We start from the raw sequence: 72089 nt of genomic DNA, 5'->3' as shown, positions 1-72089 counted from the left end.
TGGAATACTACGCAGCAGAAAGGAAAAAAGAACTACTAAACTTCTCGACAGCATGGATGGAACTGGAGAGCATTATGCTAAGCGAAATAAGCCAGGGGGCGAAAGACAAATACCATATGATCTCACCTATAAGCGGAACCTAACCAACAATACAAAGATGCAAGGAAAATATGACCAGCAACACTGAAAGGAAAAGAAATCAACAGAGACAAGAGGGAAGGGGGGGCAGGGAAAAGGAAGGGAAGGGAAGGGGAAAGTCAAGGAACATATAGCAAGGACTCATGGACAAAACCAAAGGGGAAGAGCTGAGGGAGGGATGGATGGAGGGGGCAAGGGAAAGTGGTGAGGTGGAGGAAGAGACAAATGTATTTAAAAATAAAGAAAGAAAGAAAGAAAGAAAGAAGAAATAAAAATCTAGAAATGGCACTTATCCTGCCCCTTTATACTATGCCCTCACCACAAGCCAACAACAGACTAGAATCCCAACAATCTGGCATCCTTTCCCTTCACAGTGATTGTGGCTTACCCAGGCACAGTGTGAATGCCTCCTTATCGGCCAAGACTCGAGTATGTGTCTCCCACCCAAGGGAGAACAGGACTAGAATTAGGTACCAGGCTTCACCCAGACAACATTGATGAGTCATCAGCTACAACAATTCTGAGCTATAATCAGGACTGGCCTCCCACAATTCATCCTTCAGAAATACCTATGTCTCTCTGGTCAAGGAGGAATGGAGGAGGGTGGTATGGATCTATTACTGAGGCTATGTCCCAGGCAAATGACAAGAAACTCAAATTGCTGTTAATGTAAAAAGCCAGGTCATTTTAAGAAGGATCGCATAAAACAGAAATGGGATATAGAAAAAGAAAGGAGACAGGAGCAAGCATAGGTCTACCTCAAAGATTGAAAGAGGGCATATAAATGATTTACTTTTATGCTCCAGGGCATTACTAGACTCCCCAAAGGACCCAATTTATCTATTACAACAGCTAGCCATCAAAGGTCATAAAGTCTCAAAAAACAAGTTTCAATTATGTTTGCCCCAAGTAAAATACTTTGGCAAGTTATATCTAAAGATGGGTTACTAATTAACCCTGAAAGACACAGAGGACTTCTAACCTCCTCTCCTCCAGAAACTAAAAAACAACTTGGGATTTTTAGGGCTAACTCAATACTGTCAGAACTGGATTTCAAATTTTTTGAAGATTTTATTTATTTTTATTTTTAGAGAGGGGAAGGGAGGGAGAAAGAGAGGGAGAGAAACATCAATGTGTGGTTGCCTCTCACATGGCCCCCTACTGGGGACCTGGCCTGCAACCCAGGCATGTGCCCTAGACTGGGAATCAAACCAGTGACCCTTTGGTTCACAGGCCAGCACTCAGTCCACTGAGCCACACAAGCTAGAGCTCGAATTTTTCATTAATGTCTCAACATCTATATGTCTTATTAGAATCAGATCAACTTGATCCAATCCAATGGATGCCCAAAGGAAAGCAAGCCATAGGAGTTCTAAAGGAAGAATTATCTAAAGCTCCTATTTTGGGACTCCCTAATTATGAATTTCTTTTCTTTCTTTTTGTACATAAGGATAAAGGAAATGTTTTAGGAGTTTTAACTCAGGACCACAGAGATCATCATAGACCTATAGGATATTGTAGCCAGCAATTAGACTCAGTGGCAAAAGGACTTCCCCCTGCCTGTATGAAGACCCATCTCTACTATAGCCATGTTATGCAAAAACAAAAACAAAACAGAGAAGATAGTATGGACTCTCTTTTTAAACATTTATGTTCTTCATTCTGTTGAATATTTACGGAACTCTCAGCCCAATCACACTTTTCTCTCAATGACTGGCTTTGTTTGGAGTACTCCTGCTTTCTGCACCTAATATTACTTTAGCTCAATGTAATGGTCTTTTTCTTTCAATTTTAATTTTTTTTCAATTATATTTGACACTCAATATTATATTAATTTCAGGTGTGTAGCACAGTAATTCAACATTTATATAACTTACAAACTGATCCCCCTATAATTTTATACCTACCTAACATCATACATAATTACAATATCATTGACTATATTCCCTTTGATGTAATTTACACCCCTGTGACTATTTTATAACTGCCAATTTGTAATTCTTAACCCCTTCACCTTTTTCATCCAGACCCCCAAGCCCTTCTGGCAACCATCCATTTGTTCTCTGTATCCATGAGTCTGTTTCTGTTTTGTCTGTTTATTTATTTTGTTTTTTAGATTCCACATATATGTAAAATCATATGGTATTTGTCTTTCTATGGCTTATTTTACTTAGCATAATACCCTTTAGGTCCATACATGTTGTTGCAAATGGTAAGGCTCCATTCTTTTCTATGACCAAGTAGTATTCCATTGTATATGTGTACCACCACTTCTTTATCCAGTCATCTACTGATGGATATTTAGGTTGCTTTCATATCTCGGCTATTGTAAATAATGCTGCAGTGAACATAAGGATGTGGAAAAGCTGAAATTTTTTTTTCATTGATAGGCTGATGTTATGTCACAAAAATGTTGAGCTTTTCAAGGAGGTATCTCAGAAATGATAACAGGGGCACATATGGCCTAATTGGAAGTTGGGAGTTTGGGTAAAATAATCTGCTTATCTCTTGGCTTCTCCCTTTTCCCAAGACAGAGCCACAGCACTGTCATGAGATGTAGGTTGTAGTTCCTCAGTCATAGAAAGAATTATAAATAATTGCTGTTCTGCACGATGCATGGATCGACGATTTCACTATTTGGAAAGGAGGCTTACTATTCTACATAAAGCCTCAAAGGGAATAACCCACTTAGAGAGAGAACTGGCCTATGGCAAGGGTAATGCTAGCAGAACTGCATTCTTAACAAAAATAAGATTGCCCAAGTTTTAAAATACCATAATGTTCTTCACCTCAAACTCTGATGGATGCAGAAGTGTATGGGAGCAAGGTTCCTCAATTCCCTGGTAAGTGTTGTATAAAAAAAAGAAGAAAAAGTAATAGGGCCTACCTCATATGATTATTGGGAGAATTAAATATTGTAATGCATGAAAAATATGTGATACAAACATCACTGGTTCTCAAATATTTACTCATGCACTGGAAAGGATATTTTGAAAATTATATGTCTCCCTGCATTTAAGTTTTTCATTACAAATATAATAATGGCATTAAAAATAAAACTGCTATATCATCTCTTCAAATGTGTCTAATGATTAGACAGATAGATAAATAGGTAGATATACTACAGAGATTTGTTATGCACAATGAGCTGTTTAAACACATGAATAAACTGCTGTGGGAGCAGGGGGTGGGGTTGGGATGGGTGGAGGGTTAAAGGGCAAATAATTTGAGACAACTGTAATAGAACAAACATGACTTAAAAATTAAAAAAATAAATTTAAAATAATAAAATAAAAAAACATGAATAAACTTATTTTAATTTTTTTTGTTTTCCATACTAATTTTTTTGACTTATACTTTCAATGCATTTTATTTTTTTCATTAATTAATTTATTTTTTCAAATACATTTGTCTCTGCCAACACCCCACCACTTTCCCTTGCCCCCTCCCTCCCTCCCTCCCTTCCTCCCTCAACTCTTCCCCTTTGGTTTTGTCCATGAGTCCTTGCTATATGTTCCTTGACATTCCCCTTCCCTTCCTTTTCCCCCGCCCCCACTCCTTCCTTCCCTCTTGTCTCTGTTGGTTTCTTTTCCATTGAGTGTCGCTGGTCTTATTTTCCTTGCATCTTTTTTTTTTGTTGGTTAGGTTCTACTTATAGGTGAGATCATATGGTATTTGTCTTTTGCCCCCTGGCTTATTTCGCTTAGCATAATGCTCTCCAGTTCCATCCATGCTGTCGCAAAGTTTAGTAGTTCTTTTTTTCTTTCTGCTGCGTAGTATTCCATTGTGTAACTGTACCATTGTTTTTTGATCCAATCATCTACTGATGGGCATTTAGGATAATCTTTTGAATGTATTGCTGGATGCGGTTTGCCAATATTTTGTAGAGGATTTTAGCATCTATGTTCATCAGCGAAATTGGCCTGTAGTTTTCTTTCTTTGTAGGGTCTTTATCTGGTTTTGGGATCAGGGTGATGCTGGCCTCGTAAAAAGAGTCTGGGAGTCATCCCTCCTCGTGGATTTTTTGGAATAGTCTGAGAAGGACAGGGGTTAGCTCTTCCTTAAATGTTTTGTAATATTCTCCTGTGAAACTGTCCAGCCCTGGGCTTTTGTGTGCCGGGAGTTTCTTGATGACTGCTTCAATTTGCCCATCTGTTATCGGTCTGTTCAAGCTTTCTGTTTCTTCCTCCTTCAGTGTTGAAAGATTATACTTTTCTAAAAATTTGTCCATTTCATCAAGGTTTTCAAATTTCTTTGCACATAATTGTTCATAATAGTTTCTGATGCTCATTTGTATTTCTGTGGTATCAGTTGTTATTTCTCCTCTTTCATTTCTGATATTATTAATTTGGGTCCTCTCCCTTTTTTTCTTGATGAGTCTGCTTAAAGGCTTGTCCATTTTATTTATCTTTTCAAAGAACCAGCTCCTGGATTGGTTGATCCTTTGAATTGTTCTTTTTGTCTCTATGTCATTCAGTTCTGCTCTAATCTTGACTATTTCCTTCCTTCTACTTGCTCAGGGATTTATTGTTGTTGTTTCTCCAGTTCTTGAAGTTGTAGTGTTGGGTCTTTTATTGGAAATGTTTCTATCTTTTTTAGGTAAGCCTGTATTGTTATGAACTTCCCTCTCAGGACTGCGTTAGCTGTGTCCCATAGGTTTTGGACTGTTGTCTGTTCATTTTCCTTTGTTCCCAGAAATTTTTTTGATATCTTCTCTTATCTCATTATTGACCCATTTATTGCTTAATAGTCTACTGTTCAGTCTCCATGAGTTTGCAAGATTTTGAAGTTTCTCTTTGAGGTTGATTTCCAGTTTCAAGCCCTTGTGGTCCCAGAAGAAGTATGGTATTATTTCAATTTTTCTGAATTTGCTGAGGCTTGTTTTGTGTCCTATCATGTGGTCTATCTTTGAAAAACTGCCATGAGCATTTGAAAAGAATGTGTATTTTTCTTCTTTGGGATGGAAGGTTCTCTATATGTCAGCTAAGTCTATTTGATTCAGTGCGTCATTCAGCTGCACAATATCTTTATTAATGTTTTGTTTGGAAGATCTGTCCATTTTTGACAGTGGGGTGTTGAAATCCCCTAGTATCAGTGTGTTGCTGTCTATATCTTTTTTGAAGTTGTCCAACAATTTCCTTATATACTTGGGTGCTCCTATGTTCGGTTAATATATGTTTACAATGCTTATGTCTTCTTGATAGATTCTTCCTTTAAGTATTATAAAGTGCCCCTCTGGGTCTCTCTTTATGGCCTTTGTTTTGAAATCTGCTTTGTCTGAAACAAGTATGGCAACCCCGGCCTTTTTCTCTTTCCCATTTGCTTGGAATATATTTTTCCATCCCTTTACTTTCAATCTGTGTAGGTCTTTTGCTCTGAGGTGAGTCTCTTATAGGCAGCATATGTGTGGGTCATATTTTCTTACCATTCAGCTACCCTGTGTCTCTTGATTGGAGCATTTAGTCCATTTACAGTGAGAGTTATTACTGATTGAAACATTCATTTTTTTTCTCTTTGTACCTGTTTTACTCTTTCTCACTCTTTTCCTTCATCTTCTTAAACCAGTCCCTTGAGCATATCTTGGAGTGCTGGTTTGGTAGAGATGTATTCTTTTAGCCTTCTTTTGTCTGGGAAACTCTGTATTTCCTCTTCTATTTTAATTGAGAGCCTTGCTGGGTAGAGCGGTCTTGGCTGTAAGCCCTTGCTTTTCATGACTTGGAATATTTGTTGCCATTCCCATCTGGCTTGTAGTGTTTCTGTTGAGAAGTCAGCTCCTAGGCGTATCGGGGACCCCTTGTATGTTACTTTCTTTTTCTCCCTTGCTGCCTTGAGGATTCTCTCTTTGTCTTTGATAGTTGCCATTTTAATGATCATGTGTCTTGGAGTGGGCCTTCTTGGGTCCCTCTTGAGTGGGGTCCTCTGTTCCTCCTGGATCCATGAGACATTTTCTCTCCTCCAGTTAGGGAAATTTTCCATCATTACTTTTTCAAAGAGGTTCACTATCCCTTGCTTCTCTTCTTCTCCTTCTGGTATCCCTATTATGCAGATATTATTGCGTTTCAGGTTGTCCTGCATTTCCCTCAATGCCTCTTCATTCTTTTTGAGTCTGTTTTCCATTTCTTGTTCTTTCTGTGAGCTTTTTTCTACCTTATCCTCCATCTCACTGATTCGATCCTCGGTTTCATCCAGCCTGCTTTGGATTCCTTCTACTGTGTTCTTCAATTCAGAAATGGTATTCTTCATATCCTCTTGTGTCTTCTTGATAGTTTCTATGTCCTGTTCCAGGTTGCTATAGTTTGTTGTAAGATCCTGATAGTTTCTCTGCAGTTTCTCATAGTTCTCTTTGAGCTGGCTGAGCTCATTGAGCTTCCTTAGAACCATTGCTTTGAATTCAATATCTGATAGTTCCCTTGCCTCTACTTGATTTAGCTCTTTCTGTGGGGAGTCCCCTTTTCCACTCATTTGGGGGGAACTTCTTTTTCTTCCCATTTTTGTGTAAGTCTGTTAAGTAATTTACTTATTTATTTATTTATTTTTGCTTCTGCTTCCATTGGGCCGTCTAGAGTTCCTGACTTTGTGGATTAAACTTCTACTTTAGTAGGCGGGTCTTTTTATTTATTTATTTATTTTTCCTTTGCTTTTCTTTCTGGGCCTGCCTCTGATGATGTCAGTTGTTGACCCTATATGGCCTTGGGTCGTTTGTTTGAGCCTTCCAGGAGTCTACTGTCTGTGTGTGACTCCTGCTTCGGGCTGCTGTGTGACCTCTTCGGCCAGTTATCCACTATTTCTATGGATCGCTCTGCACTCTCCTGCCGGCTCCTTGATCCCGCTCCCCGACAGGCAGGATCCCCCGCCAGCCTGGGCTCCAGCATGTGCTTGCCCCAGCCCAGGGGGCTTCTTCATGACCTTGCATACTCATCTGGCCCCCGAGGCTGGCGGGCACCCCGGCACTGGTCTGTTTGGGGTCTTCTATTGTGTGCTTTCCCCGCTTTTGGCTCTTTGGATGCATTTCTTGCCCTCGCCAAATGGAGACTATGGAAATGGGAAGTCAGCTCCAGGACTCTCCAGTTAATCCTGTCTCCAGTCTCTCCTCCAGGGACTCTGGGCAGCTCTGTGACCCCTTTGGCCCAGGATCCACTATTTCTTTGGCCTGCTCTGCACTCGCAGCCTGCGCGGGTCGATTTACACCTGCACTCACAGATCTGTGCACTCCCTCGCAGGCCCCATCAGTGCCAACCTGTGGGAGGCCTTGCCAGCCCGCGCGAGCCCTCTCCAGCCAGCACATGTCCACACACACACTCGCCAACCCTCGCCAGCCACTTGGCGCAAGTGTGCGCGCCTGCACTGGGTGGTTTTGGGCTCTCTATTGTGTGCTTTTCTGCTTTTGACTCTTTGGGGGTGTGTCCTTTTCCCGCACAATGGAGGACTCAATTGGGACTCCCCGGTTCCTCTTCCTGTTCTTTCCCCAAGGCCTCCATCTCCAGTCTTTCCTTGGGCTCTCCCAGCCAGTCTGCACTCAGCCCCCCAGCTCACATGCGCACAAGCTGTTTGTGGAGCGCACAAAAGGCGGGTTAATTGATTCCCTTATGCCTCAGCGAGATGGTAGCTGCAGAGTGGGAAGTGAGTTATAACCGGGGCTCCACCGGCTGCCTTCTCAGTTCTCTTCACAAAGTTTTCCTCACCAGTCTTTTCCCAGGCACCAACCTACCCTGTTGCCGCCTCTACCCAGAGATCAAGGAGGGTGGCTGCCACTGCAACTTTTGCGTTTGCCCTTTAAATGTCTCTTTGCATCCCCAGCCACCTGTCTCTGGCAGAGAGCGCCCCTAAGCTTTTCGGGGTTGCCTTTTGTCTGTATTTTCCTGGCTTTAGCTGCTATAGTTTAGAGGTCCCTGTTTATGATTCAGACCCCGTTCTTCTCAGATGGAGCTAACTGGCCATTTCAATGTCCCTCTGGTGCTAGTGCCCGTGGGCACCCAGCCCACCCTCTCAAGCCTCCACCACACTTCTCACCCATTGGGGTGTGTGAGAGTTGAATCCACTGTCTGCCCACGGCTCCAATGCTCCTCTCCCACTATAGTTCCATTTTTTTTCCAGGTGATTACTCCACTATTTAGTCACAATTCCAGTTTGGTCTTGGGAGGAGGAGGTCAACGTGACTCCCATTCACTCCTCCACCATCTTTTCCTCTCCGAATAAACTTATTTTAAAATTAGAAATTTTACATCATTCTTTTATGCCACTAAATTTTATTTTCATCACAATGGTCCTACTCAATTTTACCTATATATAACATGTATTAATGCACATCTCTCATTGATCATCCTTTTTACTTCTAAAAAATAAAAATATGTTTTTCAACAGAAATTGCATTATCTATTGCTCTTCCATTGGATAGTATGTCCTATGTATTTAAAAACTTCTGGATTGTGCTGTTTTTATCATCACTATCAGTACATAGTGGATCAAAGTGGTATAAAATATGACAATTCATAGATCATCTTTAATCATGTGAATTCAATTTTACTGTGCATGCATCTATTAATGAGTTGGATGATGCCTTGGCTAAATGTATTTTTCTGATACCAGTATTTAAAATCATTCTTTGTCTTTCAACCAGGAGGTTTTTTTTACTCTGTGGCAATACATTTTTGCTATATATGTAAGGTGGGTCAGGCAAAACCATTTGGATTCAATGTTGAATATTATATTTCATCAATTTTGGAAACATAGAAATAGAAAGATTTTTTCAACCACAGAAGATGTGGAAAATGGTTATTGTGAATGCCATGTTGGTGATTTTTCCTTCCTTACTTTTTTTCATCTTTCCTTCCCTCTCCTTTTCTTCTTTCTCTTCCTTTCTTCTTCCTCTTCCTTTCTCCTTCCCACTCTCTTCTCTCCTCCTCCTCCTTTTCCTCCTTCTCCTCCTTCTCTTCCCCTTCTTCTCCCTCTTCTTCTCCCTCTCCCTCTCCTCCTCCTCCTCCTCCTCCTCCTTCTTCTTCTTCCCCTTCTTCCCCTTCCTCTCCTCCCCTCCCCTCCCCCCTCCTCCTCCTCCTTCTTCTTCCTCTCCTCCTTCTCCCCCTCCACTTCCCCTTCTTCTCCTTCTCCTTCTCCTCCTTTTCCTCCTCCTCCTCCTCCTCCTTCTTCTCTCTCTCTCTCCCCGCTATGGTCAACGTTCATATAATTACATATCTAAGAAAACCAAACCTCTACAGTCTAATGGCAAAATAATGGAGTAAATACATGACAGATCTTCTCAACAAGTTTTGTAAACTCCCACAACGACTGAACAGAATCAAGGGAGCAGTTGGCCCTCCCCAAGGGGACAATGAAGTAAGGTTAGTGGAGCACAGACAAAGCAGGTGGATTTCCTGCAGCTCTTTGGTGCAAAACTTAAATTGCTTTTAGTGTAGAAATGGTACAACAATTCTAGTAAGTGAAAGTTATCACCCTAATTCAAGCCCTCTCATCATTTCTTCCTTTGATAGTAAAATCATCTTTTATCTGCTTTACCTCAAACCCTTCAATTCTTGCCTGCTGCCATCTGTTCTATAAAAGAATTCTATTTCCACACCTACCATCTCTGTATTTGTACAGTAAATTGAGTTTAAAATAATCTTCATGCCTGGGTGACATTCAAGCCCACTGAATCAGAATCTTCAAAGATGAGTCCCTGGGAATTTCTCTTTCTGAAATGCTCAGTGTTTGAGGCTAAGAGATGATCAGAGCACACTCCCAAGAATTTCTCAGCTACTTTAGGAAGAACAAGGCATCAACCAAGGACCTACTGGACATGCAGAAAACCTAAAAGGCCAAGGTTGAGGTATCTGGGCACCATAAAGCTTGGTTTTCAAAAGTAAGCAATGGAGCGATGATGAGGATTAAGAAAATTAATTCATGTAAAGCACATAGCAAAAGGCCTGGCCACTAAGATATGTTCAGTGAATATCAGCTGCAATTACATTAGCATGCTTTCTTCCCCTTAAGGAGCCAAGCATTATAAAACCTTGCTCACCAATGAGACCCAAATTGGACTTGTAGTCAGTAGCCTACAATGGTGGGATTTATAGAGCACTAAACAGACACCACTGCCTCAAAATTCTTTCCCCAACCTAGATGTCACAATGCCACATCTGCAGTTAGAAATGCATTCTTTACCCTAGGTGGTGTGCCTCAGTGGATTGAGCACTGGCTTGCAAACCAAACGGTCACCGGTTTGATTCCCAGTGTAGGGCACATGCCTGGGTTGCAGGCCAGGTATCCAGCAGGGTGTGTGCAAAATGCAACCACACATTGATGTTTCTCTCCCTCTCTTTCTCCCTCCCTTCCCCTCTCTAAAAATAATTAAATAAAATCTTTAAGAAAAAAAAAGAAATGCACTCCTCATAAGATGTACTCCTCATAGGATGACTGGCAAATATTTAGCACTTGTGCTGAGGACCCCACCTCCTGTATGCAGAGCAGCTATCACAAATGAGGCACTCTGTTCCACTGAGCCTATATAGAACCTCAGATAAGGCTTCTTTATATGGTATTCTGGGCAGAAATTGCCAAAAGGTCTGAGGTGACCTGGGAGTTTTATAACTTACTTCCCCAACTTACAGGTCCTTTTTAAAAAACTCAGGTTTGGTTTTACAATTAAGTTTATCTGTCACTGTTTATAACATATTTCTTTTGAAATATTTATTGAGATAATTGTAGATTCACATGCAGATGTAAGACATTTCACAGAGATATCTCATATACCTTAAGTCACCTCCAAGGGTAACATCTTGGAAACTGCAGTACAATCAAGATATTGACATTAATATGATCCACCAATCTTATTCACACTTCCCCAGTTTTACTTGTACTCATTTATGGATGCATATATATGTTTGTGTGTGTGGTTTTATGTAATTTAGTCAGATATGTAGGCTCATGTATCTATCACCACAATCAAGATACTGAGCTGTGCCATCACAAGCATCCTTCTTGATGCCCTTTTATAATTACAAACACTTCCCTCCCAGAAGTGTTCCCCAACCCCCATTCCTAATCCTTGGCAACAACTAACTAACATGTTTGTCATTTTTTAATTGTGTCATTATGAGAATGTTATATAATGAAATCATATAGTGTGTAACCTTGTGGTTTTGGTTCTTTTTATTTAGCATAATTCCCTGGCAGGGCATCTAGATTATTGTGTGTATAAATAAGTAATTCATTTTCATCACTGGATCATATTCAGTGCTGGATGTGTTACAGAAACAACCTGTTTGGGAGACAAGACACTGTTATCGAAACAAGCCCTCTCCCTGAGGCTGTTCTGTTTTAGATTGGTGTTTGCCCGCAACTGTCGAGTTAGGAATTGTGGCTCTTAATGCCAGAGTTTGGTGAAAAGGAAAGGAACTATTTATTTAAAAGTTATACAGGTTTAAAGTAATGGCAGAATGTCACCATTAAATTTCAAAGTTCCTTTAAAACACCCACCAACACACAATCCTGCCTTTGCCCTTTTGCCCAGTCAGGCCAATCTCAGAACCTGCCAATAGAAAGTACCATCCTCCAGAAGGAAAAAAACAGAAGTCCACAGCTCACTTCTCCCAGTTCCTCCCAGTAACCCATGCTCAGGGGGGCAGGCCTCCCATAGTTCCCAGCCCCAGAAGCTGTGTCACTGCTATCTCCAGTTCTTAATCCAAAACCACATCCTTATGGCCTGCCAGTGAGAGTCCTTTCACCCTTTTTCTTCCCGCATGGTCTCACATTGTTCCCTGTCCCTCGTGGCAGCCCTCCTTTTAATTTAAATCCCAGCCTGGAACCTCCTCCATAACCCCATTTCCAATTCCTTCCACAATCAGCTATACCTACCAGCATTCCTGTATTCTCTGCTTCTCTTGGCTGCCATAGTTAGTCTGGGAAGGCATGGCCCCATGGCCTTGAGAGAACCATCTCAAAGCTCTTGCACAGCTGCTGTCACCGGGGGAGCTGCCTCCCAGTTACATCATGGGTTAAAGTCATGCATACCTTTCTGGCTCCACTCATGCTAGGAGACTAGTCTGCTGTTATTGATAGGCAAAAATAACTCTGCTGCTTTTCCCAGCCCCCAAGCAAAGCTTGTGGAGAGCCTTGGGGCATCTCAGCCTACACTAAATTACAGATATACTACAGTTGGTTTAACAATGCACCCATTACTGTAATTGTTTCTAATTTTTTGATATTACAAATAAAGGTGTTATGAATATTCATGTAAAAATTGAATAAATAAGTAATTAAGTAAATAAAACATTCAATAGGAGATTGTGATGTACAGCTGAAATGGAATCCCACAAGCAGGCACTCCATTTCACCTCTCTTGATTTTTTTCACAGTATATCCTATTTTATATCATTTTTAAAATATCTTTTATCTTAAACCAAGTTTGTTATCATCTGTATGCCCAGATGGAGTTATGTATGGAAGGAATGAGAAGAAAAATTGAGTATGAAAAAGAGATCAAGTACCTGTTCTGTACTAACTTCCCATGAAAAACAATTACAGATGCTATTTTAAAAAATAACTGCAATAAGACTTCTCTGAGCTCTTAGGTTTTGGATGGTTTGTGGCAGACTGGGTATTCAGAGTATGATGAAACATAGCCCTGAAATCCAGAAGGAGAAGTTATTTCACTAGGTTGCTTTTCATTCAGGATGCCTTAGGAAGAAAAAGGCATGTACAGCTCCCCTATTTAGATAGATTAGACTGTAGGAACTTTTGCAATCTCCCAATCAGAATGAATCAAATTTAACTTGCACCAAGAGTCTCAGCCACCATCTTGGCCCTGATCTGATCTTGCCTCCTAGCCATTAGACTTTCTTTGGCTGCTGTGGTAGAATATAATATTCTGGACTTTTCTGAACACCATTTGATTTGAACTCTTACTGTAATTTTCAGTCAATATACACTCTCAGAACTCCAAGTCTCTCTCCCCCCCACCACACACACAATTAAGCCATGGACTTGTCAAGCCCATATCTCTCTAGTCTGTATTCCCAATATCCATGCTTGACTCCTCGATGTCTAAGACTACTTCCCTGGTTCATCAAAGATGTTTAGGAGACATCAAGAGATATATAGTAGCCAGGCTTTTAGACATGTCCAACAAGAGAAAATGAATACCCTTCAGGATTCCACTATAAGGTGCCCTCATCTGCCCAAGAATAGGTGTAAATGAGGCCACTCATTTATCTGATACTACATATAAATATTCTATGAACAAGTCTAGTAAGAGCTCCTTGCATAGGGATCCTGCAGCAATTCTGGGATACTGCTGAGTATAGAGATGGCCAATAAGAGAATCATCCCACAGTGCCACAGCTTGGTGATTCCTGCTCTTTTAACACAGCTTTTCATATGCAATCCCAGGCACTTGATTGGAAAAGTCCATTTCAAGAGGAAAGAGGACATCTTATGCAGGAAGTCCATCCTATATGGGAAGAGCTGCCTTGGAACACGGATGCAAGGTTGGCAATTATCTCAGCGACCTCACACCTTCTTAGAGACCATCATACATTTCAGAGCATCTTGCCAAGAACCTATGTGGAGGGCTGTAATGGGACATCCCACCGGTCTTTCTTGGCTCCTATACAGTGAAGTACCTTAATGAGACTTCCCTTCTTGGTCTGTGAAAGACTCTGTAAGGACACCATATACCCAACCAATTGCATATTAGTAATACTTAGATGAAATAAAAATGGAAATTATCTCACACCTAGTAGTATTCAATAAATATTGATGCATACAAGTCCTTACCATCCTCTCCTATCTCCTCTACACACACACATGCACATACACACAAATTCTACTCAAATGTAAGTTTTTTGTCTGCTATGGAAAATCCTTTGGTCTTAGAAGAGATTACAGACAGATATAAACACCCCCTTTATACTCCCTTCTTAAACTTTAAAGGCAATTCACCGTAAATTACAAGGTCTCTGTGGAGATCACATGATTAGAACCCAGTTGACATCAACATGAAATTTCTGAAATAATTTCAGAGTATACAAGCAGAGAATGGCTTGTATTAAAATTTAGCTTATGCCCTGGCTGGTGTGGCTCGGTGGATTGAGCACTGGCCTGCGAACCAAAGTGTCACTGGTTTGAGTCCCAGTCAGGGCACATGCCTGGGTTGCAGGCCAGTTCCTCATTTGGGAAAGCACCAGAGGCAACCACACATTGATGTTTCTCTCCCTCCCTTTCTTCATCCCTTCCCCTTTCTCTAAAACTAAATAAATATAATCTTTAAAAAAAATTAACTATCAAAAAGCAGTTGCCACAGAACAGAGTCTATTTTACCATCAGAAGAATATTATGGCCAGTGGTAGGCTACCTGTTTCAATACTGTATAATCAAAAACTTTAACAGATTTATTCAACTGTGTATCTGGAAAAGTACAGGTACAAGGCTAAAATTGTGTTAACAGCATTCAAGTGGAAAAACTGCTCTGAGCTGCCTGCAGCTGTGAAGAGAGTGCAGTCTACATTTTTTGCACTAGGGGCAGCAACATATAAGGAATAGTACTGTATTCCCACGACATTGCCAATGAACTCTGATATTTTACCCCAAACAAATACATATTAATTAGACATGGAAAGACTGATATTTTGGGACCAGTTTTCATGGATTTGAGGAGGATCTCTAGGGAAAGATATTGATTGGTGTGGTATGTACTTTTTTTTTTTGCTTTAAAAGCTAGGTAAAATGATGCCTTCTTTGCCTTTCTGCATGAGACCTGGCAGCATGAGGCCAGTTAGGAGAGTAGAAAACAGCAAGGGCAGGATTCAAGGCAACTCCACAGAGTGATTTTCAACTAAACTTCTAAAAAAATTTCTGTTTATCTTTCTGTATTTTTATTGTATATGTAAAAGAATTATACGGATGAATGAGTCTGTGCTTGTTTGGCTAAAACCCATCTTCCAGGTAACTCCATACAGCTTTCCACAGTGGCTGCACCGATCTGCATTCCCATCAACAATACTTGAAGATTCCCTTTTCTCCACATCCTCGTCAAGACCTGTTGTTTATTGATTTATTGATGGTAAGCATTCTGACAGATGTGAGGTGATATCTCATTGTGGTTTTAATTTTCATTTATCTGATGATTAGTGACATTGAGCATTTTTCATGTCTATTGGCCATTTGAATGTTCTCTTTAGATAAGTGTCTATTCAGGTCCTTTGCCCATTTTCTAATTGGATTGTTTGTGGGTTTTTTTATGCTGGATTTTAAAAGTCCTTTATAAATTTTGGATATTAATCCCTTATCAGATGTATCATGGGTGAATATGTTCTCCCATTCAGTGGGTTGTCTTTTCATTTTGTTGATTAACCTGGAGATCATTATGCTAAGTGAAATAAGCCAGTCAGAGAAAGGCAAATATCATGTGATTTTACTTCTATGTGGAATCAAATGAACAAAATAAACTAACAAACAAAAGAGAAACCGACTCATAGATAGAACAAACTGACAACTGTCAAATGGAAGGGGGTTACAAGGTTGGGTGAAAAGGTGAAGGAATTAAGCAAAAAAAAAATAAAGAAAAACCCTGATAGACACAGACAACAGTATGGTGATTACCAGAGGGAAAGGGGGGTAGAGGGTTGTAGAAGTGGATAAAAGGGGAATAAATGGTGATGGAAGGAGACTTGATTTTGGGTGGTGAGAACACAATATAATACACAAATGATGTATTATAAAATTGTACACCTGAAACCTATATAATTTTATTAGCCAATATCACCCAAATAAATATTTTAAAAAGTGTCTTCCATAAGGTCTTGAATTTTGAATAATAATTTTGTTTTTATCTCACATGCTGAGGAATCAAGCATATTCAGCTTCAGTTGCCTTGGTAACCAAACTGTTTCTTGTCCAGACTTCTGGTCAAGAAAAGAGAGAAAAGGAAAACAGAGAATGGGGGAGGGAGGCCAGAAAATATTATACTTTACCTTTCTTTCCTTTCTCTACCACAGTCTAATAATTCTCTGCCTCTAACTATTTCTGAAATATAGGGTTGAATTCTTATCATGAATCATTGAAAAAGGCTCCATACTTTCTTGCTCTCCTATTCCATTATGTCTTCTAAAATGAGTGAGCGCAGAGAATAAATTTGACCCATGGAAAAGACAGGGGCCAGAACTACTCCTGGAATTCCTAAGTGGCAAACTATTCCAGAACCTAGTCTCTCAGCACTTCCATCAATGCTTCCACATTGCATTCTAAAGGAGAGCTTTTCTGCTGGAGACTTGCCTTCATCTTCTCCAGTCAGTATTGTATTCTAACTCTAAATCATCACCATTGGGATCCATACCACCATTCCAATTCCCAACCTCTACTATGAACCCTCCCATAATTTCCCACTTTTTGGTCCTTATTGCACTCTGAAAGGGCTTTCTAGAAATCCAACTATGTGGGATAAGCTTCAATGCTAGCAGGCCCCAAATAGATGCCCTCAGACTGGCTCTGTAGTCCTGGCCTCAAGATTCTTCATTTCTGGATTCTAGTTTTTAGTTGCCACGGGGTTCAAGTCCTCACTTCCTTGCCATAAAAAAACTCCTACCTTAACAGGGGCCTGGACTTCAGAGCCTCCTAATTCTTTCTCATATCTCCCTATCCTTTCTTACCCCCAGCTTTCCCAGTTTCAGCTTCCACAAGGCCTCAGGGGTTGATGCAGGATAAGGATATCACTGACAATATTCTTCCTGCAGTACATGTGTTCATTAAAAGATGTATACATGACTATTCAAGGTATGTAATTACTAGTAGCTCTAAGATGAAAATGTCTCAAATATCCATCAATAATAGAATAAATAAATTAAATACACTATATTTACACAATGGAAAACTACATCTCAATGAGAATGAAAGAAACTACACACAGCCCGGAAGAATTTCATAAACATAATGTTTAACTAAAAGAAACCACATAAAGTACATACTATATGATTTTACTTACATACACTCCAAAAGCAATCAAAACTAATCCATGGCGCTAGAATTCAGCATAGAGGGTAATATTCGTTTATTTATTTATTTATTTATTTACTTATTTATTTAGTCAGGATTTTTTTCAAATACATTTGTCTCCATTTACCCACCACCACTTTCCCCTGCCCCACCCACCTGCACCTCCCTCCCTCAATCTTTCCCCTCTTTGGCTTTGTCCATGGGTCCTTTATACATGTTCCTCGATTTGACCCTTCCCCTTCTTTTACCCATTACCCAACTCCCTCCTCCCGTCTCATTACTGTTGGTTTGTTTTTCTTTCAATATTGCTGGTTATATTTTTCTTGTTTGTTTTGTTGATTAGGTTCCACTTACAGGTGAGATCATACGATATTTGTCTTTCACCCCCTGGCTTATTTGGCTTAGCATAGTGCTTTCCAGTTTCAGCCATGCTGTCATGAAAGACAGGAGCCCCTTTATTTCTGCTGTGTATAATTCCATTGTGCAAATGTACCATAGTTTTTTGATCCACTCATTTACTGAGGGGCACTTAGGTTGCTTCCAATAATTAACAATTGTAAATTGTGCTGCTATGAACATTGGGATGCATAGGTTCTTTGAATCGGTGTTTCAGAATTCTTAGGGTATAATCCCAGCAGGGGAATCACTGGGTCAAAAGGCATTCCATTTTTAGCTTTTTGAGGAAATTCCAAACTGTTTTCCCCAGTGACTGCACCAGTCTACATTCCCATGAACCACTAGTGTACTAGGGTTTCTTTTTCTCCACAACCTCACCAGCACCTGTTGTTTGTTCATTTGCTTATGATGGCCATTCTGATGGGTGTGAACTGGTATCTCATTGTGGTTTTAATTTGCATTTCTCTGATGACTAGTGATGATGGGCATCCTTTTTATGTCTCTGGGCCCCACATATATTATCCTTGGAGAAGTGCCTGTTCGAGTCCTTTGCCCATTTTTTAATTGGATTGTATGTCTTCATGGACTGGAGTCATGTGAGTTCTTTATATATTTTGGAGATCAAACCCTTGTCCAAGGTATCATTAGCAAATATATTTTTCCATATGATTGGCTCCCTTTTCATTTTACTGATGTTTTCCTTAGCCGTGCAAAAGCTTCTTATACTGATAAAGTCCCATTTATTTATTCTTTATTTTATGTCCTTGCTATAGGCGACATATTGTCGAAAATACTGCTGTGTGGAATATCTGAGAGTTTCCTGCCTATATTCTCTTCTAGGACTTTTATGATGTCATGACTTACATTTAAGTCTTTTATCGTTCTTGAGTTTATTTTTGTGTATGATGTGAGTTGGTGGTCGGATTTCATTTTTTTGCATGTAGCTGTCCAGATCTCCCAATGCCATTTGTTGAAGAGGCTATTTTTACTCCATTTTATGCTTCTGCTTCCTTTGTCAAAAAATAATTGACCGTAGAGACATGGGTTTATTTCTGGGCTCTCCATTCTGTTCCATTGATCTATGTGTCTGTTCTTATGCCAGTACCAGACTGTTTTGATTACAGTGGGCTTGTAATATAGTTTGATGTCAGGTATTGTGATCTCTCCTACTTTGTTTTTCTTTCTCAAAATTGCTGCAGCTATTTGGGTTCATCTATGATTCCATATAAATTTTTGAAATGTTGGTTCTATACCTGTGAAATACATCATTGGTATTTTAATAGGGATTGTATTGAATCTATACATTACATTGGATAGTATGGACATTTTGATTATGTGAATTCTTCCAATCCATGAACATGGTATATGCACTCATTTATTTGTGTCTTCCTTAATTTCTTTCTTCAGTGTTGTGTAGTTCTCTGAATACAGGTCTTTTACCTCCTTGGTTAAGTTTTTTCCTAGGTACTTTATTTTTCTTGTTGTTATAGGAAATGGGATTTTTTTCCTGATTTTTGATTCTGATATTTCATTGTTGGTGTACAAAATGCCTTCAATTTCTAAATATTAATTCTATATCCCACTGTTTTGCCAAATTCACTTATTAGATTGAGTAGTTTTTTGGTGGAGTCTATAGGCTTTTCTATGTACACTATCATGTCATCTGCAAACAATAACAGTTTACTCTTCCTTTCCATTTTGGATGCCTTTTATTTCTTGTTCTTGTATGATTGCTGCGGCTAGGACTTCCAATACTATGTTGAATAGAATTAGAGAAAGTGGACATCCTTGTCTTGTTCCTGATCTTAGTGGGAAAGCTTTTAGTTTTTGTCCATTAAGTATGATGTTGGCTATAAATTTCTTGTATATGGCCTTTATTATGTTGAGGTATGTCTCCTTTACTTCCACTTTGCTGAGTGTTTAATCATAAATGGGTGCTGTACCTCATCAAATGCTTTTTCCGCATCTATTGAGATGATCATGTCGTTTTTGTCTTTCCTTTTGTTTATGTGATGTATTACATTTATTGATTTGTGGATATTGAACCATCCTTGCATCCTTGGGATGAATACCACTTGATCATGGTGGATGATCTTTTTAATGTATTGCTGGATGCGATTTGCCAATATTTTCTTGAGGATTTTAGTGTCTATGCTCATCAGCGATATTGGCCTGTAGTTTTCTTTCCTTGTGTCTTTCTCTAGTTTTGGAATTAGGATGATGCTAGTCTCAGAAAAAGAGTTTGGGAGTCTTCCTTCCCCTTTGAATTTTTGGGATAGTATGAGAATGACAGGGGTTAGCTCTTCCTTAAATGTTCTGCAAATTCTCCTGTGAAACTGTCCAGTCCAGGGCTTTTGTGTGCCGGGATTTTTTTGATTACTGCTTCAATGTCCCCAGCTGTTATCAGTCTATTCAGCCTTTCTGCTTCTTCTTCATTCAGTTTGGGAGGTTATATTTTTCAAGAAATTTGTCTATTTCACCCAGGCTTTCAAATTTCCTGACATATAATTGTTCATAGTAATTATTTTCAATCCTTTGTATTTCTATGGTGCCAGTTTTAATTTCTCCTCTTTCATTTCCGATTTTATTTATTTGGGTCATCTTTCTTTTTTTCTTGTTAAGTCTGCTTAAAGGGTTGTCGAGTTTGTTTATCTTTTCAAAGATCCAGCTCCTGGGTTTGCTGATTCTTTGAATTGTTCTTTTAGTCTTTATGTCATTCAGTTCTGCTCTGATCTTGATTATTTCCTTTCTCCTACTCGCTCTGTGCCTTGTTGTTGTTTCTCCAGTTCTTGAAAATGTAGGATTAGGTTGTACCTTTGAAATTTTTCTCTTTTTGAGGCAGGCCTGTATTGCTATGAACTTCCCTCTCGAGACTGCCTTCATTGTGTCCCATAAGTTTTGGACTGTTGTGTGTTCATTTTCATTTGTTTCCAGAAACTTTTGGATTTCTTCTTTGATCTCATTACTGATCCATTCATTGTTTAATAGCATACTATTTACTCTCCATGAGTTTGAATGTTTTTGAGTTTTTTCCTTGAGGCTGGTTTCTAGTTTCAAGCCCTTGTGGTCCAGAAAAATGCTTGTTACGATTTCATTCTTTTGAATATGTTGTGGCTTGTTTTGTGTCCTATCATGAAGTCTATTTTTGAAAATGGTCCCTGTGCATTTGAAAAAAATGTGCATTTTGCTTATTTGGAATGAAAAGTTCTATGTATATCAGTTAAGTCCATTTGATTTAATGTGTTGTTCAGTTCCACAATATCCTCATTGATATTTTGTTTGGAAGATCTATGCATTGTTGACAGTGGGGTATGAAAATCTCCTACTATCAGTGTGTTGCCATCTATTTCTTTCTTGAAATCCTCCGAGATTTTCCATATATATGTGGGTGCTCCAATGTTGGGTGTATAAAAGTTTACAATGTTTATGTTATCTTGATGGATTCTTCCTTTGAGTTATTATGAAGTGTTCTTCTGTGTCTCTTTTTATGGCCTTTGTTTTGAAATCCATTTTGTCTGATATAAGTATTGCTACCTGGCTTTTCTTTTTCCTGCAAATTTTGCTTTTTCCAAGCAAATGGTTGCTTGGAGAATTTTTTTCCATCCCTTTACTTTCAGTCTGTGTACGTATTTTGTTCTGAGGTGGGTCTCTTGTAGGCAGCATATGTGTAGGTCACGTGTTCTTATCCATTCAGCAACTGTACATCTTTTGATTGGAGTACTTAATCCATTTAAAGTTATTATTGATAAGTACTTATTCATTTTTTCCCTTCGTACCTGTCTTCTCTCTCTGACTCTTTTTCTCATCTTTTTAAAGTGGTCCTTTTAGCATATTTTGTAATGCTGGTTTGATGGAGGTGTATTCTTGTAGTCTTCTTTTGTCAGGGAAACTCCTTATTTTGCCTTCCATTTTAATTGAGAACTTTGCTGCATAGAGCAGTCTTAGTTGCAGGCTTTTGCTTTTCATTACTGGGAACATTTCTTGGAATATTTCTTGGCATTCCCTTCTGGCTTGTAGTGTCTCTGTTGAGAAGTCAGCCGCTAGCCATATTGGGGCTCCCTTGTATGTTACTACCTGTTTCTCCCTTGCTCCCTTTAAGATTCTCTCTTTGTCTTTGATATTTGCCTTTTTAATTACGATGTGTCTTGTAGTGGGCCTCTGTGTTCTCTTGAATGGGACCCTCTGTGCTTCCTGGACTTGTGTGATTTTTTCTCTCCTCAAGTTAGGGAAGTTGTCCCTAATTACTTTTTTAAACAGGTTCTCTATCCTTTACTGCACTTCTCCTTCGGGTATCCTTATTATACCAATATTATTACGTTTCAGATTGTCCTGCATTTCCTTAAACACTTCTTCATTCTTTTTAGTCTTTTTTTTTTTATTTTCTTGCTCTTTCTGGGAGTTTTTTTTCTACCTTGTCCTCCAGCTCGCTGATTTGATCCTCTGCTTCATCTAGCCTGTTTTTCATTCTTTCTACTGAGTTCTTCAATTCAGAAATTGTATTCTTCATTTCCTCTTGCCTCTTATTGATGGTTTCTATGTCCTTTCTCATGCTGATATAGTTTGCAGTAAGTTCCTCATAGTTTCCCTGTAGTTTTTTGTAAATCTCTGAACTCACTGAATTCATTGAGCTTCCTTAGATCCATTGTTTTGAACTCTATATCTGATAGTTCAATTGCCTCTATTTCATTTAGTTCTCTTTGTGGGTATTCCTCCTTTCCTTTCAACTGGGTGGTGTTTCTTTGACTTCCCATTATTTGTGAGACTCTTCTTTTTTGCTTCTGCCTCTTAAACTGCTCTGTTTTGACTTCCTGACTTTGTGGTGTGAACTTCTATGGTAGGAGACCTGTGAGATTCAGTTTGTAGCCTCCTTGATCTCCTGAATTTTATGGTCTTTGGATGCTTTTTATGCCATAATTTTGGTGCTCTGGATGTAATTGGGTTTTGATTGTTGTTTGGTCATTCTTGGTGGGTCCTACCCTTCAGCTGGTTGACTGAGGGTAACTCTGCCCACCATGTAATGTGTGTTTTTATGCAGGTGTTCCCAGAACAAAAACACAAAGCTCTGGAACCAAACCCACATCTGCAAAAATAACTCCCTCCTGTAATTCCACTATCAATTGCAAATGTACCAGTATTAATAAAGCTGTAAAGAGATAAGAAGGAAGAGAAATAAACTATTAGTATTAAATCTAATTACTTGATGTGCACAAACTTGATGGACCCAAAATGGATGTTAAAAAGCTATGTAGTAAATAAAAAATAGCAAATCATGGAGAAGACCACAGTGGATTTTGTCTTGGTAGCCTCTAGTATTTACCACTGTTTTTTTCTTTCTGGATCTGCCTCTGGTGATGTCAGGTGTTGACCCCGTGCGACCTTAGGCAGTATGTTCAAGACTTCCAAGAATTTACTGTCTGTGGCTGTCTTCTTCAGTTGTTAATCTAGTCACTCTGCACTCAGCAGTCAAGCTTAGGCACCACAGGACGGGGCAGAGTCCCCGATGAGAGTGGGGCTATTATTTCCTCTCATACTGCTGCTCAGGGGAGAGGTCTACCTGAGCCAGATGGCTGGTGCCATATGGGGGTGACTCAGCACCTGTATCCCGCCAGCTATTCCCTCAGTTCTCTTCCCAAAGCCTCCATCCCCAGTCTCTCCCCAGGTGTCTCTAGCCCACTATGTCCCCACCTTTGCCAGAGCCCAGGGTAAGTGGCTGCAAATAAAAATTTATGCTTTGGCCCTTTTAACAGCTCTTTGCATCTCCAGCTGCCTTTCTCTGATGGAGAGCAACCCTGCAGTTCTTCACTGCTGGCTGTTATCTGCATGGTTTTTGGGCTCTGGTTGCTGTAGGCTGGAGGTCCCTGCTTATGGTTTAGACTTTACTCCTCTCAGGGCCACTTAAATATCCTTCTGGTGCTGCTGCCTGTGGGCATCCAGCCAGCCTTCTCGAGTCTCCACTGCATTCCATACTAGTCAGGTTGTGCTAAAGCTGATTCTTCAGTCTCTCCAAGGTTATAAGGCTTCTCTCTCACTATCATTCAGTTGTTTGTTCCAGATGATTTCTCCATAATTTAGTTGTAATTCGAGATTGGTCCTGGGAGGAGGTCAGTGTGACTTCCATTCTTTCCTCTGCCATCTTGCCCCTGTCTATTTAATATTAGAGGGTAATATTTAAAAATGAACATGGAGTGGAACCCTTACGATGATGGCAATATTATGTTAATATATTTGTATCTTGGTTCCCACACAAGTATGCTGAAATTTTGAAAATGTGTTGACCTGTTCATTTATGGGTTGTGCATATACATATGATACTTTAGTAAAAAATGTTTTTTGAGTCCTGCCCAGTGTGGCTCAGTTGGTTGGGCGTTGTCCCACAAAGTGAAAGGTTGCCAATTCAATTTTCAGTCAGGGCACATGTCTGGGTTGTAGGTTCAGTTCCCAATAGGGGCACATACGAGAGGCAACTCATTGATGTTTCTCTCTTGCATCAATGTTTCCCTTCTTCTTTTTCTCCCTCCCTTCCCCTCTCTAACAATAAATAAATAAAACCTTTTAAAAATCCAATAAAACAGAAAAAGTTTTTGAAAAAATAAACATGTAAAATGAAAATGACAAACTAAAAATGTTTGCCACATTTTGGGAATACAAAAGAAAAATTCATTGGTATTTTATTACAATTATTTGGGTAACATTGGTTAATTAATAACATTATATAAATTTCTGGTATATAATTTCACAATATGACATCTTTGTAGTCTGCTTTATGCTCACCGCCTGAAGTCTAGTCTCATTCCATCACTGTGTACTTGACCCTATTTACCCTCTTTGTTCTATCCCTATGCCCCTTCTCTGGAAACTATCTTTCTGTTATATGTATCTATGTGTTTTTTTCTTTTGTTGTTTGTTTTATTTGTTCATTTGATGTTTTTTGTTTTATATCCCATATGATTGAAGTCACATGATTCTTGTCCTTTTATGTCTGACTTATTTCACTTAGCATATTGACCTCTAGAGTCATCCATGTTGTTGCAAATGGCAAGAATTCATTGTTTTTTATTGCTGAGTAATATTCCATTGTACATATGCACCACTTATTCTTTGTTCATTCATCTACTGATGGACACCTAGGTTGCTTCCATATCTTGGCTATTGTAAATAATACTGCAATGAAAATTGAAGTGCATATATCTTTTCAAATTAATGTTGTCATTTGCTACAGATAAATACCCAGCAGTGGAATTGCTAGGTCCTATGAAATATCTGTTTTTAGTTTTTTTGTAGAATTCCATATAGTTTTTTACAGTGGCCGTACCACTTTTCAGTCCCACCAATGATGTAAAGTGTTCCCTTTTCTCCAAATCCTCATCAACCTATGTTATTGGTTGAATTTTTGATAATAACCATTCTGACTGGTATGAGGTGGTTTCTCATTGTGGTTTAGATTCGCATGCTTAATGGTATTGAGCATCTTTTCATTTGTCTCTTAGTTGTCTTCATGTCTTCTTTGGAGAAATGTTTTTTCATGTCCTTTGCCTATTTTTTATCAAATTGCTTTTGTTGTTGTTTTTGTTGTTGCTTAAGTTGTATGAGTTCCTGGCACAAATTATGCTCCTTTTTATTACAAAATCTTTTATTACAAAATCATAAGCATGTAATTCTGTAACATAACAATATCACACTTAAGCACACCATATGACATTTTAGGTGAATTGTTTAAATTAAAGCTATAAGTTATTACACCCATATTGTTACCCTACCAACTACACTCAAGCAGGTGCCACTTCTGCCAGACCCTGTATTTTGGATATCAGCCCCTTATCAGCTAGATAATTGCAAATATTTCATCCCATTCAGTAGGTTGTCTTTTTGTTATGTTGATATTTTATTTTGCTGTGCAGAAGCTCCTTGGTTTGATGAAGTCCAGTTTGTTTATTTTCACTTTTGTTTCCCTTCTTCAAGGGGACATAGCCATAAGATATTGCTAAGACTGATGTCAAATAGTTTACTAGCTATATTTTCCTCTAAGATTTCTATGGTTTCAGGTCTTACATTTACATCTTTAATCCATTTTGAGCTTATTTTTGTATATAGTGTAAAAGAGTGGTCCAGATACATTTTTTTAATGTATCTGTCCAGTTTTCCAAACACCGCTTGTTGAAGAGACTGTCATTTCTCCATTGTATACTCTTGCCTCCTTTGTCATAGATTAACTGACCATATAAACAAAAGTTTATTTCTGGACTCTCCAATCTGTTCCATTGATCTGTGTGTCTGTTTTTGTGACAGTACTATACTGTTTTGATTATTTTAGCTTTGTATTATAGTTTGAAGTCAGGGATCATGATACCTCCAGCTTTGTGCTTCTTTCTTAAGAAAGCATTGTCTATTCATGGTCTTTTGTGATTTCATCTAAATTTCAAAATTGTTTTTCTAGTCCTGAGAATAATGCCATTAGTTTTTTATAGGGATTGCACTGAATCTGTAGAATGCTTTGTGTAGTATGGCAATTTTCACAACATTAATCCTTCTAATCCCTAAGCACAGTATATCCTTCTATTATGTCCTTTTTAATTTATTTCTTCAATAACATAGTTTTCAGAGTACACGTTTCTCACCTTCTTGGTTAAACTTATTCTTTGGTATTTTATTCATTTTGGTGTAATTGTATTTGAGATTGTTTTCTTTTTTAATATATATTTTATTGATTATGCTATCACAGTTGTCCCATTTTTTCCTCCCCTTTATTCCCTCCACCCCCCATTGCACCAGCATTCCCCTCCCCTCCTGTAGTTCATGTCCGTAGGTCATATATATAAGTTCTTTGGCTTCTTCATTTCCTATACTATTCTTAACCTCTCTCTGTCTATTTTGTATCTACTCTATGTTTCTTATTCCTGGTACTTTTTCCTCCATTCTCCCCTCTCCTCCTTCCCTCTGATCTCCATTTCTGTGATTCTGTTCCTGTTCTAGTTGTTTGCTTAGTTTGTTTTTGTTTTTCTTTTTTAGGTTTAGTTGTTGATCGTTGTGAGTTTGTTGTCATTTTCCTGTTCATAGTTTCTGATCTTCATCTTTTTCTTAGATAAGTCCCTTTAACATTTCATATAATAAAGTCCTGGTGATGATGTACTCTTTTAACTTTCCCTTACCTGGGAAGCACTTAATCTGCCCTTCTGTTCTAAATAATAGCTTTGCTGGATAGAGTAATCTAGGCTGTAGGTCCTTGCCTTTCATGACTTTGAATACCTCTTTCCAGCCCCTTCTTGTCTGTAAGGTTTGTTTTGAGAAATCAGCTGACAGCCTTATGGGAACTCCTTTGTAGGTAACTGTCTCCTTTTCTCTTGCTGCTCTTAAGATTGTCTCCTTATCTTTAATCTTGGGTAATGTAATTATGATGTGCCTTGGTGTGTGCTTCCTTGGGTCCAACTTCTTTGGGACTCTCTGAGCTTCCTGGATCTCCTGGAAGTCCATTTCCTTTGCCAGATTGGGGAAGTTCTCCTTCATTACTTTTTCAAATAAGTTTTCAATTTCTTGCTCTTCCTTTTCTACTTCTGGCACCCCTATGATTCTGATGTTTAAATCTGAATGTTTAAAGTTGTCCCAGAGGTTCCAAAGCCTCTCCTCATTTTTTTTCTAAATTCTTGTTTCTTCATTCTGTTCTGCTTGAATGCTTCTTTCTGTTGTAAACCGTCAATGTGAGTCCCGGTTTTCTTCCCTTTACTGTTGGTTCCCTGTTTACTTTTCTTTATTTCACTTTGCATAGCCTTCACTTTTTCTTCCATTTTGTTACCATAATCAACCAATTCTGTGAGTATCCTGATTAGCAGTGTTTTGAACTGTGCATCTGATAGGTTGGCTATGTGTTCATTGCTTAATTCTATTTTTGGAGCTTTGAGTTGGTCTTTCATTTGGGCCATATTTCTTTGACCCAGCAGGCCTCTTATGTTGGAAGGGGCAGAGTCTTTGGTATTTGCCAGGGTGGGGCAACACAGGTCACTGCATTGTGATGCTGTGTGTGAGGGAAGGGTCCGAGAGGGAACAATGCCACTTGCTAGGCTCCTGTCTGGCTTTCAGTCACTTTCCCCAATACCCACTAGCAAATTGGGCCCTTCTAGTGCTGATTCCTGGGTGGGTGGATTTGTGAATATTCTAGGACCCTGTGAGTCTCTCCTATGAACTCTTCTGTTAGGCTGGGAGTTTCTTCCACTGCCTCAACCCCCACACATTTTTATAGCCAGAGTTTTTGAGGCTTTCTTTTCCCGCATTGGAACCCTGGGTCGTGGGGTCTGCCTCGCTCCCCAGCTGTTCCTCGTGGTTTATCCATATGCAAATGTGGGACCACCTGGTCTTCCAGCTGCCACCTTGCCAGAGGCTGCTTGTCTCGCCCCTCCTACCTGCCCAGATGAATGTTTCTCCTTTAGCTCCCTGGTTGTCCAACTTCCATACAGTTTTATTTTCTGGCAGTCTGGTTATTTTTTGTTTTTAAATTTGTTGTCCTTTTGGTTGTGCAAGGAAGCAAAGTGTACCTACCTTTGCCTCCATCTTGGCCAGAAGTCCTGAGTATGTTTTCTTAATTTCTCCTTCTGATCATTCATTATTAGTGTATAACAGATTTCAACATATTAATTTTGTAGCATGTTACTTTACTGAATTCATCTCTTAATTCTATTGATTTTTGTATATGGTCTTTATCAAGTTAATATAGTTCCCTTCCATTCTTTACTTAGAACATTTGTCATACATGGGTGTTGGGTTTGTCAGGTTTTTTTGTTGGCATCAATTAATACAATCATGTGGCTTTTTTTCTTCATCTTGTTGATATGATAGATTACATTGACTGATTACTGAATATGGAATCGGGTTTACATACCAGGAATAAATCCCACTTGGATTTGGCATATAATTCTTATTATAGAGTGTTTGATTTGATATTGTCAACTGATGGTCATTGGTACCAATTCAACGCCAAGAGGAATCATCAACTTGGATTATTGTGAAGAAGGAAACTTTATTCATTGCAAACAGCTCAATCTCCACCACTCCTACCAGTCTGGATGTGGCTTCTTTTTTATATCCTTAGTTGTAGGACTTCCATTCTGCTAGATTTTAGGCAGTTCTGGATGATGATTGTTCTGATAGTTTAGTTGTAGTAATTTTGACGTGGTTGTGGGATGATGGAAGTGCTGCATTTACCTCACTGCCATCTTGACCAGAAGCCCAGAAAGTTAGGGTTTATTCTTTGTGTTGTACATTTTAGGGGTTTTGACAAATGTACAATGACATGTATTCACCATTATAGTATCAAACAAAATAGGTTTTTTTATTGCTTTGAAAATCCCCCATGCTTGAGTGATTCATGCCCCCCTCCCTTCAAATCCCAGGTAACCAATTATCTTCATTTTGACTTTGTAGTTTTGTCTTTTTGACAATCTTATAGTTTGAATAATAAAGAGGGAACTCTTTATTGGAACTTCTTTCTAATATTGGAACTTCTTTCACTTAGCAATATGCATTTAAGTTCCTCTGTGTATTTTTGTAGCATGATAGCTCATTTCCTTTATAAGTTAATTATTTGGCTGGGCAAAAATGTGTTTAGATTTTTCCATAAAATAATAGATACATTTTTCATTTTCATCAATGATTTTATTAATTTGGATATTTTGAGCATGTTGGCTATCTCCCATGTGGTATAACACTGATTGTTCTCAATTAATGTCTCAACTTGATAGCTAACAACTTCAATTGGTCTACCCAGCCATGGAGCATCATCCAGCGAGAAATGTCCAGCACAAAACTTTGCAAACCACTTTTGACATGTTCAAAAGCACCTTTTCTATACATTGCACTTTCTCCATACACTGCACAAATCTCTTTTTTTGCATTTAAGTTGCATCTTTATCTTTCTTGAAATAATAAAGCATAATATGCTGAAAATGTTGTGTATTTTCTTCCATCTTTAATATTAAAATGACTACACAAAAATCCACCAATTCTGATATTTTTTTAATGCACACTGATATGGCAGCTGTCACAATACAATCTAACAAAATTGTTTTGAATAAAGTTAAAGACAACTAAGTTCTACTAGAGCCATCGTGAAGGAAAAAAACCAAATGAATTTTTTGACCAGCCCAATATATTTCACTGTATGGATATGCAAAAGTATTTTGGGGGTATCCATCCATGTATTCAGGCACATTTCAGTTGCTTCCATGTTTTGGAAATTATGAATAAACTTGCTATAAATATCCACATGCAGGTTTTGTGTGGAAATAAGGTTTTAAATAATTTGGGTAAATACAAAGGAGCTCAACCAGTGAATCATATGGTAAAAATATATTTAGCTTTAGAAAAAAACTGTCCAACTGCTTTCCAAAGTGGCTGAACCACTTTGCATTCCCACCAGCAATGAAGGAGAGTTCCTCTTGCTCCATGTCCTCACCAGTATTTGAGGTTGTTAGTGTTTCAGATTTTAGTCATTCTAAAATGTAATAGTCTCTCACTGTTAATTTGCTATTCCCTAATGACATTAAATGTTGAGAACTTTTTCATATGCTTGTTTATTATCTGTAAATGTATGATGAGATACCTAATCAGATATTTCCCCTTTTATCTAATTGTTTCCATTTTATTGTTGAGTTGTAAGGTTTCTTTGCACATTTTGAATACCATCCTTTAATCAGATATGCCTTTTGCAAATATTTTCTCCCTATCTATGGGTTATTTTGTCATTCTCCTGACATTGTCTTTTTCAGAACAGAAGTTTTTAATTTTGATGAAATCTAGCTTATTGTACTTCCTTCATGAATTGTACCTTCAGTGTTTTATCTAAATAGTCATCAATAAACACAAGGTCATCTAGATTTTCTCCTTTCTTGTCTTCTAGGAATTTTATAGTTTTGTGTTTTACAGTTAGGCCTGTGATAAATTATTAGGTAATTTTTTTTGTTAATCTTTTAATTTGATAGATTTCAAACTTCAAGACTATTTGTGAGATGAATGGGAATTCGTCTTTTCCTTTCAATAGGAAAAGGAACTCCACTATACTCCATACCCAGATTCACCAATTGTTTTATACATACACTTCTTTTTTCCAAACCATTTTAAAGTAATTTGGAAACATCATACTCTTTAACCCTAATTAGTTTAAGTGGTGTTCTTAAGGACTTTGTCTCTTATAACCACAGTTAACAAAATCAGAAAACGTAATATTGATACAGTTAGATTATCCACAGTATGTATATTAAAAGTTAAAATTATCATAATAATCACTGATAGCTTTTATCAATTTAATCTCCTTTAACCTCAGTACTGACTGAGCTTTTCTTTCCTCAGCTTTTCTTTCTTTTTTTTTAAATTTTATTTTAATTTATTTTTTCAAATACATTTGTCTCTGCATCCACCCCACCACTTTCCCTTGCCCCCTCCCTCCTTCCCTCCCTCAGCTCTTCCCCTTTGGTTTTCTCCATGAGTCCTTGCTATATGTTCCTTGACTTTCCCCTTCCTTTTCCCCGCCCCCCCCCCTTCCCTCTTGTCTCTGTTGATTTCTTTTCCTTTCAGTGTTGCTGGTCATATTTTATTTGCATCTTTGTATTGTTGGTTAGGTTCCGCTTATAGGTGAGATCATATGGTATTTGTCTTTCGCACCCTGGCTTATTTCGCTTAGCATAATGCTCTCCAGTTCCATCCATGCTATTGAGAAGTTTAGTAGTTCTTTTTTTCTTTCTGCTGCACAGTATTCCAGGTGTATGTGTACCATAACGTTTTGATCCAATCATCTACTGATGGGCATTTAGGTTGCTTCCAACACTTGGCTATTGTAAATTGTGCTGCTATGAACATTGGGGTGCATAGGTTCTTTTGTATTGGCGTTTTGGTGTTCGTGGGGTATAGTCCCAGCAGGGGAATCCCTGGATCAAAAGGCAGTTCCATTTTCAACCTTTTGAGGAAATTCCACACTGCTTTCCACAGTGGCTGCACCAGTCTGCATTCCCACCAACAGTGAACTAGGGTTCCCTTTTCTCCACAGCCTCGCCAGCACCTGTTGTTTGTGGATCTGTTTATGATGGCCATTCTGACCGGTGTGAGGTGCTACCTTATGGTGGTTTTGATCTGCGTTTCTCTGATGGCTAGTGATGCTGAGCATCCTTTCAAATGCCTCTGGGCCCTCTGTATCTCCTCCTTGGAAATGCGTCTGCCCAGGTCCTTTGCCCATTTTTTGATTGGATCGTTTGTCTTCTTGGAGTGGAGTCGAGTGAGTTCTTTATATATCTTGGAAATCAAACCTCTCTCTGATGTATCATTAGCAAATATATTTTCCCATAGGGTTGGCTCCCTTTTCATTTTGCTGATGTTTTCTTTTGCCGTGCAGAAGCTTCTTATTTTGATGACGTCCCACTTGTTTATTCTTTCCTTTATGTCCCTTGCTTTAGGAGACATATCAGTGAAAAAATTGCTGTGTGGGATATCTGAGAGTTTCCTGCCAATGTTCTCCTCCAGGACTTTGATGGTGTTGTGACTTATATTTAAGTCTTTTATCCATCTTGAGTTTATTTTTGTGTATGGTGTCAGCTGATGATCCAATTTCAATTTTTTGCATGTAGCCGTCCAGCTCTCCCAATACCGTTTGTTGAAGGGGCTATTATCGCTCCATTTTATGCTTCTGCCCCCTTTGTCAAATATTAGATGCCCATAGAGACCTGGGCTTATTTATGGGCTTTCTATTCTGTTCCACTGGTCTATGGGTCTGTTCTTATGCCAGTACCAGATTGTTTTGAGTATAGTGGCTTTGTAGTAGAGTTTGATGTCCTGTATTGTGATCCCTCCTATTTTGTGTTTCTTTCCCAAAATTGCTGAGGCTATTCGGGGTCGTATATGGTTCCATATAAATTTTTGAAATGTCTGTTCTATTTCTGTGAAATACGACATTGGTATCTTAATAGGGATTGCGTTGAATCTATAAATTGCTTTGGGTAGTATGGACATTTTGATGATATTAATTCTTCCAATCCATGAGCACGGTATATGCTTCCATTTATTTGTGTCTTCCTTCATTTCTTTTTTCAACGTTGTATAGTTTTCTGCATACAGGTCTTTTACGTCTTTGGTTCAATTTATGCCTAGGTACTTTATTTTTCTTCTTGCTATATCAAATGGTATTTTTTTTTCTGATTTCTTCATCTTCTCTTTCATTGCTGGTGTACAAAAATGCCTTTGATTTCTGAATGTTGACTTTGTATCCTGCTGTTTTGCCAAATTCACATATTAGGTAGAGGAGTTTTTTGGTAGAGTCTACGGGGTTCTCTATGTACACTATCATGTCATCTGCAAACAATGATAGCTTTACTTCCTCCTTTCCTATTTGGATGCTTTTTATCTCTTTCTCTTGTCTGACCTTTGTGGCTAGGACTTCCAATACGATGTTGAAAAGACGCGGTGGGAGTGGACATCCTTGTCGTGTTCCCGATCTTAGTGGGAAAGCTTTCAGTTTTTGCCCGTTGAGTATGATATTGGGTGTAGGTTTTTCATATATGACCTTTATTACATTGAGGAATGCCCCATTCATTCCCATTTTGCTGAGTGTTTTGATCATAAATGAGTGCTGTACCTTATCGAATGCTTTTTCTGCATCTATCGAGATGATCATGTGGTTTTTGTCATTTATTTATGTGATGTATCATGTTTACTGGTTTGCGTATATTGAACCATCCCTGCATCTCTGGGATGAATCCCACTTGATCGTAGTGGATAATCTTTTTAATGTATTGCTTGATGCAGTTTGCCAATATTTTGTTGAGGATTTTAGCATCTATATTCATCAGCAAAATTGGCCTGTAGTTTTCTTTCTTTGTAGTGTCTTTATCTGGTTTTGGGATCAGGTGATGCTGGCCTCATAGAAAGAGTCTGGGAGTCTTCCCTACTCTTGGATTTTTTGGAATAGTCTGAGAAGGACAGGGGTTAGCTCTTCCTTAAATGTTTTGTAAAATTCTCCTGTGAAACCATCCGGCCCTGGGATTTTTGTGTGCTGGTAGTTTCTTGATGTTTGCTTCAATTTCTCCAGCCGTTATCGGTCTGTTCAAGCTTTCTGTTTCTTCCTCCTTCAGTGTTGGAAGATTATACTTTTCTAGAGATTTGTCCATTGCACAAAGATTTTCAAATTTCTTGGCATATAATTGTTCAGAGTAGTTTCTGATGATCCTTTGTATTTCTGTGGTATCAGTTGTTATTTCTCCTCTTTCATTTCTGATATTATTAATTTGGGTCCTCTCCCTTTTATTCTTGATGAGCCTGCTTAAAGGCTTGTCAATAGGTAATTTTTATGAGAGATGTAAAATACATTTTTTTTTCCTGCGGGTGGATATCCAGTTCTAGCACCATTTGCTGAAAGACTATATTTTCACCAATATTGCCTTTGCTGCTTCATCAGATCAGTTGACTATATAAATTCCATTGATTTATTTGTCTATTATATCAATGATACCAAAATTTCTTGATTATTTTAACTATATAGTAAGTTTGCAAAATAGGTGATGTCAGTACTCTGTTTTTGTTCTATTCCTTCAATATTGTGCTGGCTATTCTAGGTCTTTGACTTTTCCATATATACTTCAGAATTTGTGTTTAGGACCCACAAGTTAACTTGCTGTAATTTTTTTTGGATTGCATTTAATCTATAAATGAAGTTGGAAATAAATGACATTTTGTCAATATTGAGTCTTCATATCTATGAACATGGAATATCTATTTAGTTATTTGATTTTTTAATCAGAATTTTGTTATTTTCCTCATATCTATCTTTTACATATGTTGTTATATTTATACCTATGTATTTCACTGGGGGGGTGCCAATGTAAATAGTACAGTGTTTTTAATTTAAATCCCTTTATTGCGGGTGTATGGAATGCAATTGACTTTCATATATTAACTTTACATCCTACAACCTTTCTTGTAAACAACATGTATTATATAAAATGCCCAACAAAAAGCATAGAAAGCAGGAAAATAATGAAAGGAAAAAAATAAATGAATAACAGGGACAAATACTAGAAAACATTAACAAATATGGTCAATATTATTCCAAATGTATAAATAATGATTGTAAACACTGGTGGTCTAAATACAACAATTAGAAAGCAAAGACTGTCACAGTGGCTAAAAAAAAAGACCCAACTATGATAAACAGTGCTATTGTGAAAATTCTTTTGCTAGATCAATGATACCCTCACTAAAAAGGCCAAATATAAACATTTGTAACAGCTCTCTTTGCAATCTTAGGATACTCTTCAATTAAACAGTGATAGTAAATAGAGCTTTATTTAAAATTTAAAATTGAAAACTAAAACAAGTGACAATATTGTTCTAAAATGTGCCAAAATTTAGTATGAGAATATGTGAGATTTTGTTGAAACACTACCTGCATTAGTATAAATCCCAGCACATTTTTGAATTCCCATGATAAGATGATATTCTTATTAAGCATATAAATTATTTATAAAATAAATAATACAAGCCTGACATTGAACATCTTTACTCCAATACTAAATTCAGAAAATTATGAAATAATATTTACAATACTTTGAGGGGGTGAATGTACTTTAGAATTTTATACCTAACCAAAAATCATGATAATTCTCTGTATTACTCTATACTATTTTTAAAAATCTATTACTAAAATTGATATGGGAAGAAATTGAAAACTCATGTAAATAAATAACCATGGAAACCATTAGAAAAACCTCCAGAGAATGATCCAGCTACCACCATTAGTAGCAGTGGGCCCAGATAATTATACTGGCTGTTTCTACCAAACCTTACAAGAACAGATATGTTGTTTAAATTATACTGGAAAGTACAAGCCAATCTTACAAGAAAGAATCATGGCACATCTGGGACATGGCTATCAGAAATCATGAGGATATACACTGCTCTCTGAGGTTCACTGCAAAATCTGGGTAGGAGGTATAGCTAAAAAAGGAGAGAGGTGCTGATAATGAGACCAATCCATCAGAGAGTAATAAAACAAAGCTCTGTGTATGTTCATCAGCCCCCAGATGTTTGAGTCCATCCATCATCAACTGGTGTGCCCTTCTAGAGAGATATTTGACAATATGCATTAAAAAATCTTTAAAAGGTTTACATCCTTTGATCAAGTAATTCCACTTCTAAAAATCAGTAGTAATAATTTATTGTAGTGATGGCTGCAACATTCTGTAAATATACTAATAATCACTGAATTTTATACCTAAAATGGGTAAATTTTATGGTATATAAATTATACCTCAATAAAACTTTTATAAAATCAAAGCTAAGAAAGAATATAAGGTACAGACAAAAATTTAAGCCCCATGATGTTCATTGTAGTCAATTGTAAAGTGAAAATTTGAAACACCTTAATCACTGAAGTTTATTTAATCAAACATCACCTAAGTATCTATCTACTCATTGCCAGGTTGACACTGGGCACACAGAAATGAATTAGATCTAGACTCTGACCACAGAGGAATTCCCAGGCAGGTTGAAGTCAGACAAGACCTATAAAAAAATCAATGAAGGGACAGAGGAAACTGTGGAGAGAAGGGTCAGGGAAGTGTACCTTGAAGAGGTGCCATTAGAGCACCTGGGATTGGAACTCACTTCCCCCGGATTGCATTGCTTCTCAAGGAGATCAGACCAATACAACTGTCACCCAAAAAGAAAAATAAATATTGCCCCTGTAAAGGAGATGTGATATCAGTCACAACCACAGATACCCACTGTCATGCACTCACCTGGACCAAGAATAGTGCAGGGAAGCTTCCTGAGTACCCATCCCAATGGCTTGGAGAGCCCCATACACTTTCAGGGTACTTCATGTTCTTCTCTAGGACATCTCAGAGGTCTGTCACCAGCCTCAGCAGGTTTTATCTCCCGTTTCTTTCCTGGGTATGAGCAGAAGAGCAGAAGAATCAGAGCAAATGCAAATGAATGCAGCAAGTATTTCCAATAGCTCCTCTTGCCAGTGGTTCCAGATTCCTGTCTTCAAGTAGCTCAAAGTCTACTTTGAGTAGCTTGTGAAGGAGGAAGTAGCTTGTGAAGGAGGAAGACATAAAACGATATACTGATACAACAGTGTAATAAATGCTGGCAGGAGGATGTGGGAATCCAAAAGCGGGTACCAGATCTACTGTGGGGATTAAGAAAGGCTTTCCAGAAGTGATGATATCTGAATTCAGTTTCCAAAGTGACAAGTGGTTAGCCAGCTAAAAAGTTGGAGGTCAAGGTTATTGCAAGCCTATTAGAAATGTTGTCCAGAAGAACTGGAGACAATCTTCAATTTAAAAAAAAATGGTTAAGTACATCATGCTATACTCATACTCTCTGATTCCATGCAAGTTTATCCCAAGCACTTAGCACAGTACCGGACACACTGTAGGCACTCTATAAATATTTGTTGAATGAATGAATGAATCCAGGTGGAGCAAAAACTACCACAGAAAAAGGGTTAATATCTGTACTAGCTAAAACTACACTCCAACTCAAGAGGAAACTGCAAACAGCAACAACAATAATAGATACATCTTATGCTCACAATGATGCTATGGGTTAGGTTCTATGACTGCCCATTTTACAAAGAGGAATCTGAACCACACAGCTACTAAGATAACTTGGATGAGCATGACTCCAGACCTCATATTTTCAGCCCACTACCCTTTACTGGCAACCCATCCCCCCAATAGGCATAGAACTAGATTGGGCAATTCACAGAGAAAAAAGACAAATCAGTAAGAAACATGAAAAGATTGAGTAATCTTATTAAAAATCAAAACAATACTGAGATATCATTTCTAGTGCTTATCAGATTAACGAAGATTTTAAAAATTAATAAAAACAAAAGATATTGGCAAGTTGGTGAAGAAACAGACACACACTTACGCACCATTGGTGGGGTTGTATTGCATATGTATAGGGCAAATTGGCGGAGTCAAGATTTTAAGTGTCTACATACCTTTTATTTTAAAGATTTTATTTATTTATTTTTAGAGAGAGGGAAAGGAGCGAGAGGGAGAACAACATGATGTGTGAGAGAAACAGCAACCGGTTGCCTCTCTCAGGCCCCCAACTGCATGTGCCCTGACTGGGAACCAAATCAGCAACCTTCAGTCCGTAGGCCAGCACTCAATCCTCTGAGCTACACTAGCCAGGGCTAAGTGTCTACATACCTTTGACCCAGGAATTCTTTTTTGTTTTTAGGATTCTACCCTATAAAATTCTCATGTATGCCCAAAGATGTTTATTGCAACATTATTCATAATGGATGGGGGAAATCCCTGGAAGTAACCTAAATTTCTATCAATGAGAAAGTGTTTAAGTAAATTCTGCTACCATTCAGGTTCTGGAATATTATAACTCCACTAAACAGAATTCATATGAAAGATCTATGTAGCATATGATCAAATGGAATAAAAGGAAGTTACAGATCAATATGTAGTATGATTCCATTTATGTAAGTATAATGTTAATTATGATAATCTGCTCCTCAGATGAAATTGCCTGGTTATGAATAGTCCTGTTGCCCTAGGATTGAGAAGGGAAGGAGAAAAGAGTGACAAGAGGGGAAGAAAAATTAAAAAGAGATAAGGACAGGGTAACAGAAAAGAGAACTTCAAATTTTTAAACTGTATATTCTGAAAGGCAGAGTAATGCTTAAAGAGTGTGGCTCTTCTGGAAACAGCCCAAGTGCCCATCAGTAGAGGAGTGAATAAAAAAACTATGGTACACTTATTTATATAATGGAATACTAGTTGGCCATGTAAAAGCAGGAAATCTTACCTTTTGTGGCAGCACGGATGGACCCGGAAAATATTATGTTAAATGAAATAAGCCAGTCAGTGAAAGACAAATACCATATGATTTTACTTTTATGTGGAACCTAATGAACAAAATAATTTAATAGACAGAAGCATAGATCTATAGAACAGACTGAGAGCTGTCAGAGGGGAGGATGTTTGAGGGACTGGGTGAAAAAAAGGTGAAGGGATTAAGAAAAAAAAAGAGTCTGGGTTTGCAGCCAAACTGCCTGGGTTCATAGTAGGGCTATGTACTTACTAATCAGCTAATTTTCAGTTAGTTACCTAATCTCTTTGAGCCTATTTCTTCATCTGTAACATGGGGATTATAGTACCTATCTTGTAAGGTCCTTATGAGGATAGGCTAAATTAGTCCATGCAATCCATGTAAAGCACTTAACAAAGGGCCTGGTGCATAGTAAGCACTGAATCAACATAAGCTATTATTTCTTTGGACCAGGCACTGTGCTTAGTGTTTTTTTGTATACAATGTTATTGAATTGTTACAATGACTTAGATGTCACTTATGGGAAGCTGACAGCTAGAGAGAGCCCTTTCCATTTGTGCTACAGTTGCTTCTGAGTTTTATTGCCCACCTTTTATAGTTGGAGAAACTGAGGCCAAAGAGGTAATTTTGTTCAAGGTGCCTTAGCTATACTTCAATGACCTGATTCCATAGCCCAGCAAATTCATTTTACTACTCCAGAGGGAAAAGAGAAAGAAAATCGAGAGAGGAGAGCCAGTGCTGGGTGAGGGAGGAGGTAAGAAGGGACTACATTGGGTTTTATCTCTAACAAGGGCCTAAGATACTTTTGGGGCCAATGCAGGGCCAGGCCAGTAGAAGGCGGGGTGGGCGGAGCTGAGCCAAGGAGGAAAGGATAAATGCCAGGTCCTGACCCACAGCACCCATCCCGTCGTTCGTTCGTCCTCAGTGCAGGGCAACAGGTAAGAGTCACTTTCAGCCTGGAGCCTGCTTTCTGGTCTGTCTGCCCATCTCAAAGCTGCACATGCCAACTCTCTGGCCTGGCTAGATCTGACTTTGTTTCTTAGGATCTGTCTCTCTGTTATTTTCTTTCTTTTCACCCTATGTATTTTCATGCTTTTCCCTGTTTTCAGATTTCCTTTGTCTTTTTCCCCATGTTTTCTCTCCTTTGTCACTTTTCAAGGTCACTCTCTCTGACACACTAGCTATTTCTTATTTTCCCTTCATCTGAGTTCTGTCTGTATTCTCTCTCTCTCTCTCTCTCTCTCTCTCTCTCTCTCTCTCTCTCTCTCATGCTTTCTGTCTCTTCCTTCTTTCTGTATCTCTCAGTCTCTGCCTTTCTGTCTCTCTCTTCTTCTCCTTCTCTGTCACTTGAAAAGACATCTTGATATTTCTTCCAGCAATTCTCCATTCCATGCTCACTTCGACTCCATAACTCTGCTTGGCTGACAGCAGAGATCTATGAGTCAGAGAGTAAGGGGCAGAAGTAAGAAGAGAAAACAGAGGGAATGTGGAGATAATGAAAATAATGAATTGTGTAGGGAGAGATATGAAGGAATTGAGAGATGAATATTTAGCAAAAGTAAGGAGAAAAGGTGAAAGAAGAATGTTGTGTCACTGAAAGGGCCCTATGCTGAAAGTCAATAGACTCGTATACTCACCCTAATTCATTGTGAGACCCTCTGAAAAGGGAGCTAGGTCTATGATTTCCACATCCTTTTTTAATTTTGATTTTGTGGTCTTTGAAATTTTTCTGTTTCTAAGGATTTCTGATTCTCTGCTTCCAGTTATCTAAAATTCTCTATGATTCTTCCATGATGGAGAGAGGATGCTAGGAAGGGAAGTAAAGCCTGATGCTTCCAATTTCTGAAATGAAGTGACCACACCTACTTCAGACCTGATTCTTACAAAGCAGACCATAAAAAGGAGAGAGGGGCAAGGAATGCTGCAATTAGTGGTTTCTGGCTCTCTGCTGGAGTAGAGTTATGGTTGGCCTTCTGATATCTGGGATTACAGATTGACTGCTGACATGAGAGAGGATCTCAAGGCGCAAGGAAAACCTTCTAGTCACTTGACCCAAATTTTTACCATTATCTCTATGAACAAAAACATTGTTTTAAGAGGACCCATGGCAAGCACTGCCACACAATGGGAATATAAGTTAAATAGTGTAATGAATGAATGTTTACCAGTGCCTGAAACCCTACTTTGGTTAGAAATCTGTTCCTTTGCTAAATGCATTGATCACAGTTCAAAATCAAATATCCCAGAAAGGGACCTATTGGTGCAGCAGAGGGCATTAAACTTTGGAGTGGGCATCTCAGTCAAGAATATATGTAGTGATATTTGAATCATAGATCCACAGTAGTTAAGTTAGTAGAATCTGTAACCAGATTGCCTAGGTTCAAATCCAGGTTCTTCTACTTACTATCTCTGTGATCTGGACTGGTTATTTAATCTTTTTGAGTCTCAGTTTCCTCATCTTTGAAAAAAGGTGAATTAGTGTCTACTTCACAGGGCTGTCACAAGGATCAAATAAGTCAATGCATGTGAAGCTTTTCCAACAATGAGTACTCTGTGCATGTTTGCCTATTAGAATCTGATAGAATCTATGACGTTCTCTAGTCCAATGTCTGTGGAGAAATTGAGGCCCAAGGATGGAAAGTACAGAGCCCAAGTTCATATAGTATATTATAATAGGATAAAACAAGAATCAGGATTGAGACAAGAATCAAATTTTCAGACCTAGTCTGGTGTATTTATGATATAAATTCCCTTGGCTGTATCTTTACTTTCCCTACATAGGAAATGTAGAAAGTAAAAATAATAGCTAACACTTTTTCAGTATTTACTATCAGATAGGTACTCTTATAAATACTTTGTATAGATTATCTTACTGAATCTTCACAACATCTCTGTGAAGTAGAATGTCCTTGTTATTATCTACATTTTACAGATATAAGACACAGAGCAGAGACATCACTTTTCTAAGGTCCCAGAGCTTGAGTGGTAGAACCAGGATTGAAAAACAAATAGTCTTGCTCCAGAGGCTGAGTTCTTAATACCCTAAATTGCTAAGTCTTTTTTAATTCAATTTTACTCACTCCAGTTTCATGACAGGTAGTGGGATGGAACACAAACAGAACCCAAGGTAACTAGACTATAAGGTTATGGGTCCTTAAGATGGACAGGCAGAGTGTGGCAAGACAAATTCCAGGAAAGGAGTATCAGAACACAGAAAATGGAACTGAAGCTTGAAAGAACATGATAGTTCAACAAATTCCAAGAAGTAGTTTATATTTTTCTAGGTCTATGAGAAGGACTTGGCCAAAAACCCCTTAGAGATGATTAGTATATCGTACTTCTTCCATTTTTATAAAGGGGATGGGAGTAGGTCTTAATCCACCATCATCCAAAAGTGGGACTTGACTTTGCTCCCAATCTTTGGGACTTCCCTTACCATTACATGCCCCACTGTTGTTATTATAACTGTCAGTGTTAATGTCAAAGGAAAGGGTTTCTAGGAGCCTGGAACCTAGCCATCTGTTTTGCCTGCCTCTCCCTGGGTTACCCACCCCTCCTCACTACCAATAGCCAGAGTCAGTCCCAGCCAGATGCCCAAATGTGATTCTAGAAAGGAGCTCCTTTTCTCTCTCACACCCTGGTCTCATCTGGTCAGACTTGAATGGCGATAAAGCTCTAGGAGCTTTATCTGTGGTCTGCAGGCCCAGACTCAAGTGCTTTAACCATTGCAGGCAGGCAGGCAGGCAGGCAGGCAGGCAGGCAGGGAAAGGAAAACTCATACCTCCAGATACGAGATAGGCACTTGGATCCAATTCATTACCTACCATATGAGGTAGGTATAAATACCTTACATTTGACAACTAATGAAAGCTGAGACCCAGAGTGGGAAAATGACTTTTCAAGAATATCCAGTAGGGAGTTGGGGAGCTGGAATTGAAATAAGAAAAGCTAGCATTTATTAAAAACTATGTGTCAGCCACTGTCTTCAAAGGCTTAATATGATGAGCTTCATTTAGCTCTTTAAATACCCTCTTGTCCTTTCCCAATTTCAGGACCCACACATCCTGCTCCACATACTAACTTTTGCTCCTGTGACAGCCTGTGAAAGTTGGAGGGAAGATGCCTTTTCTTTGGGGTATAAAAAGAGGAAGAGATTGCTTTGTGAGTTAGGGAGAGCATGCTTGCTTTGTGAGATCTGGAAGGGAGAGGTGTTGCTCAGTAAGAGGTGAAGGAGGTTGCCATATGAGAACAGAGCACGAGCTCCTTCTGTTCACTTATTCTTCACAACATAAAACCCTATATCTAATAGCACTAGAGGTGCTATAAGACTCTACTCAGTAGCTGTTCTGGTGGTGTCAGGGCCTTTGTCTTCCCACATTCCTTCACATCTCTCCTATTGGCCTGTCCCATATCTTGTCTCTTGATCCTCTGATGCTGGATATCCAGTTTGTCCTTTGTCTTTTAATTTGTTCCTCCCTCTTGCTCTTCTAGCTGTCTTTCTCTGTGTATCTCTCACCCCTCCCTCATCCAAACCCCTAATCCACCTTAGCTACCTGTCTGTCTCTATCGTTTGACCTTGTCTCTACTCTCTTCTGTCACTTAGTCTCTGTCTCATCTTCCTCATCAGGGCAGAGCTCCTCTTCCCCTAACTCTTCTTTGTTGTTCTCCCTCACTCTCACAATCTCTGGGTGCTCTTCTCCTTCATATTTCTGCCTGACTGACACATTGCCCCTGCTAGATTCTCTCCATTCATGCCCTCCGTTTTCTGAGTCTTTGTATATTTCTGTATGTTCCTTGATCTGTCCTCATTTCCCTTTTGTGTCCCCCTGTCTCCACCTCTACCTCTTCTTTCTCTCTCACTAATATCTCTCTCTCCTTCTTCCCTCTCCCTCACCATCCCTTTCTCCCATTCTCTCTCTACTCTGTTTTCTCAGCTCAGTCTCTTTCCTTGTCCTTCTGTATTTCCCATCATCTTTTTGTCCTGTTTTTCTGGAGCATTCAACCTCTCCTTGTTATTATCTGTACCCTGTGCCTTTCCCCTCCAGCTTTGATCTCTTTCCCAAAATTTCTGTACTTCTAACTCCACTACTACCACTCTACCTTTGTTCTCTCTCACTATCCTTCTTTTATTTTTCCTAATTTTTCTTTTTTTCCTGACTCTTCCCCTACTCTCCTCTTTTCTCCATTTGAGTCCATGTTCATTCATTAATTTACTTCCAAATTCAACAGATATTTATTGAACATCTCCTACATGTATTTGGGTTTTTGTTTGTTTGCTTGTTTGTTGTTTATTGAATTTATTGGGGTGACAAATTTGTTTCTGGTTTCTTTTTTAAGATCTTTTCTCTGTCCCTTTCTCTCTTCTATGTTAGCCTCCGTCGTTTTCATTCACCCATAGACTTGTTTCCCAGATCATTGGGTATTGCTTTCACTTCTTTATCTGTGCTTTTCCAAAATACAGAAGCATGTCCAAGAACAGAAAAATTCCAGTTTTGGGGAACATGGTCTGTAGGGCCTAGAGCCTGCTCTTTTGTCCTATTCCCTGAATATACTTAAGCTGGTATCTGTGACTTTTAACTTCTTCTCCCTCTCTGCCTGGGCCTGCTCAGGGAAAACTCTGGATTGAGGCTCAGAAGCCCTGGTCAACCATATCTATGTGCATTATCAGATTGAGTCTCCACTTAGCTGAAGCTAACATTCTTAAAAGTATTCTTGGCCTTAAATGTTGATTTAAAGGTTTAGTGGTTTATCAACTCCCGTCTTGCCACACATAATCACACTTCAGTGATTCTTTTCATCACAGAGGGATAAGTGGCAAACTTTGAATCAGAATTCAGGCTTTCTGACCTCCATTTAGAACTCCTTCCTTCATATCTTTGTTTAACAGTCATTCTCCTCATTCTCTCTGATGCCCTATTGGTACATTTTAAAATTGGGAAAGTTCTTACCCTGAAAGGACTATTAAGGACAAGCATTTGGGTGGGAATCTAATGGCAAAGGATCAAACACAGGAATGACCCTTGGCTTTAGACCAGGTCTTCATAACGGGATCTCATCTTTTTCACATCTTCTGCAGGACTTCGGGCTCAAGATGGTGGCAGCAGCCATGTTGCTACAGCGCTGCCCAGTGCTTGCCCGTGGCCCCTCAGGCCTCCTGAGCAAGGTGATTAAGACTCACCAGTTCCTTTTTGGTACTGGATGCTGTCCCATCCTGGCCACCCAAGGGCCAACCTGTTCTCAAATCCACCTTAAGGCAACCAAGGCTGGAGGAGGTAAGAAGGGGCTACTAGAAAAAAGTGGAAAATGTCTGAGTCCTGGAGAAAAGGTTCCAAGTCATACTGTTCATCATTGCCTAATAATTGGTAGGGGTTATGTAAAAAGTGTTAAGGCAGAATGAGATGGTCTAAAATTCACCTGGGATCTGACTTCTGCCAGTATGTCTAAAAAGTCTCACTCTCATGCCCCTCATACTCTTTATACTCCAGTCATTCTGAAACTACTTAAAATTGCCTATTATCTCAACCTTCTGAGACTTTGCTCCTGTCAAATGATCCTCTTCCATACTCTTTACCAGACTATCCCATATTTTTCATGAGGCACTTAACTTGGGCATCATCTCCTTTCCAAAGCCGGCCTAGACATACAGCCCATCCAATTCCAATTCTGGGTCATGTGTCTTCCCTGTTTTAGACTTCCATATAACCTAAGTCCTCTCTCCCATTGCAGCACTGGTCATAATGTGTCTTCAGTGTGTGCCATTCCTATCAGTTTAGTGGCTCCCATAGTGCAGGGACCAGACTCATCCATCTCTGTGTCTCTACTATAGCCTAAGATGGCACTTTGGGATACTACTGTATTAATAGTATTTTATTACAGTAATAATTGTTAAACTGAACTTATGGTTAGAAATGCACTACCACTTACTCTCTTACATTTGCATAGACTCTCCATCTTGGGCCAAGAGCCACTGTCCCTTCATGCTCTCAGAACTCCAGGATGGGAAGAGCAAGATTGTGCAGAAGGCGGCCCCAGAAGTCCAGGAGGATGTGAAGACTTTCAAAACAGGTTGGAGTCAAGTTCCATCTCATCCAACCTCTACTCCTAACACTTGAATTCATTTCACTACACTCCTTAACTAGGCTAATCTAAGGACAGTTAGTATGCATCCCAGGATGAGGAGTCCTGTATTTCCAGGAGAACCATAGTAGGCAGTAGCTTAGAGTGGGCACTGAAAATCACCCTTCCCAATACACATACATATATAAGCTCCTATAATTTTAGCCATCTAAAATGAGCCTCTAGAGTTCTTCCTCTTCTCTCCCAAGTGGCTAAATGGATCCCAACAGGATGAGATCCTACATTTAAGCAATACTAGTGAATGAAAATCTGGATTCGCATTAAAGAAAAAGTGTTAGAACCAGGTACATACTATACACAGATATGGAGTCCCAAGTCAACTCAAATGGTATAGATCACTCGGGATAATCACACTTGAGACATGGTCACATTGTTGACATCTTTCATAGGCCCTTCTGGGATATCATTAAGGGTAAAAACTTTAAAATTGAATTTTAATGATATTCAGAAAAGAAGAGTAAGATACACACACTGCCCTGCATCTTCCTCCTGCATGCAGGACCCAGGGTGACTGCCCCAGTTACCTCACCCAAGGGAAAGTTCTAGTGGAGAGAAGTGTGATTCACCTTATGGAAGGTTTACCAACACAGGAGTCTCCACTTGGGGAAATGAATAGGTGCTCACTTTGCAGAACTTTTTTTTCTTTCTGCAGAAGGGTTATCTACTTCATAAACTTGAATTATTATATGTCCTTTTGAGTTAAAAAGGACAACACATGCTTTCTTTGCACCTCCCCTCCCCCACCCCCACACCTTCATGGCCAATGACTCCCACACTCCCTGTCAAACCTGCCCAGCTTCCTAGACCTGCCTAGTTTTCTCGACCAGCCTGAGGAATCCATTCTCCAGCCTCCAGGAGCCAGAGCAAATTTCAGAGAAGGTCACATACCTGATACCAAACAACATGGCCGGCGTATGTGTTGAGGTGGAAATAAAGGAGGTAGAAATATGGAAGGAGTGCTGAAAGGGCTTCTGACACAGCAGAGGAAATGGCAAGGAAGCACTCTGAAACAAAAGGGAGTCTGAGTTTAAATTTTAATGCTGGCACTTGCTGGATCTGTGTACTTTGGCAAGTAATTCACTTCCATTCAGTGGGATTTTAATAACTGTTTCAACAGGTTATCATGAGGAAGAAATAAATTACATTTATGGATATGTTTCTAGTTTGATATGAGGCCTCTTTAAATATTAAGCTTATTCTTATTATTTCATCTTCATGCTTCCTTCAGAAATTCTCATCCTTCATAGACAGCTTTTTCCTTCTTTTGTGTGTGTTTATAACCATTTTCATAATGGAATTTGTTTTATTTCCCTAATAAAAAAGGAATATGATTCATTATAAAATATTTTTCATCAGATACAGGAAATTACAAAGAGAGAAATTTAAAATCAGAGTTCCACTATCCACCATTATTTTTTGTTATGTTTTCTTCCAGGTATTTTTCTATAACTAAACACACACGCGCGCGCGCGCACACACACACACACACACACACACACATACACACCCCTACATTCTCATCTACACATATTTTTATTAGGAATATGATCTTATTCTACCCACAGTTTGTTAATTTTCTTTGTTCACTTAATCATGTCTCATGGACATCATTCCATGTCTTTAAACACGAAGCTGCATAATAATTATTAAGGGTTGAAGTTTGTTCTGTAGCATGGATGCAACATCATTCAGTTAATCACGCACCTATATTTCAGGTTATTGTTGGTAGTTTTTGTGTATATTCTTCCAGTTTATATTGTTTGCTGGTGTTACATACATATATATGTACCCAAATACAATATACAGTATTATCTTAGACGTACAATGAATATACTTGAGATAATTTATCTACCCTTCTATTGGGTTGCTTCCAATTTTTCTATTATAAACAGTGGTGCAACAAACATCATAGACTGTACCGTCTCATGCGCATAGGTCAGTGTTTCTCTAGTATAGACACTAAGAGGTGGAAATCCTTGGGGCGTAAGGGTGTGTACATTTTTAATATTAGTAAATATTGCCAATTAGCCCTCCAAAGTGTTGTACCAGTTGTCAGACAAAGTGTCCATATTCTCACATCCTTGTAGCACTTGATAATATCAAACTTTTTAATCTTTATCAGTTTGATAGGTGAAAATGTGTTTGTACAGTTTGAATTTCCCTGATTAAGCATCTTTTTTCTACATTTATTAAATTCTCTGCTTATATTCTTTGCCTACTTTTCTACTGGGCTGAAAATTTTTCATAGGAGTCTTTCAACTTATAAAAAATAAATTCTGGATATCAATAATTTTTCTGTTAAATGTGCTACAAAGTTTCTCTAAGTATGTTGGTCTGTGCATTTTAAAAACTTTTGATATGTATTTCCTAACATTCCTGCAGAAGAAAATGTTACCAGTGTATACCCCTACCTCATAAGTTACCATCAGCAAAAATCATTCCTGTCTCATATATAGGATTCTAGAGTTTAACAAGTCCTTTGGTATATGTTATTTCAATTTATTCTGAAAATAGAATTGCCCCATTTTGCAGTGGTAGTCATTAAAGTAGTGGACTCTAGATTACTTACTTGTAGACAACTTACTGGCTATATGATGTTGGTCAATTTACCTAATGTCAAAAAAAAATTACCTAACTTCTCTATGCCTTGGTTTCCTTACCTTTAAAATGAAGATACTAATAGAACATTCCACATAGGGTTGTTATGAGAAATAAATAAAAAAATAGATATAAAGTTCTTAAGACAGAGCATTACATGTAATAGGCAGTCACTCAGTGTTGGCTATAACAATATGATCAAATATTAGGTATTATTATTATTATTACCACCACTACTATTACTTTTGTCATAATAATACTAATATGTGCCAGATATTAGTTTGGGTGTATTACATTTTGTTCTGCAAGAAGGTGTTATTAGTCTCATTCTACAGATGAGGAAATTTAAGAGAGAGGATTCATGACCTACTCAAGGTCACACTAGTAGGAAGTGGCAGAGTAATTACTGGAAGCTAGATCTGTCAATCCTCTTTTCACTGAAACTGAAAGTAGTGATTCCAGTAATGAGGCTTCCACACTAACCTTAGGAAAAGAAGTGAGTCCATGCCAGGGTAGAAAGTCCGAGTGAATGTATGAATAAACTACTGAGTGAATGAGTGAGTAAGCAAAGGGATGGTTGAGTGAAGTAGTGGAGAGTTAATGTGGCCCAGCAAATTAATAACTGATCAAATAAGTGAATAAATGTAAAGAAAATTACAGAAGGCAAAATCAATAGCATGAATAAAATATGGACTAGCCAGGAAGTGATTTTAAATGAATTATTTACCTCCCCACCTCTATTCCTGCAGGAAATCATGTCTTTGGTTATGAGCAATTTTTCAGGGATAAGATCATGGAGAAGAAGCAGGACCACACCTACCGTGTGTTCAAGACTGTCAACCGCTGGGCTGATGCATACCCCTTTGCCCAACACTTCCCTGAAGCATCTGTGCCTGCAAAGGATGTCTCTGTCTGGTGCAGTAATGACTACCTGGGCATGAGCAGGCATCCTCGGGTCTTGCAAGCCACACAGTGAGTAGTAGTGTCTGGGCCATGAGCTGTGGGGACAATCCAGAGAAAAGCCAAAGCCACACATGGAAAGAAAAAGCAAAGCTGGAAGTGGAAACCTGGGTTACATCCACCACCCCTGTTGTACAAGGTCCTCCAGCATATTTAATCCTCAGATATGAACTAAGTCAGTCAACAAACCATGTTTTCTAAACTCTTGGGTGTCCAATGCTATGGACAATAAGGTAGGAGAACAAGCAAGCCCACTGTCCATGAGCTCTCACTTTGGCTGCAAAGTGAGTATTTCCAGAGACAGTGTGTGACCTTCTCTAAAAAGTCTTCCAAGCTGCTCAAGCTCAACCTAGCTTCTCCCTCCATTCCAGAGTGCCTTCAGCCTAAGAAGGAGAGGTTCATGCCCCTCCACCATCCCTATCCTGCCCTCTACTTGGCCACTTAGGACACAGCTCACCCAAGACCACTAAGTCAACATTGACCCCATCAAGGAAGAGAAACCTATTCAGTTCCTAAGTGTCTGACAAAGGTTTCCTCTCCTCCTTGTCTCCTCTCTGTTTTTTTCCTAACCAGGGAGACCCTGCAGCGTCATGGAGCTGGAGCTGGTGGTACCCGCAACATCTCAGGTACCAGTAAGTTTCATGTGGAGCTGGAGCAGGAGCTGGCTGAGCTTCACCAGAAGGACTCAGCCCTACTCTTCTCTTCCTGCTTTGTGGCAAATGACTCTACTCTCTTCACCTTGGCCAAGATCCTGCCAGGTAAGCCTAAGGCCTAAGCTTTGTTCAAGGCTGGTATCATGCACTACAACATATAGTCTCACTGTATTCATCATTCCTTCGTTTTGTTCTGAGTCCACTTGCTCCTATTGCCATTCTTTATTACCCACCTTGTATATGCTGAACACTCATTAGGTGACTGTATCCTTCCCCTTTCTCCTCTTTCACACATTGGCTAAAGACCACTACTAAAGAGCCCAACTTCACAGAAGAGTAACACAATAAATTTGTCACTCCCCCCAACTCAGCTGGGCTCTTAATTCTCATAAACAGTCCTTTTATGTCTCCAAATCCACTTTTTAAAACTTTCTTCCCTCTTCTAAAACCTGTTATTACCTCCTCCTTCACTCTTAGCAAATAACCTCATATAATACATCACAAAGAAAACAGAAATCACCAGATAGGGATTCCTTTAACTTACAGCCACCAAACCTACAAACTTATCTAATTGTTCATCTATTCTTCTCCTTTCCTTTTACAATTTGAAAGCGCATCTCTCCTTCTGCCTAAAGCCAATCCATTTTCTTGTACACTGCATCTTATCTGGATCCCACCTTCCCATTCTTCCATTCACAGTCAATAACGTCCCACCTTCCTGCTCTTCCACTTTCTAGTCAATGATATCCTCACCTCACATGCATGCCATCCTTCCATCACAACCCCAACCCTGGATGAATATAACTCTCCACCCTCTCTGTCAATCCTGAGCTGATATAATTGCTCATGTAGGAGTCACTAAAAATTTATGTTCCCCAACTTGTAACAGTCCCCCTATGCTCTCTGGCAATCCTGTTTCCATGGTCAGTTCTCCAAGTCTCCAGGGTAGCTTTGCCAACCTTCATTCTCCTCAGCCCTCCTACACCTCCACCTGACCCACATGAGCATCTCCACATGTCTTAACCTTGTTCTTCTCTCCTGTCACAGTGGAAGAGGTGCCCTTTTCCTTGTTGAAGAGTACCTGCTGCTGGTACTCTGTCCCATTCCCCTCTACCTCCTCAAGAAATTTGATCTATAAGTTCCCTCTCTCCTATATCTTCAAGCTCTCCCTTTCTTTAAACACATTGAAGTCTCTTGCATCTCACAAAAAAATGTCCCTTCATTATGCTCTAGCTACTATCCTACGTCTCTCCTACTTACAACTGGCAAACTGCTTAAGAGAAGTCTCCATACTTGCTATCTACTTCCTCATTTTCTGCTGATTCTTTATCACACTATAAACATCACCACTGCTCTTCAGAATCTTTTTCTTTTTTTATGCTTCACAGTGTTTTTTTATTGTTATTCAAGTACAGTTGTCCCCATTTTCCCATCACCACTTTCCTCTGTCCCACCCACCACCACCTCGCACCCTCAATCCTTCTCACTTTGGTCAGAAGCTTTTTCTGAAATCACATATAACCCCAACTGAATCCAACATCCTTGGAAATTTTTTTTCAGTGAGTCCCCTCCTCAACCATTACAATTCAACTTCTTTTTATTTCCGCTGCTACCATCCTAGCCTAGACCAATTAATTTTATTGATTTCACCTTTGCCTTCCTGCAATCTATTCATCACATCAGGCAGAATGATATTTTAAAAATGCAAACATATTTTTGTCACTCCCCAGCCCAATAGATCCCCATTGCCCTTACAACCAATTCCAAATTCTGTATCATGGCTTCTAAAGCCCCAAATAACCTGGCCTCTACCTACTCTTAAGCTTCATTTTTTAAAAGTATATTTTATTGATTATGCTATTACAGTTGTTCCATTTTTTCTCCCCTTTATTCCCCTCTACCCTGCACCCCTCTCCCACCAGCATTCCCCGCTCTTAGTTCATGTCCATGGGTTATATATATATGTACTTTGGCCTCTCCATTTCCTATACTATTCTTAACTTCCCCCTGTCTATTTTGTACCTACCATTTAGGCCTCTTATTCCCTTCCTTGCCCCGCACCCCCCCCCCCCGCCCAACTCCACCCTCTCCCTCCTGGCTGATAACCTTCCAGTGATCTCCATTTCTGTGATTCTGTTACTGTTCTAGTTGTTTGCTTAGTTTGTTTTCACTCTATCCAGCAAAGTTATCATTTAGAATGGAAGGGCAGATAAAGTGCTTCCCAGATAAGGTCAAGTTAAAGGAGTTCATCATCACCAAGCCTTTATTATATGAAATGTTAAAGGGACTTATCTAAGAAAAAGAAGATCACAACTATGAACCGTAAAATGACATCAAACTCACAACTATCAACAATTGAACCTCATTTTTTGATGCCCCTTTTCTCACTCTTTCATTCAATAATATATTCATTTATATATTCATTCACTCACTTATAAATCAGTTATGTTTATTCATCTATTTATTCAAGAAATGCTTATTTATCATCTACTGTGTACCTGGCCTTATACTGGGTATCAGAAACAGAAAGATAAAAAGATGTGGTTTCTGCTCTTAAGAAATTTCCAGTCTACTTGTCCTTCATGGCAGGTTCACCAGGATATCATGCCTAATTTCCTCAGATAGAAGTGATACCTTACTGTAATGAAAGGCCACAGTTCCTTGATGTCAGTGCAATTTGTGGGCCAGGATTCAACTCCCTCCACCAATTTCCCACCTCTACCTGTCCTCCAGTATTTCCTGGTAAAAAATCCTGCATTCCTTGGGTCCTAGAGGAAGGTCTTCCCTTTCTGGACCTTAGCTTTCTCACTTGTATATTAAAGGAGCTAGATTACATGGTCATTAATGGTCCTTCTGACTATCATATGCCATGAGTTTATTATTCAAACTGTGAAAGTCTGATAATTATCCACCCTGTTAGTGGAGGATTGCTATCTGAAAAAGGTGGGATTTCATCTGGACCAAGAAGAATATAACATTAGTACAAGTCAACAAGTATTCTCTGGGATAAACTCCTTTCTAAGGCTTGATCTCATGTGTCTAAGAAAAGGAACCTAGGCCCTGTCCTCAGGAAACTCTAGAGCTTCTTGGGAAATTATTAAAATTTCCTATACTCCAAGATAGTCAGAGGCCAGACCAGGGTTAGAAATGACCAGAAGGGAAGGTGTAGGGGTCAGAATTTCAGGAAAGGTGAGTTCTTCCAAGGGAGCAAGAGGTGTCACAAAAGTTTCCAGAGGAGAGGGAGTCAAAGCAGGGTCTTCAAAAGAAGGAAAGGGTCGTCCCTCTACCCCTGCCAGCTCAGTCCTGAGGTTGAAGTAGGAATGCTGGGATAGAAGCTTATGAACTACACATCTGATTCTTCAGGGTGCGAGATTTACTCAGATGCAGGCAACCATGCTTCAATGATCCAAGGTATCCGCAACAGTGGAGCAGCCAAGTTTGTCTTCAGGCATAATGACCCTGACCATCTGGAGAAAATTCTAAAGAAGTCCAACCCTGAGACACCCAAAATTGTGGCTTTTGAAACTGTTCACTCCATGGATGGTATGTACATGCATGAGTGTATGTTTACTAACATTCATCTCACAAAAACCATGATGATAATGATAACAGCTAACATTTACAGAGTGCTAATTACATGCCAAGCAAAATTATTAGTATTTTATATATATTAATTTACTGAATCTTCACAATTCTATGAGGTAGGTGCTATTAATGTTTCTATTTATTTACACGAAGAAAGTGAGACACAAACAAATGAGGTAACTTGCCTAAGGTCACACAGCCAGTAAATACCAAAAGACAGAGGCAGCTATTACAGTGATCTTATAGATTAAGAAATTAAAGATCAGACACAGCTCCCAATTTATCTTTCATGTCTTAGTAAATTAGTGCCAAAGTGTGTATTTGTACCCTAGGATGTACAATTCCAATTCCTTCACACAAGGCTTCCTCCATGATAAATGATGTATACAAATCAATTATCTCAGTGTCTGGTTTCTGCAATGCAAAATTTCACAAATTATTGCCTGGGAGTTTTTCAAGGTCCAGTATGAAGCATTGAATCAAAACATATTTTTGCATCAGACAGATCTGAGTTCAAATCCCACCCCAGGCACTTACTGGTTCTATGACCTTGGATAACTCTTTAACTCTGAGCCTCAGCTTCCCCAAAGGTAAAATATCTGGTTGTAAGAATTAGAGATGATGAAAGTCATCCTATTTATTGTGAGGTAAGTAGAAATAAATGATCTTTACACTCCTACCTCATTTCCCCCCCAACTGAAGCAATGCCCAAATTATTCTATTGCTGCCCCTTTTGAGCAGAAAGCATGTGTTTTAGACCTCACCTTCTCAAGAGAAAAGGTCTTCATTCGGTTTCAATTTGCTATTTTTCCAATAGAAAAAAAAAGAGTCCATAGTATCCTCTGATCTAGCTAACATATGTGCCATCAGCCTCATGTAATGATAATGCAGAGGCTATGGAATCAGACTACCCATTTTCAAATCCCAGCATGACAACTTACCTGCCATGTATAATGTGCTTCTATGTATAGTATGCACCCATATTTTTGGCCAAAACCTTCAGCAAAAAAATCTTTCATTTTAATTTTTTAATTTAATTATTGGTTGATTGATTGGTTTATATTTAGATACTTGTTTTTTGTATTATAAAGGAGTTTTAGCATTTATTTTTAAACATATTATGGTACAAGAAATTTTATGTAACAAATAATTACAAAACACAAGAACAGATACAAGGTATTTCAGGTACTACCCATGTATCATGCATCCTTATTTTTCCCTCAAAAATTTGGGCAAAAACTGTGCATTATACACAGCAAAATATGGTACTTAGCTTGAGCAAGATTCATAATTGTTCTGTGTCTCAGTTGCCTTATTTGAAAAATGGAAGTGATAATAATAGAGTAACTATGAAAATTAAATGAATTAATATATGTAAAGAACTTATGCCCTGAGTTATGACCAGTGTAGCTCAGTTGGTTGGGCATCATCCCACAAAGCAAAAGGTCACGGTTCAATTCCCAGTCAGGGCACATGCCTGGGTTGCAGGGCAGGTCTCCTGGTTGGGGGCAGGGCAAGTACAAGAGGCAACCAATCAATGCTTCTCTCTCACATCGTTGTTTCCTTTTTCTCCTTCCTTCCCCTCTCTATGAATAAGTAAAATACTTTTCTTAAGAAAAGAACTTTTTTTTGTGCCCACTCCCACATTTCTACAACTAGCAATAAAGTAAATCCATCCCATGATTATATTTCTATGACAGAGACTACTCTAATTCATTATTTCTCTAGTGGAAACTGTGTTAGGGCCATCCTACTTCCTTACATTTGCAAGAGAATGGTTTCTTATTTTTTGATGGAAACTCTATCTAAACTGTCAATCGTAGGGCAGAATTTCTCCCATTGAACTGATGCTTGAGCCATCCCACTCTCCCTTTTGTCTTGTGCTATGTCTTCTGTGGTTGTCTCCACCAGTTGCTCACATTCCTTAATCCTGGCCTGAAGTCCCTGTTTCCACCTGAAAAAAATTTCTTCTGTATTCCAACTCTCTGCACCTCAGTAGTTTCCAGGAATGGAGAAGGTGTAGGTTCTTGCATATGCAAGGTAGCCAAAAAGTCTAATGTGGAATTCACAGCCATTTGAAGACTTCATAAACTGTAAACAAAGAAGATGTCTACAATAACATGGAAAAATGGTAATCTGTATGGAAATGGAGAAGAACCTACAGACCACTTCTAATTCACTTTCATTCAGTAGATTGAGACTAAATCTGTGTGTGGAGAGGTGCCCTCATATAACAATATGGTCAGAGATAAAAAAATACACTCCCACAGAGGTACAGAAACGACAGAGACCGAGGCACGAAGAAACACAGAAAGGGACACAAAGATATAGAAAGAAAGTCTGAAGCAGAGAGATAGACAGGTAGACAAAAGGACACAGTGAGAAAGAAGTGAAGGAGGGAGGAGGGTGGGAGAGAGACAGATGAAGAAGAAGAAATGGGAGGAGAGACAGAAAAATAAGGCTGAGACAGAAAAATAGAGGTACAGAAACAAAGATGGAAAAGGCTACAAAAAGAGAAATAGTGACAGAAAGCCAGAAAGAAACAGGGAGGACAAGGGAAGAATAAATATATTGACAGGGTTGCCAACAGCACCCAGCTGAGGGAATGAGTGGGATCTGAAATCAGGAATGCATTAACCTGGAGCAAAAGGTGACTTTTTTCTATTTATTTAAACAAAGGTATCATATAGGCTAGTGCCAACCCTAAATGGAAATGCACAGACTCATAGGAGGGGAAAGGAAGCAAAGAGAGGCTGGAAAAGTGGCATAAACCAGAGAACATATATTGTCAGAATGAAGTAAAATAGAAAAAAAATAGAGAGGCAAGCCTTGATCTTAGCCTAGAGAAACAGAGGAGGGGGGAGGGAGGAGAGGGCGGGGAGAGAGAGAGAGCAAGCTTCAGTGGGAGTGAAGTGAAGGCAGCCAATACATATAAAGAGGTTTGAAGTAGTTCCAAAGTAGTTATGGGTCACAAATTCCACACTGGAGCTGCAGATGGGGAAGGGTTATGATCTCCTCTCTATATTCCTTGACTTTGCTCAGGTGCCATCTGCCCTCTGGAGGAGTTGTGTGATGTGGCCCACCAGTATGGAGCTCTAACCTTTGTGGATGAGGTTCATGCTGTAGGGCTGTATGGTTCCCGGGGCGCTGGCATTGGGGAACGTGATGGAATTATGCACAAAATTGACATTATTTCTGGAACTCTTGGTGAGTAAGTGACTTGGACTTCCCTTATATACAACCAGAAAGGAGGCCCCTGAAAGATCCTTTAGTACCTCCTCCCCAAAGCTGCAGGAACTGTTTGGGTAGTTCACAGCTTCAAGCTATGGGACTCCTGGACTCTCAATCCCTCTTCACTAAAGAGTTGCTGAAAAAATCTGGGTTTTTTAAGATGATCCCTGAGCTGGACCAAATAGCCAGTATCTACTCAGTAAGTGGAGAGTTGTAGTTCTAGTCTCCTTTCCCACTCCAGCCCTAAGCTTCATTTGAGCTCCACTTTTGGGCCTAACCAGTTTAAGATCCCCACCCAGCTCCTGCCTATCTAGTCATTGCATATGTCAGGCCTTGAAAGTCCTATCCTGAAGCAGCAGAATTATCAGCTCTTGCTGATAATAATTATCTGGTCTTGAACCAGAGGCCTGGGAAGGGAGTCTAGAGCTCCAGCTTCTGGTGTACCTCCTTTTGTTACCTGGGGCATGATCCTGTTCTCCTGGTAATGGGGTCTGTGCACATCCTCCTCCTCCCTGTTTCCAGGCAAGGCCTTTGGCTGTGTGGGTGGCTACATCGCCAGCAACCGTGACTTGGTGGACATGGTGCGCTCCTATGCTGCTGGCTTCATCTTCACCACTTCACTGCCTCCCATGGTGCTATCTGGGGCTCTGGAATCTGTGCGGCTGCTCAAGGGAGAGGAGGGCCAAGCCCTGAGGCGGGCCCACCAGCGCAATGTCAAGCACATGCGCCAGCTACTTATGGACAGGGGCTTTCCTGTTATCCCCTGTCCCAGCCACATCATACCTATCCGGGTGAGAACCCCACCCTTCCCATTGCCTTCCCCTCCTATCTCTTCTGGGAGCCTTCCCACACCCAGCAAACTGACAGGAGCTACTGTTGATGCTTCCTTGTTAACCATTTTTGAAAAGTTATCAGCTGTTTTGTATTAACCAGTCTTTTTATTCCCATTAGCTATGATGACATCCATATTAGACTGTCCTGACCCTAACAATATTGTTTCCATGACATATATACATAATTCAGTGTTTTTCAAATTGTGCCTCAAGACCATTTGTGGGTCATAACATCATACTGATAGATTATGACTAGCATTAACAAATCTTTCTTGAACATCCAGCCTCTTAAAGATACTGCCTCTTAATGAGCCTGTAAACTATGCATGATGAAAGTTCTTAGATTTTGCTAAGGAATGGCCATTGGCTTACTCGCCATATCTATGGTATAGTGGCTATAAATATAGCTGCTTACAAAAAAATAAAATAAAATGTTGAAGTACATCACATATGGTTAGGGTGTCATTTTATGGGAAATTTGTTTCAGTTTTCTATATGATTGTATGCACATGTATGTATGTATGTGTATGTATATATATGAACAGTATGATTATGGTATAAATTATATTTCTTACTAAGAATTGAAGTCAGAAAATCTAAAATCAAAAGCCATGAGACTAGCTGCTATTTTGGATTCTCAAATACATTTGAGTATCTACTGGCTTTAAAAATGAATTGCAACTTCTTTCTTAAATAACATCTATTTGGGTGTGTTGGTAAGTAAGTGTGTAGGAAGATAATTTTATGTGGCTGTTTTATGGATGAGAAAAAAAACAGTCAGTGCACCTTGGACCAATCCAATATTCCCTTGACAGACTGCTTTTGTAAATATCTAGTTTGTTTGGTTTTTTTTTAAATTAACCCAGTGGCAGCATCCCAGAGGAGGGCTTAAGGGATTTGTCTTCTTATCCATGACCACCCCAAATTAACATGTGAGCTAAGTAAAACCAGTGCGTTTGCTCTGCAAATACCTTCAAGACAAGGTCCCTAGTACCACCTCTACCTCACTCCTTAAAATGTTGTTGCTGCCTCTGAACACCTCCTTGATAAATATTCTGGAGCTGCTACTGACTAAGCCCCTTGTGAAAAAAATCTGTCCAAAACTTCAGTGTTGTTTCTTCATCTTACTTCCTCCACCAACCTGATGGAGCTAGTAATAATGGGGCCAGTGTGGCAGATACTGACAGGCTTTTCTCGTGAGCCCAGGTGGGTGATGCAGCACTGAACAGCAAGATTTGTGATCTTCTGCTTTCCAAGCATAGCATCTATGTGCAGGCCATCAACTACCCAACTGTCCCCAGGGGTGAGGAGCTGCTACGCCTGGCACCCTCCCCCCATCACAGCCCTCAGATGATGGAAGACTTTGTAGGTAAGTTCTCAACATTGTTGCCTATAGTACTCTCTCTCCTTTAGGCCCCAGGATTTGAAGAAGTTGAGAAAGATAATGGATGCCATTCACTTTAAAAATATATTTCTGAAACATCTAATGTGTGCCAGGCTCTATACTAGGGTCATAAATGAATGAGAAACAGTCCCTAGACTTGTAAGGCTCCAGTTTGGTTGAGAAGGCCATAGCAGATACAAACAACAACTTCAAGTGGTATAAGTTCAACAAAGACAGTGAATGTGAAAGTTCTGGGAGCAGAGAGGAGGAGGCTGATCCAACATATGTGATTCAAGACAGGCTCCCTAATGGAGATGACACCTGAGCCGAGTCTTTCAAGGTGAATGGTACTGGACCAAAAGAAGAAAGAAGGTGTGGAAGGGTATTCCTAGCAGAGGGAAGAACAGTAAGAAAGGCAAGGAAGCAGCCTAGGATATATCAAGAACAATAGCAGGTGTTACAAGAATGTAGGATAATAAGAATGGAGTGGGGAAGGGAATGTCAATCTATGAGTCTATAAAGACAACAAAAAACAGGGACTGGATTAAGAGACCTAGAGTGCTGACTGAATAGCTTTGTTTTTATCCTGAAAGATGACAGTTTAGTCAATTCACCTAAAGTTTACTGGATTTCTATAAGGTGCAGTTTTTAAACACAGAGCCTGGCATAGAGAAGGTGCTCATTCCAAGTCTGATTGATGAAAGACATGTAGGTAGTTGATTTAGCAGAGGAGACAGGAATAGACATGGATGATACTGGTCCAGTGTGATGAGCTACAGTGCTCTGGGAGCTGGAGAAAGAGTGCTCATTTATGGCTAGAGAGGGCAGGAAGGGTGACATTAGGAGGCTTTGTGGGCAAGGAGTCCTTGTGTAGCACCTTGAAGTGCATGTTGTATGGTATAAGGACATTCCAGAATAAGGGAATTCCATCAGCAAGGACCCAGATATAGGAAAACAGATGGCATGCAATGGCAACAGTCATTCTGTTGGTCTGGAGCACAGACAGTATGAAAGTTCAAGGAAAACAAGATAGGTAGTTGCCATTCACTCATGTATTGATTAAAAACATCAAATGTTAGCCAACACTTACTGAGTATTTATCATGTTCCAAGTGCCATCCTAAAAATTTTACATGTATTTACTCATATAATCCTCATGGGTTAGAGATGATACTATTAACATTTCCATTTTACATATGTGGAAATTGAAGCATTAAAAATATATAGTAACTGGTTTAAGTTACACAGCTACTAGAATTGAGTTGGGGAGTTTGTTTCTACTGCCACAGCCATAACCACTTGGTCTACTGCCTAAGCTAATGATCCAGACTTCTGGAACTTTGCCTCAGTCCTCTCAGTTGCTCTAGGCTTCCATTATAGAGCTCTAGGCACTCTCAGTTCACTGAGTGTCCATTTATGCTGGGCTTTTTCTGGAAAGAAATATGAGTGGTATCCACCATGACTCCACCAGTCCTTTAAACCTATAGCCAAACCATCTCAAAATCTTGCAAATGTTCTGTACAATCTCTCTCAAATCTGTTCTCTTTTCCCCATTGGTACTTTCTAAATCTTTATCAGTGTGATTTCTTCCTAATTTTTCTGCTTCTCTCTTGCTTCCTTCTAATCCCTTCTCAATTCTAACCACAGAGGGATTTTTCTAAAAATCTGACCATATAGCTGTATAGCTCCCTTGCTTAAACCTCTTCATGTTTCCTTATTGTCTAGAATAGAGTTGTGGTCTACAAGATGAGGGAGGTATGCAGAATGCTCCATAGGGTAAGGGAATTTATTGGAACTTTTTTAAGATACAGGTTTATTACTTACAAGACCTGGAAATTACATAGCACACCTGGGATTTCATGTTTAATTTTTATCTTAAAAATTGGGAATGAAGCATTACTGATGTTGATCTTTAATATATAGACCGACAATGATACATGTAAAGAGTATATAAACAAACATGCATAGATTGGAAGTACACACTAAAATGTTTATACTAATAGAATGTATAGTCCAAAACTTGGAGACTACTGGTCTATAGAACAGTCAAAGCTCCTTGGCATGGCATTCAGTGCCTTCAACATGGTGATCTCTATACCCTCACCTCTTTCCCCATATTCATTTTATTTCTACAGCTACACTGAATGACTTGTAGTTCCCTCATTTTTCTCTATTCCCTTACCTCTGGGACTTTGACAGTTAACGCTCACTTCTAATTGGAATGCCCTCCCTCAAACCCTTCCTCTGGCTTACTTCCTTTCCTTTCATCTTCTTGACTTAAATCAGGCATCCTTTCACTTTCAACAAATATTCATTGAGTTCCTACTGTGTGTCAGACACTGTTCTAGGTGCTGGGGATTCAGTAGTAAACAGAACAGATGCAAAAATCTCTATCCTTCTGGAGCTTACCTTCTAATGGAAGGCAATAGTCAAAAAACATTTTAAAAATAAGCAAATTACAGTTGACCCTTAAACAACACAGGTTAGAATGGTGCATGTCCACTTATACAGATTTTTTTCAATAAATATAGTGGGGCCCTGACCAGTGTGACTCAGTTGCTTGAGTATCACTCCATAAAGTGAAAGGTTGCTGATTAGATTCCCAGTCAGGGAGCATACCTAGGTTGTGGGTTCAGTCCCAGTTGGGGGCCTCATACAACAGGCAACCAATCGATGTTTCTTTCTCACGATGTTTCTCTCCCTCTCTTTTCCCTTCCCCTATCTCTAAAAATAAATAAAGTTTTTTTTTTTAATAAATATAGTCAGCCCTTTGTATTCCCAGGTTTCACACCTGCGGATTCAATCAACCATGGATCAAAAACATTACTTTTGATTAGTGGTTGGGAATTCACAGATGTGGAGGGCCAACTGTATGCATTGTTCTAGATCATTTTATGTAAAGGACTTCAGCAGCCACTGATTTTGGTATCCACAGGAGGTCCTAGAACCAATCCCCTGTGGATAATGAGGGACTATAATTAAGTTAGGGGGAAGTCAAATGTTATATGTGGATTTTTGACTGTGCAGGGTTCAGTGCCACTAACCCCCACGTTGTTCAAGTGTCAGTTGTATATAGTCTGGCAGTTCTAAGCACTATGAAAAAAATAGAGCAGAGCAGGAGGGATAGGAAAAGCTAATGGGGGTGGGACAAGTGCTAGAATGGAAGAGGGTTGTAGCATTAAATAATGTTAAGGGTAGAAATCATTGAGATGACACTTCAGCAAAAATATGAAGGAAGTAAAAGAGTTAGCTGGACATATATCTAAGGGAAGACCATCCCAGGCAGAGGGAATGGCCTAAGAGTGAAGACACTTAACACAAGAGTATTCCTTATGTATTTGAGGAACAATGAGATGACTGTAGATTGAGTGATGTAAGCAAGAGGGAGATAGAAAATTGAGGACTGAGGGGCAATATGGGCCAAGACTGTGTAGGGTGTTGTAGGCCATTGGAAGGATTTTGGCTTTAACTCTGAAATGGATAGCCTTTTGAAGGATTTGAGCAGACGAGGGGCATATCTAACTCAGGTTTTAACAGAATTGCTCCAACTGCTACGTTGAGAATAGACTGAAAGGGAGAACGAGTGAAAGCAGGGAGATCCAATAGGGAGCTACTATAATATTGCAGGTAAAAGATGATCATGGCTCATGCTTGAGGATAGCAGTGGAAGTGATGAGAAGTGGTTAGATTTCGAAGGTGGAGACAATCATATTTGCTGATAGACTGGATGTGTAGTAAAAGGAAGAGAAAAATAAATGATGGCTCTAAAATTTATGGACTGAGCACTTGGAATTGCCATCAACTGAGATGGGTAAGGCTGAAAGTAGAGGTTTTAGTGGAGGGGACAGAAGATCAGTAGCTCAGTTGTGTTCATGTTAAGTTAGAGATGCCTATTTGACATTGGAGATATAGCAAGGGAATTGAATATACAAATTTAGGATTAAGGAGAGTGGTCTGGCTAGAGATGAAAATTTCAGAATCATCAGCATAAAGATGGTATTTAAAACCATGAGAATGGATGAAATCATCCAGGGAGTGATCATTTTAAAAGCCATGGACAGAACCCTGGCACACACCTGAGGCATTTCTGGCAGCAGATCAAGTTCTCTCCTCTAGATTCCCATCCCATCCAGGACACTACCCACTCCAGGCTCCCAGGTCACAACAATGACACTGTGTGGTTACTGCCAGTGTCATTTTCCTCCCCAGGCTAGAAGTTTCCAAGTAGATGGATTCATTTCTTGGGCCACAGCATGTCCTGTACTTAGGGTGTGGTCCAGGCCAGGCCAGTACAGCTATAAGTTGTGTCAACTAGGTGCTTCCCAATCTTTTATACATAACAGGACCCCTAAACAAATAGTAACATTCATAACACACAATGGGGCAAACCAGAAGCTATACCTGGTTCCAAGACACCTCAATGGGTTGAAGGGATCTTTATCTTGGCATATCTGTGCTGTGACATAGGGATTAAGAAAACCTAGTCTAGCCCTGGCTGATGTGGCTCAGTGGATTGAGTGCTGGCTTGCAAATCAAAGGGTCACCAGTTCGATTCCCAGTCAGGGCACATGCCTGCATTGCAGGCCTGGTCCCCAGTAGGGGGCTCTCCAGAGGCAACCATACATTGACGTTTCTCTCCTTTTCTCCCTCCCTTCCCCTCTCTCTAAAAATAAATAAAATCTTTAAAGAAAAAAAGAACACCTGGTCTAACCAATTCTTTCCCTTCCCTCCTCCCACTACCTTCAGAGAAGCTGCTGGTAGCCTGGATTGAGGTGGGGCTGCCCCTCCAGGACGTGTCTATGACTGCCTGCAATTTCTGCCGCCGTCCTGTGCACTTCGAGCTCATGAGTGAATGGGAACGCTCCTACTTTGGAAACATGGGGCCCCAGTATGTCACCACCTATGCATGAGAAGCCAGCTGCCTCAGATCCCCACCCCATTTGCACTTCGCTTGGGACTGGGCCTCTTCCTGTCCCCTGCTTTGTTGTGTGCCTCCAGCTGACTTAAGTCTGAAAACAAATAAAGAGCAAATTGCAGCATTTATGCCCTCTGTTGGTTAGAAAATAAACTACACTATACCTGGCTCCCTAAGACAAACAGCAGAGCCATCAGAAAACCACAGATCACTTGTTGATGTGACCACCCTATTTTACTGAAATCCAGAAAGGAGACGAGCAAAAACTACAAAGTTGAACAAAGAGCTGAGACACATGGCAGGTTTATTTGAAATGATTCTTACCCAATGGTTTCAATAAAAATCCAGGGATTGACCCTTCACTGGTAGATCTGGAAACCTGGGTCTCAGGTAGTCCCTGAAGCCAGGAGAGTCAGCTCCAACCAAACTACCTGGAGGAGAGTAGTTCTCCAAAACTTTGGAGGTATTTTCCAGCAGAAGGAATGGATGTCCTCTTCAACACATTACCCTCTTTTGTTCCCATACCACCTTATAGAACTGGACTTACCAGCCCCATTTTACAAGGTGAGAAACTCTTGACCATAGCAAGCACCTTGCTCAAGGCAATGCTCCCAACTTTATCAGTTCACAGCACAAAGAAAACACCTACATGGCATATTTGGGTGAACTAATGATACTTGCCTAGGAGGCGATCTTTCCTGACACTTGTGTAACTCTTGACCCTGCCTGGCAACTCTAGAGCTGAAAGACCCATTTCTTTCCCCCCTATAACCCATTTACTGCAGCTGTTAGAAATACCAGTTGGGAAGTGCTGATTTACAGCTACAGAGCCCACCTGAGCTTTGTCATACTACACCCACCTCCCTTGCTGAGCCAATCTCAGCAGTGCAGGAAACCCCTACAATTCAGCAGAGCCCTTCATGGTGAGAAGCACTCCTCCTTCCTCTCCTCTTCCTGAGACTTATATCATCATGCTACAGGGAGTTGGTAAACCCAGTGCTGAGATAACATCTCATGGAGCATATCCAAAATGTTCAAATGACATGGTGCACTAAAACAAAGATACAGACTTTATTTAGGCACACACATTTTCCAGCAAGGAAGGAAAGGGTTTTACAATTTCCTGGAGCAACTGGTTTGTGTGTACTCCTTACAGGAAGGTGGGAAGTAGGTGGGGGAACTGGGTAGCAGCATTAAGGCACAAGAAGCTCACCAATGAGGAAACAGGCAGGAAAAAGAGAGGCCTTAGAGAAGGAAGAGACAGGAAACAGAAGAATCCTTTAGGAAGGTGGAGGAGGAGGGGGAGGGGAAGAGATGACAGTTTAGGAAGGTGCTGTCCTCAGATCATATACAGGGTTGACTAAGCCATAATCCCTAGGCCTGGGTTGGTTCAGCTGGGCCTGCCCCAGAGGAAGAAGTTGCAGCGGGAAGAGGGGTCAGTGGAAGGACCCTGGGGCCTGGAACACATATAGAACTGGCGGCCCAGGTTGGGTCCTGGCTTCTTCACAGTTCGCATCACACATGGCTCCCTGTGACCCCCACAGAGCGGCATGGGCAAGGGACCCCCCAGCACAGACTTCCAGAATGAGATCTGTACCTCCTTCTCATCCTTGGCCTCTGAAGCCTTGGCCTGCCCCTCCACCACTTTAGCCATCACGTTGTCTTCTGGGGTATTTGGGGTCACAAGGGTGCCCAGGCTAGGAGGCTCTAAATTAGGAGAAGCTTGGGGATGGCTGGAGGATGGCTGGAAGTAGCTCATCAGTTTCTTTTGCCCTCTGCTGGAGCCAGCCTGACTTGCTCGATGCCTAGTTGAGCGCATGCGGGCTTTGTTTTGGCGCATCTGTACGTGGGTTTGATTGCTGAGTTGCAGCGTTGACTGCTTGGACACAGAATCTCGTTTGAGATGAACTAGGAAGTGAAGGATCTTGAGCTGGGTGCCTGAAAATTCAGGGAGGAAGCGGGTGCAAATAGATGGACACTGTTTTGCTGGCACAGAGGACACACTCAAGACTGCACCCACAGGGCAATGGTCAGAGCCCATCACCTCTGGCAGCAGGAAAGAGGCCTGGAAGGTATCTATGACCAGGGTCCTGTCCCCCAGCACATAGTCAAGACGGGAGCCATAGTTCAGACGGCGGGCACCAGTGAGTGTCGACCAGCAGGTGAAGGCTCCCTCTTGCTTTGGCTGGAAGCAGCGGTAGCTATCAATAAATGTCCCTACGTGGCACCCAGCCTGGCAATCCATGTTACTAAGCAAGCCATCCATCCACTTGCGTCCTGGGTCCTCTTCAAACTTTTCCTGGGGAAGAGGAATGAAGAGAGAAGCAGAACTAGATGCGTGGAACTGGAAGGGACTTAGGAGGCTGCTGCCTTTTTATTTAAACCCTCTGGCACTATTTGGCTTATCTCGTGTCGGAGCCCTCACTGACCATCCCTCATTTCTGAACTGACAGGCTCCAGGGATCCATGTCTGAATACTTCTTTTGGCTCTGCTCCCCAATTCATTCATCCATCCAATCCAACCACCCACTCATTCAATGCAACAAATGATTAAAGAACACCGATTATGTGCCAGATATGATGCTAGGGACAAAGTGGAAACTTGATCTCACTCTGAGGACCAATGAGGCTTTTAGGAAGTGATCTGGGGCTAACCCAGGCAGAGGGTGTTACAAATTCAGAGAAAAGCCTCTGTGATGGGCCTGTGGAGGAAAGAGACCCAAAATCCTGAGGGGAGACCAAACTGGGGGCCAAAATACCAGCAGGAGATGACTATTGTAGTTCATGCGGGCAAGAGATGATGGTCGCTTAAACTAAGGTAATAACAAAGAAGACAGAGAAAAATGAAATTAAGAGATGATTTGGAGTTAGGCTCTGCAGTAGTTGCTGACCAACTGATTGTGGAAAGGGCGGCGGAGGGAAGGAGGACCATGCTAACACAATTCCTGGGCTTCCAGTTAGAGCAACCAAGGAGATAATAGTGTTATTTTGGGAGACGGGAAGACTAGAAGAGCTGGTCTGGTGGCAAGTGGACATATTCTACTTTGGACAGTGTTTTTCATGTGACCTGGTACTATTAGTTCTCTTGTCCTGGAAGAAAGACGGTAGGAAGTGCACTTAGATCTAGAATAGTTCTGAACTAAGGAGGGAAGGCACAAAGGTAAATGACACTATCGCAGGAAGCAGCAAGAACAGTCTGAGCAAATGCCTGATGAGGAATAAGGCAGGGAGGGACTGAAGGCTTATACTTTGTAGTGTACACCCCCTTCCCCAGCACACCACCACCATTACCTCATTTCTGCTAATTTTCTAAGCTGGGGAGCCACATCTATATTTATGTGGTTCTTCTGCAAACTAATCAAGGAATCTTTCTATAGCCTCTTTTTTGAGCCAAGCTCAGTACTGATCTGAACTGTATCAGCGTAAGTTACTGATCCCCGCCCCCCAACTCATAATAAGGCAAGACAAGAAGGGAACTGGTTTACAGATTGTGAGGCAGTGGTTCTCAAACTTAACTGTACAATAAAATCAGCCTGGGAGCTTTTAAAACATACTGCTACCAGCCCCACACCCAACAGTTTCTGATTTAATTGGTCAAAGTATTGATACATTTTTTGCAAAAGCTCCTTGTTCTGATGTGTTGTCAGGTATTGAGAATCTTTGGCCTAGAGGGACTCAGAAATAAGAGATTCGTACAAGAAAAAAGACAGAAATAAGAGATTCGTACAAGAAAAAAGACAGAAGTGAGGGTATGCGCACCAATTTAGGATATAGTGAGAAAAGCCAAAATCAGAATAACTTTTCAATGGGCACAGAGAAGATGACCTGACTAGAGTGGACAGTGTGTAGGGATACTGAAGATAAAAAAAATAGAGACTAGGCACACACCAGAGAGAGCTTTGAGAGCCAGGCCTAGATGTTTTCTCTTGCATCACAGAGGTAACAGGGGGGTATTGAAAGTTTGTGAGCAGGAAACAGTGTATTAGGAAAACGATCAAGGCAATGTGATGTTCAAGGCCCTGGAACTCTGGCTCCCGAAGAAGCTGCATCTCTTCCCACTTACCTCCCTTCCCATGTTACCCCCTAACGAGAATGGGACTTGCAGTTCCCTAAGCACCCCAGGAAAATTCAACTTGCACCCTTTCATCATGCTAGAATCCTTTGTTCTCCTCACCCCAAAGCTCTATTCTACCCATCTTTTAAGATTCAGACATTTTCAGATGCCTCCCCTGATGTCCAGGCTGGCCCAGGAATCCCTTTCTGAGCTCCCTAGTTGCCTGGGCTACCATTTCTGCCTCAGCCTTGAAGACACCATTCTATAATTGGCTGGTCTTGTGTGCATAGCCTACCACCATGCTGAGAGCTCTGAGAGGCCAAGAGCGCAAACTGAGAGGTAACTGGATCCCCAGCAGGTGACTCAGGGCCAGGCCAAGGATAAGGTCAGTAATGTCTATTGAATGAATAAACAATCTTCAGTGCTTTGAGAATAGTGTTTCAAGCTAAGTTCTGCTTTTCCATGAAGGGAAGCAGCTCCTGGCCCAAAAAAAACCAGCATTAGCTGGCTGGCTGAACAGAACCCTAGTCGGGAATGAGGTCAGTGCCCTAGAGGTAGTCTTACCAGGTTGACTGCATCCCAGTGGTCAATGGGGCGGTGGGCTGTGTTCAGGTCACCCAAAATGATCACATGGCTGGAAAAAACAATGGTGGGATCATCGAGTGGACATTCAAGAGAGGGAAGCAGTAATCTTGGCCATCTCCTTTCCCCTAGGCTCAAGAACTCAGGCTACCTCCCAAACTGAGGCCAAGGTGAGAGCCAAGAGAAACTTATAACTGCCTACCTCTCCAATTCTATCATAACCTTGCTACCTTTTACTCCTGAGCAACCTGATTCTGATCTCCAAAGGTGACACTGTTCCATTTGACATGACTCTGACTGATCTCTACTTAATGGTATTTTTCTGGTCCTTCAAAGTTGAACTCAGGTACCACTTCTTCCAGGAAGCACCCCTTGATTACTCTAACTCACCCTCACTTTCCTGTCCCTCCCTGAGATAATACTTATTATTTGATCCCAGGAACTTTATAGCCCTCATCTCATTTCATCCTTAAAACTATTTTGCAGGGGAGGGATTCATACATTCACTTGACTAAAGAGAATACAAAGGAAGGACTAGCCTTGGGGCTTCCAGTAAGAGGAGGAGCCAGGATTGGTACTCAGAGGTATCTGAATAAACCTCATACTTCTGTCACTTTACCTGTTCCTCACAGCTCTTAAAGAGCATGGCCTATTCAGGTAGGCATGCTGTTGTCTGTAACCAGGCTGTGAAAAATCTCAAAAGACAAAGATCCAATATCCCTTCCAATGGAGCTTGACATAGGGCTGGGCACAGCAGACAAACTCAAGGAAGCCTTGCTGCCCAGATTTGCAGTACCTGCCAGCTGCCAGGAGGGCTTCTGCTCGGATCTGCAGCAAGCGATAGAAGCGCATCTTAAAGGCCAGCCGCTCAGGCTTCCCAGGATCAGCGTGGGGGCAGTACACGTTGATTAGGGTCAAGATCTTCTCCTTCCCTTCCCATGTACTGGGGAGAAAAGAAACCCCCCAAAGGAAAGAAAAAGTCATTTTCAAGCCTCTCCTCCCCATACCATGTAGCTTCCACTTAATTGTTGTCTGTGAAATGGGCACAAAGGGGACAAAAAGACATAAATGAGCTGGCATGCACAGGACTTGGGGACTGACTATAGCTGCAGCAAGGAGGGGGCCCTCTAGGATGACACCCAGGTAAACCAGGTGATGGTGCTGCCAGTCATAAAAATAGGACACACAAAAAGAGAGCATCTGGGGGCAAGGAGTTCAGACTAGGCTAAGTTGCTTTTGGCTATGGTAATAGGAGAGCTGGACCTCCCAGCCATGCCTCCACTGTAGAGATGGAGAACTCAAGGCTCCGAGGGGACATGATTTACCCAGGGTCATGTAGTGAGTAACCCAACTAGGACTAGAGTCGAGGAAAGGCAAGTCTGGAAAGCTTTCCATGGTGAATGCATGTTTAAAAAGGCTAGCCTCAGAATCACCACACTCACAGAGTAGAACCAGCAGTGCTCAGTGATGGGGGGAGGTGGGCTATTACCAGATCTTGTGCTGTGTGAGGAGGGCCCGGCCCTCATAATCCAGAGCACGAAGCTCCTCTTGGGTGAACTCATCCATGTTTCCATAGCAACCCACATCCCCATTCTGAGTGGCAAGTAGGCCACTCAGGCCTTCCTCAGCAGCCACTGGAGTAGCACTGTCCTTACAGAAGGTGGCTACACCTGGAGAGAGACAGGATACTCTGAGCAAGACTGGCAGCGAACAGCCTGTTGCCCCTACACAAGTCACCTGGTTCATCTTCATCAAGTGTGCTGTATTGACACCTCTCCCAACTCAAAGGCCATTTATGGCTCCCTGACCTGGCAAAACTCTACTCAAACCCTAAAGTCTCAATTCCTTCATCTACGATAGCTAATGTTCTAAGAGTCGTATACAAATACATGGTAAGTGTTCAACAAGTGTTATTATCATTATCCTTATAATTGCCCTAGGAGGTAGGAATTACCCACATTTTCCAGCTGAGGCATAAAAAGGATAAGTAACTTGCCACAGGGTACACAGCTAGAAGTCAGCTAGGATTTCAACCCAATCTGGCTCCAGAGCTTATATAATTAATCACCACCCTACTGTGCTTCTGAGGTCCAAAGGATAATTTTATACATAAATTTTTATACATAATTTTATGTGGCTTTAGTTCTATAGACTAAAATCCTATGACTCTCATTACCTTCTCATCAAATATTAAAAACCCTTTTCCTTTACCTGCTTTTATCACTAATTTAAAGTCCCCAGAAACTCCCATTTACCAGAATAGCCACTCCGATTGCGACTGAAGCTGAAATAGGAGTTATAGCCCTCAATGATAGCCAGGGGCTCTGTCAGCACATCCCCTGAAAAAAAGATGTAATATTACGTCAGAGATAAAACTATGACCCAGGACACACAAAGGCCTGGAATTAGAGATGTAGGTTAATTCCTTGTACACATCAGAGTCAGAGTTGAGAAAGAAAATGAAGTATCCTTGATTAGAGGTGGAGCTAGAAAGATGGAGGCTAGAGAGGGAATTGATATCAGAATTAGAAACAGGGGGAACTATTGAACGGGAGGTGGAGAATTAGGTGGGAGGAGGGAGGTGACTAGGTGATAGGAAGGAGATGGTGGTGGGGAATGGGGATATGAGAGGGGGAACTGGGAATCTGAGCTGTGAATAGGAGATAGGAGAGGGATCTGAATTGGGGACGGAAGGAAACGTAGTTAGGGAGTCTCAGAAGGCAATGCGTGAGGGAGGGAAGGAATTAGGAGAGTGAGCTGGGAGTGGGAGATGGGTGGGAAGGAGAGGGAATTAGGAGGACTAAGCCTGGGATGGGACACGAAGTATAAATAATGAGAGGCTCTGAACTGGGGAGGAGAGATGGGGGTAGAGATAAGGGGAACCAGAGATCTGATTAGAAGGTGTAAAAAGGAGGAAATTAGGGAGTCCGAGCTGGAGGCAAAGATGGGGTGGCAATTAAAGAATCTGTGCTGGGGGCAGGAAGGAGGAACTGGGGAGTCTGACTGGGAAGTGGGAAATGAACAGTGTGCAGGGGCGGGGGGACTTAGGGGGCTGAGCTGGGGCGGGAGAATGAGTGGGAATTAGAAGATCTGAATGAGGATAGAGGTTGCAAGGGGGGGGGGGATTAAGGTTTTGCTGAGGAAAGGAGATGAATTGGGCATTAGGAGATCTAGCCGAACTGAGAAATAGGGGTTAAAAAGGGAGGGGATCAGGATTCTGAACAGGGTTTAATGGGAGGACTCTTAAGACAGAGATGGAAAAGTGAAATGAGATGGAACAGCGGGTACAAGGTAGCAGAACAGGGAAAGTAGGGTAGGGGTCCTGGATTCTTGAGCGCTCACTGGTCACTTTGGTCTCCTGAAGACAGACGATGTCAGCATCCAGCTTGTCCAAAATGCGCGCCATGGTCATGGCAGTACAGTTGTTGGGCTCCTCGCATGCTACCCCTTGCAGAGGGCTCCGTATCCCATTAATGTTCCAGCTCACCACGCGCAACATCTTGACAGCAAACCGCTAACGCCTCTCAAACCGCGCCGAACCTACGGATCAGAGAATGCCTGAACGCTCCCAGGTCCGCCAGGCCCAGCCTTCCGCGCGCACTTGCGCAGGCGTTCCCCGCCGTGCCACGGAAGGGTGGGGCGCACGTGAGGCGGGGCTTCAAGACCTTCGGTTTCCATTGGCTGGAGGTGGGAACGCTAAAGGGGGCGGTGCAGATGCCTGGGAGGAATGAATGGCGGGGAAAAGGCCTCCAGTTGGTCTCTTGCTCCTGTCGCTGCACTTCAGCCTCTGCACCCTAGTTCTGACTGCGTTTCTG

The 72089-nt window shown here is 40.3% G+C and overlaps 2 protein-coding genes across 2 annotated transcripts; one reads left to right on the top strand and one right to left on the bottom strand.

Annotated features, from left to right (window-relative positions):
• The first annotated feature begins 39234 nt into the window (after positions 1 to 39234).
• Positions 39235 to 63779, top strand: ALAS2 (5'-aminolevulinate synthase 2). The gene is made up of 10 exons (XM_054565738.1): positions 39235 to 39281; positions 44420 to 44615; positions 45286 to 45408; positions 48828 to 49050; positions 49612 to 49796; positions 53055 to 53234; positions 56319 to 56483; positions 57030 to 57298; positions 58547 to 58709; positions 63470 to 63779. Exons 2-10 carry the CDS (start codon positions 44435 to 44437, stop codon positions 63631 to 63633), a joined length of 1653 nt encoding a protein of 550 aa, XP_054421713.1. The 5' UTR covers positions 39235 to 39281; positions 44420 to 44434; the 3' UTR covers positions 63634 to 63779.
• Positions 63780 to 64641: 862 nt separating this feature from the next.
• APEX2 (apurinic/apyrimidinic endodeoxyribonuclease 2) lies at positions 64642 to 71856 on the bottom strand. Its single transcript, XM_054565739.1, has 6 exons — positions 71617 to 71856; positions 70530 to 70613; positions 69764 to 69944; positions 69071 to 69217; positions 68257 to 68326; positions 64642 to 65937 (listed from the first exon to the last, which is right to left on the bottom strand). The coding sequence occupies exons 1-6, from the start codon at positions 71771 to 71773 to the stop codon at positions 65029 to 65031; spliced, it is 1548 nt and encodes a 515-aa protein (XP_054421714.1). The 5' UTR covers positions 71774 to 71856; the 3' UTR covers positions 64642 to 65028.
• Between the last annotated feature and the right edge of the window lie 233 nt (positions 71857 to 72089).

Source organism: Pteronotus mesoamericanus, unplaced genomic scaffold (assembly GCF_021234165.1).
Source record: "Pteronotus mesoamericanus isolate MK-2021 breed Mesoamerican mustached bat unplaced genomic scaffold, CSHL_Meso_final contig_166, whole genome shotgun sequence".
NCBI classification, from domain to species: Eukaryota; Metazoa; Chordata; class Mammalia; order Chiroptera; family Mormoopidae; genus Pteronotus; species Pteronotus mesoamericanus.
The sequence above is the reverse complement of the archived record's forward strand: the minus strand, read 5'-3'. Positions and strand labels throughout refer to the sequence as shown.

What these genes read in the sequence shown, in the direction of transcription:
- ALAS2 (XM_054565738.1), top strand. Translation starts at nt 44,435, where the DNA reads ATGGTGGCAGCAGCCATGTTGCTACAGCGCTGCCCAGTGCTTGCCCGT. An exon ending in CGGGTCTTGCAAGCCACACA is followed by an intron (nt 49,051 to 49,611) that starts GTGAGTAGTAGT and finishes TTTCCTAACCAG; the next exon opens with GGAGACCCTGCAGCGTCATG. An exon ending in GATGATGGAAGACTTTGTAG is followed by an intron (nt 58,710 to 63,469) that starts GTAAGTTCTCAA and finishes CACTACCTTCAG; the next exon opens with AGAAGCTGCTGGTAGCCTGG.
- APEX2 (XM_054565739.1), bottom strand. Translation starts at nt 71,773, where the DNA reads ATGTTGCGCGTGGTGAGCTGGAACATTAATGGGATACGGAGCCCTCTG. An exon ending in TCAGGAGACCAAAGTGACCA is followed by an intron (nt 70,614 to 71,616) that starts GTGAGCGCTCAA and finishes TCTTTTTTTCAG; the next exon opens with GGGATGTGCTGACAGAGCCC. An exon ending in CAATCGGAGTGGCTATTCTG is followed by an intron (nt 69,945 to 70,529) that starts GTAAATGGGAGT and finishes GTCTCTCTCCAG; the next exon opens with GTGTAGCCACCTTCTGTAAG.